Source organism: Cervus canadensis, chromosome 24, assembly GCF_019320065.1.
Source record: "Cervus canadensis isolate Bull #8, Minnesota chromosome 24, ASM1932006v1, whole genome shotgun sequence".
In the NCBI taxonomy this organism is placed as follows: Eukaryota; Metazoa; Chordata; class Mammalia; order Artiodactyla; family Cervidae; genus Cervus; species Cervus canadensis.
In genome coordinates this window covers 12079450-12151538 of record NC_057409.1, presented here as the reverse complement: position 1 = coordinate 12151538, position 72089 = coordinate 12079450, and positions in this window count along the sequence as shown.

The following is a 72089-nucleotide window of genomic DNA, read 5'->3' as shown; positions in this document are numbered from 1 at the left end:
GCGGGGACAATAATGCGTTTCACCACAATTTTGTACCTTTGAGCTATTATGTGGTTTACATGAAGTAATACACAGCAAGCACTCAGCACAGGGCCGGTCACGTAAGCAGCTGCCACTGGCTGGGAGTTCATCTTATTTCTACAGTCAAAGTCTAATTTTTATTGAGGGGATTCTGGTCAGATGAGACCTTGGGCTTTGTACTTTCTGGCACTCAGAATCTTTGGAAATTACCCACCTTCCCCTTCAGATGTTCTGGTTTTCCTTGTGGCTCAGACGGTAAAGAATCTGCCTGCAATGCAGGAGACCTGGCTTCGATCCCTAGGTTGGGACGATCCCCTGGAAGAGGGAATGGCTACCCACTCCAGTATTCTTGCCTGGAGAATCCCATGGACAGAGGGGCCTGGCCGGCTACAGTCCTATCTCAGGTCGGACATGACTGAGTAATTAACACTTTCACTTTTCAGATGTTCTAAATAAGGGGACTGTCTCTCCTTCCCCTCACTCCCCACCCCATGGCCTCTAAAAGCGGCCTCTGCTGACTCAGATCCCCACCTGGCCCCCTTTCCTAATGGACTGTGGTGCTGAGCTGGTATTTCTGATTTCCTGGATCCCTGAGCATGTGAGAATGCCTTCTGTCCAAACCAACCTAGGGAGGGCGGCGGGGGGTGGGTGGGTGGTGATATGGGGGCCTTCCCCGTCTACCACTTGGAGCTGATTTGCTCTCTGATGAGTCTCCTTTAGTCATCTTCTCTGGACTAAATGAAATTGAATTTCAACCACTTGGAAGAAATAAAATATCAAGTGTAAATTGTCCCCCAGGGCTCCCAGCCGAACAGCGAGTTTCCACATTTCTTGGTCTGAGTCAAAAGCCTTCCCTTTAGCAATCGGGCACTTCTCACTTGTTAATAGATTTAATTTCCACAGACTCTAGGTGTTTTCTTGGAATTGATCTCTCCATGAAGAACATGCTTTGGAGACAAGAAATAACCGTTAAGAGAGCCTATAAATGAATTATACTTGTCGACGGAAATAAAAATGCACCACGTGAGAGCTGAGAGTTTCAGTTTTATTTGGGGGCTTACTGAAGACTAGAGGCCAGGACACATGCTCTGAGAGGTCTGAGGAGCTGCTTAGAAGGGTGGTGGGGAGGTCAGTATATATGTGGTTTTGGAGAAGGGGTGCATGCACTTATGCACCCATCTCGGGAGAAGGTTGCTGCTGGTCACAAGACACACATATCTCAGCTAGAGATTTTAGTGCTTTTCTAAGGGTGGGACGATGCAAGAAATTGGGCTGTCTCTGGCTGGGGCTGGTTGTCAATCAAGGGAGGCTGGGGTTTAAAGCTCAACATTCAGAAAACTAAGATCATGGCATCTGGTCCCATCACTTCATGGCAAATAGATGGGGAAACAGTGGCTGAGTTTATTTTTGGGGGCTCCAAAATCACAGCCATAAAATTAAAAGACACTTACTCCTTGGAAGGAAAGTTATGACCAACCTAGATAGCATATTCAAAAGCAGAGACATTACTTGGCCAACAAAGTCCATCTAGTCAAGGCTATGCTTTTTACAGTAGTCATGTATGGATGTGAGAGTTGGGCTATAAAGAAAGCTGAGGGCTGAAGAATTGATGCTTTTGAACTGTGGAGTTGGAGAAGACTCTTGAGAGTCCCTTGGCCTGCAAGGAGATCCATCCAGTCCATCCTAAAGGAGGTCAGTCCTGAATGTTCATTGGAAGGACTGATGTTGAAGCTGAAAGTCCAGTACTTTGACCACCTGATGCGAAGAACTGACTCATTTGAAAAGACCCTGATGCTGGGAAAGATTGAGGGCGGGAGGAGAAGGGGATGACAGAGGATGAGATGGTTGAATGGCATCACCGACTCGATGGACATGAGTTTGAGTAAGCTCCGGGAGTTGGTGATGGACAGGGAGGCCTGGCGTGCTGTGGTCCATGGGGTCCAAAGAGTCAGACACGACTGAGCGACTGAGCTGAACTGAACTGGGCTTTGGAGAGCACTGTCCTGCTACCACCAGGCTGCAGGAACTGCATGGTTGCCCCACCTGTGCCTGGCCGCCCAAGGGGAGAGAGCTCATCTGGGGCATCTGTGCTGTGGGTCACTGGCCTCCTGCCCTCTGTTCAGCATGGGCTTAGGCTCCAGACAGCTGTCACATTGATGGAGTCCAGCATTATGTATTCCTTGATGGAGGCAGCGGTGCTGGGAGGCTTGGCCTGGCTGTTCCTGCTCTCCTGGGCATCCTGGGGGAGCTGAGGGCTTTGAAGCAGCAGAAGAGATCTGCCGATGAGATGGACGAGCGCAGCCAGCATCCCAGGGCCAGGTGGCTGAGCCACGGCACACAGCACACAGGCGCGTCCCAGGCCCAGGTCGGCTGCAATCTCGGAGGCTGTCAGGGGGTTAAAGGGACAGGCGTGCTCAGATATGGGGGCCTGGGGTTTGGGAAACACAGAGTTGCTCTCACAGTCTGCAGGGGCTTCCCAGATCTAGGAGAGTGGGCCACACCCAGCGGGGTCCAGGCTCTGTCACCAAAGCTTCAGCCTCTGCAGCTCCCAAGACCTGGGTGTGAATCCCAGCTCTTCCAGTGCCCACGTGTAGGATCCTGGAGAAGGATCTCTTGACCTCCCCTAGCCCTGGCTTCCTCATCCGCACAGTGGATTCTGGGCGCCTTCCATTCCAAGTTCATTTTCTTTGAGTGGGGACAGATGGTGAGCCACAGGCTCATCCCCCTTCCCCTTCTGAGGGAGCTGGCAGGTGGGAACCCTCACCTCTGACTCCCCAGGGGCCATGGAGGACCACTGGCCCTGGACTGGGAGTCAGGAGACCTTGGTTTGGCCACCGCATTTGGCCGCAGAATCTCAGGCCAATGTGCCCCTTCCCCTGCTGGCCCAAGGGCTCTTTGAGAGGAAAGGGCTGGGGGAGGAGGAGAGAATTAGAGCATCTTGGGGGAGGGAGAGACTTGGAAGTGGCCTAGGATCCCCTGATCTCACAGGAGAGGAAACACAAAGGTTCTCCCCATCCTCCGATTGTCCCCAGTCCCGGGGTGACCAAGGTGCTGAGTCCTGCTTCATTCTCACTGGGCCTTCAGATCCTTCACTCCTCCCTGTAACCCCCCTAGGCTCAGCCCTTTGCCTGTGGAGGCATCCGGTGATGAGGGAGGAGGAACTTCTCAAGCTCCAGAAAAGTGAGGAAAAAGGGCGGGTCCCCCAGGGACGTGCCCCATGTCCAGGTGCACATGAACTAGTTCCCTTTGAGGTTTGCCAAGCCCCTTGCTTCTTCCCCTGGCTCTCACCAGCCTCTGCCCCAGTTAGGCAACTTTCCCCAGTGACTTCAGGCCCTCCTCGAGTTGCTGGAATCAGACTGGCCATGAGGACACGGAAGGGGTTTCCAGGCTGTTCTGGTTGAACCCCACATCTCCGCTCCTGGGGCTCAGAGACTGATGGGCCCTGTCACACTGCTCAGCCAGCCCTGTTTGCCACCTCACCCCCATGAGGGAGGCCCGGGAGCGGGACTGCTGGTGGACGGCTTCACAGAAACATTCGGTCCTCCTGCCACTTGTGTTGGAGGAGGAAATGGCAACCCACTCCATTGTTCTTGCCTGGAGAATCCCAGGGACAGAGGAGCCTGGTGGGCTGCTGTCTATGGGACCGCACAGAGTTGGACACGACTGAAGCGACTTAGCAGCAGCAGCAGCAGCCACTTGTGAAGGGCCGGGGATGCAGCCGCAGGTCTGCATCCTTGCTGAGCTTACAAGTATTTGAACTCTTGTCTCTCTCTCTCTCTTTTTTTTTCCCTTAGGGGAAAACTGAGTTCTGAAGAAGGTAAGTAGCATTCCCACTTTATAGGTGAGGAGAGTGGATTCAGAGAGCTCAGGTGACTGAATTTAAGTCTTACATGTGGATGAAAAGCATCGTGGTACCTCCCGATCCAGTGCATCTCTGTAGGGGACTGCCTGAGCCCCAGTGCCCCTGGGGACCCGGATGCACAGAGTCAGGAGCGGCTCAGCCCTGGCAGAGGTTAGCGGTGTATAAATACAGGGGCCCCTTTTGCATTTGAGGGAGGCAGGATGCCTTCAGTTATCAGAAGTTCTTTTAGGTTTGTCTCCTGGATTGAGTCTTCCTTGAAGGTAATAATTAAAGTGGGCACATTAAGGAAGTGACAGCCCAGGACTCAGGGGAGGAGGAGAAAGGAGGATGTGGTACAGACCTAGAAAGAGGGGTCTGGGTACCAGGACATGAGATACTCAGATGGAGGCTTCTCTGTGAGCCCAAGACTCCCCCGCAGCCCCAGGGTGGAGGGGGGTCTCAGTCTGTGCTTTCCTCTGAGGACGATTGTGGGGAGGGTGGTGAGGGGGAGGAGAGGGAACCCTTGCGGAGGAGTCAGGCATGCAGGAATCCCCCAATTTCCTGCTGTGTGACTTCAGGCCAGCTGCCTGCCCTCTCTGGGCATCAGCTTCCTCATCTGTAGATGGAGGACAGTGATTTGACCAGCGCCTCCCTCACAAGGTGATGGAGGGGGTGAGCCCCAAAAGCTGCACAAATGGACTCCCAGGATCAGAGGGGCAGTGAGAATGGGGGCCAGGGACCAGAGTAGAGCTGGTCACAGGTCTTGGTTCACATCCAGAAAGTTCTTTCGTGTAGGCCCAACAGCCTTGCCACTGAGCTCTTTGTCCAAGGCTTTTAGACTCCATAAACCATTTTTCATAACACACCAACTCGTAATTACTACAAAGCCTCCAGAGGAATCAGACATACTTTAGACATAATGAACTAATTACTGTTGGGTAAATCAGTCACGATCAGGGAGCAGGGCTGGATTTCACACAGGGCCTCTGTCTGCTGCTGGGCACCAGCCTGGGAATCATCTCTGACACTGACTCGGTGGGAGCTCCAGGCTTATTCCAGGTAAACAATGGCCAGGATTTAGGAAGGGGACTGCAGTGCAGGTTATACCCGGAGGTTACTGAAAACCACATCACTGAAGACAAGGGCAGGGGAAGGGTGGGATGTATGTGGGTCCCCTTCAAGGCTCCTTAGTGACAGGTGGGTGACCTTGGGGCTGAGACTTAAGCTCTCAGATCCCGAGTTTCCCTACCCAAAAGGTGCAGCTATTGAACCCTCCTTCACAGGGAGGATGTGAGGATCATAGGAAGCTCCCAGCATGGTGTCTGACACACAGTAGGAGCTCAGAGAAATAAGTGACTATTGACTTGAGATGATGCCCAGACAACTTGTTGAGCTGGGATAGGGAGCCCTAGCTTCCAGCCCCTCGTGTGTCTCATGACTGATCTGAGGATGCTCTGGGTACCACTCAGCAGTAGGAGTGTGGGTCAACATTGGGATGGATCATGTATAAAACAGTGAGGATCTGGACCATGTGTTTCCCCACCAAGGTAGACAGGAAGGTGACAGGTGATGGGAGACAAAACCTGACATTCTGGTGACAAGTGAGAGATGGCTGGCTGGGCCAGGCCAAGTGTCCAGCAGCGGGTGGTACGCAGACAGGAGCAGCTCCATTCACCAAGGGGGCCTGCTCTCTGCTTCAGAATGAGGCTCCAGGCTGTGGGAATCTAGGTTGCTGCTGGTGCCTTTGCACCCCTGTCCCAGACTTGCTGCATCTTCTACATCAAGAACCCTCAGTGAGGGCTTCCTCTTGGCCAGCACACAGGGCGGGCTGGGGCCCAGGAGCATTGATGCCCAGGACCAGCCCTCAGCCAGAGAAGGCTGGGGCTGGAGGTAAGCCCTCCCACTTCCTGGCCCCTCCCCACAGGTGGGACAGCCCCTAGGCTGTTCTACTTCACCTCCCAGATTGCTCCGCCCCCTGGACTGAGACCCTGCCATTAGCAGGAGTCACCTGCTCAATATGCACTTCTTATTGGCTTCCTTCCCTTCCCTGTCTCACTTTCCCAGTCCTCCTGTTGCTTACCTGGACCACCTCAGCACTCAACCATTCACCCTCAAATCCTTGTCACGGGGACTACTTCTGGGGAAGCTGAGACAAGGAGTGAGAGGGGAGGAGTGGGTGTTCCAGGAGCAAGGCTGTGTCCCAAGTCGTGGGGACCTCGGTACCAGGCAAAGATCCAAGGTGGGAACTGGTGATGATGGAGATAAACGTGCGAACAGTGGAATGTGTTACAGGTGCCCCCTCCATCAGGCACTGCTCACACAAATATTTATGGAACATGGCAGATCTCATTTCATCCTCCCTATAATCAATTGACTTTAGAGCCACTGTTATCCTAAGTGTAGAATCCTATAGCTTTAGAACTGGAAGTCCCTTCACAATTCCCTGGCCTAGTGCCCAGATCTTGGTTTCTAATATGATTCTAAAATGAAAGGAACCACAGATCCTTAGAGGAATGGCTGATTTAGCGACCGAGGAAGGAAATATACAAATATCTACAACTATGTAAGAAAGTTAGGAAGTGCTCAAAAGCAGAATCACTGATAAGTGGTCCACAGAATTTCCCAGAATGCCCCAGCAACTCTGCTCCCATCTCATTGGCTGGAGCTGTGTCACATGACCACCTGCAGAAGGGGAGAAATGCTATTGTTAAGTAGGGGAAATTGTCCCAGACAAAATAGAGGCTGTGTTAGGAAAGAAGAGGAAGGTAACTACCAGTAGGCAGTCTGCAGTCTCTTGCCCAACATTTACAATCTCATTTATGTTTGCTGCCTCCCTGGATCATGTTTGTTGTGATCAGACAATGAGAGGTTGACCACCTGCCCAGGACCTCACAGGAGTGGTTTGAAGAACCAGGCTAGAGCGGGGCTCCCTGCCCTGGACACCCAACAGCTCCTCAGACCTGTGTTGTCTGCTCTCTCCTCTCACTGTTCCAATTCTCTGCTTCTCCAGCTCCCTAGACCAGCTGGAGTTGTCACATTCCCACAGCCTGGAGAGGAGGGGTCAGCGATTTATCTCATATGGTTCTGGCAACACTTTAAAGTTGAGCCCCACTTTAAAACAAACATGCTATTGACTTGTCACATTCCTACACCACTGGAATACTCTCGGCAGTAGTCTTTGTGGAGGACACTTTAGCAGCTTTATCACAATTCAAGATGCACTTAGCTTTGGTCTAATAATTTTACTTCTGGAAGTTTGTGATTCTGAAACACTCAAGGATATGTATTTATGCAAGAAGGTTATCTACAGTATTATTTCCAGTAGCAAATAAAACATTGAAGACAACATAAATGTCCATCAACAGGAGACTGGCTAAATAAATAATGATGTCTCTATGCTACTGAATACTAAACAGTCATTAAAAAGATTGAGTTTGGTCTCTATGTACTAACATAGGAGAATCTCTACAACATAGTTTTGAATAAAGAAAAATATGAGCAGCATGATGCAAAAATATTCTATCCATCTTAGTTTGGCACAGATAAATATATGGAAGGATATGTACCTTTGTTGGAAAGCCCTTGGGAAAATTCATCATGGGTCTGAGATACACATGTCCCTTTGCAAAGTCATTTGTACATTAGAGCTCATGTTTTCTTGTCTGCTCAAGAACATTCTCCCAGCAACTCTCTTTTTCCTTCTGCATTATCAAAGTTCTCCTCTCCACTGGATCACTCCCATACTGTGTAAACATGCCAGTATTTATTTCTACAGCCACAAAGAATAAAACATACAGTAAAATTAAAAAGAAAAACCACCTCTCCTGCTACAAACACATTTCTTTGCTTTATCTTTACAGTCAAACTCATTGAAAGCATTATCTATACTCATATCCCTTATTTCTCTCTTCCAGTTTTCTCTTCACACACTCATATCAGGATTTCACTCCCACCCACTCCTCTGTCCAAAGTGCTCTTGTGAAAGTGACCAATGACCTCTATGCTGTCACATCCAATGATCAGTTTTCATTTGTCATCTTACTCAGTCCATCACTCTGAGAGAGTCAATTCCTCAGTCAGTTCAGCCGCTCAGCTGTGCCCGACTCTTTGCGACCCCATGAATCGCAGCACGCCAGGCCTCCCTGTCCCTCACAGACTCCCGGAGTTTACTCAAACTCATGTCCATCGAGTCGGTGATGCCATCCAGCCATCTCATCCTCTGTCTTCCCCTTCTCCTCCTGCCCACAATCCCTCCCAGCATCAGGGTCTTTTCCAATGAGTCAACTCTTCACATGAGGTGGCCAAAGTACTGGAGTTTCAGCTTCAGCATCAGTCCTTCCAGTGAACACCCAGGACTGATCTCCTTTAGGATGGACTGGTTGGATCTCCTTTCAGTCCAAGGGACTCTCAAGAGTCTTCTCCAATACCACATTTCAAAAGCATCAATTTTTCGGCACTCAGCTTTCTTCACAGTCCAACTCTCACATCCATACATGACCACTGGAAAAACTATAGCCTTGACCAGATGGACCTTGGTTGGCAAAGTAACGTCTCTGTCTTTAGTCAGTTCCTAGGCAGGTTGATAAGAAGTCTGGAGTCCTGGAGGAGGAGGAGGAGGAGGAGGAGGAGGAGAAAAAAGGAGTCTGGGGCTCTAGAAGCAGAGATAGGGGGTCTAGAATTCTCAAGGAGGAGGAAAGGACAAACATCTATTTTTTTCTCTACATTCCTTAGTCTTAGTCACATAAAAGGTTTCTTTCTTTAAACCAGGAACTGACATTACACAACAAACAACTCAGTTTAAACTTCCTACTAAGGAGATTATATAACAACAATGTATGCTGCTTGAGGACAGTTTCTCCTTCCTAAAAACCTTTGGGCTAATCCTGTTATATTAAGATGTAAATTATGGGAGTGGGTCTAGTAAGATCTTTAGAAACTTGAGACATTCTTTCGATTTATTGTGATAACTAATTAAAAAAGTGTATAACTCCCTTGCTAAACACTAGCAAGGGGGGCATTCTCCATCCTCATTCTGATGTCTATGTCAGAAGCTTTCTTTGTCCCTTTTCTTACTTTAATAAAACTCTGCTACACAAAAGCTCTTGAGTGGTCAAGACTGGTCCCTGGTACCAAAGCTAAATCTTCTTCTTCGGAGATCACGAATCCGACATTGTTCACTGTCTTCCTCCTCCTTGAAACCTTCTCTCCCCTCGCTCTCACCCTCTCCTGGTTACCTCCCTGGCTGCCCTTCTCCATCTCCTTTGCTGGTTTCTTCTTGGCTCTTGACCTGTAAACTTGTGCTGTCTCTGGGCTTCATCCTTATCCTCTCTGACACTCTTTAGGACCTCACCAGACTCATATGCACTACAAGCTTCTCATATGCTAATGGATCCCAAATTTACATCTTAGCCTAGATAGACCCTTTCCTGCGCACCAGGCTTATACATCCAACTGCCTACTCAACACCTCCACTTGGGAGTCCAACAGATATCCAGTGTCCTTCCCATATCCCAGCTGAAGTATTGTTCTCCACTTGCCTTACTTCTCAATGTGCTGCTCTCATTATCTCCCTCATCTTAGTTAAAGCAGCTCCATCCTCCCAGTTGCTCAGACCATAAACCTGGAGTCAAGCTTGACTTCTCACATCCCATGCCATATCCATCAGCAAACCTGCTTGCTCCTTTTCCAAACATTTGCAGAACTTGACCACGTCTCATCTCTGCAGCTACTTTCTTGGTCCCCCATCCCAGTCACATCATCTCTGTCTTGAATTATTGCAATCGCTTCCTAACTGCTCTCCCTGCTTCCTTTTTCTTCTAAGAGTCAGCTCTTTATAAAAGACCTTGTGTGATCCTAGTTAACTTGCCATATAATGCCCATCATCTACTCAAAACATTTCAGTGACCCCATCTCACTCAGGGAAGAAGCCAGGGTCCTTGCGATGGCTCATCCAGCCCTACATGGACTGAGCCCCCACCCCACCCACCTCGCTAACCTTATTCTTACCTACTGTCTCCCTGCTCCTTATTCACGCAGATGCAATTAGATTGTGGGTAGAGCTGGAGTGGTAACATCTGGAGACTAGCCAGGCATCTTTTTTCTTCCTCTCTTGTCTCAAAACTTCTCCTTGTGGTCTCTGTGGGTGAATGGATTTGAATTTCTTCATGATAAAGGCTTCAAGGCAGTCAGAGTATTTACATGGCAGCTTAAGGCTCTAGCATGAGTGTTCCTAATAACCAAGCGGAAGCTTTATTATCTTCTATGTCTTTGTCTGGAAGTCACATCGGGCCGCTTTTGTGTTCTATTGATTGACCAGACACTAAGCTTATTCCATCCAAGTTTGAGATGAAGTGGCATAGACCTTATTCTTCTGTTGGAGGAGTATTAAAGAATTTGCAGACAGGTTTTGAAACTTGACACAGATAACGTATAGTGTTCTTAAAGAAAGTTTTGCAAGATTCTGAGTGGCCTTCTGGTAGAAAGAGTACATGTCAGCATAGAGAGACGAGGACATGAAACGATCACAAATGCCTATCTAAAATTCACTCTGTTTAAAGATTATGTCAAGACTTTTAATTCTGGTCAAGTTGGAATAGCCTCATTTCACCCAGGTCCTCCCTCTGACAACCCAAATCTCTGGACATAACACAGCAGAAAGTCAAAGGAACACTCTAGAAGGTGTAAAGATGAAGGCAAGCTTAGGACCTCAGGAATCTAGGAATAACATGATAGTGAGTTATTTGAGTTCTCTTATTGTGTTGCATACACTCTAGCCAGAGTTATATAGAGGTCTCCACTGGAACAACCAAAAGGCACAGACAAAAAATGAATTACAAGAAAATCTTATTTTTCCCTAGTCAGATAACAGGGATAAGGGTTGTCTAGCATGCAAGAAAGTTTTTGGGTCATACCACCTGACCTAGCCAAACATCAGTGGGAAAACCACCCACATTCTTATGATATTAACAGGGCAAACATGGAGATGATCTTCCATTTTCCTCACACAACTGAAAAGAAGGCGGCAGTGCTCTGATTCCCCCTCTGGTGGTGTCTGCGGGGTCCAGTGGTGAGCAGAACTTTCACTCTGTCCAGCATTAACATTACTGAATGAAGTAATGTGAAGCAGGGTTAGACAGCGCTCCACTCACCAGCCACCTCTCTCTGCCTCAGCAAGGAGCATTGAAGAGTTGAACCCATATTGGGCATCAACAAGGTTAAATGAAGGAGTGTGAGGCAGGGTTAGTCAGTTCCCTGGACACCCCTAACCATCCTGGTTTTCATGGGGCTCAGTGCAGTGCTTCTGATCTCAACTGGCAGAATGAGGTAATGGTGCTGTGAGGCAGGGCTATTTGCCACTCCACTCTCCTTGCCCTGTGTCCATGAGGACAGTGGTGAATTCCAGCTTTTTACATGTCGAATTGAAAATTGAAATTCTCTACAAGTTTTTGTTACTGTTTTGCTTTGTCTTGATTGATCTAGATTTCCTGGGATTTTATATGTAGACCAACGTGTCATTCACAAGTAGAGTCGGTCTTATTCCTTCCTTACCTATTTGTATGCCTTTCTTTATTTTTTCTTGCCTTATTGCACTGGCTAGAACTTTCAATACTATATTGAATAAGCTGAGAATACATATCCTTGCCTGTTTCCAGTCTTAAGGTGAAAGTAGTCATTCACCATCAGATACAATGTTAGCTACAGGGCTTGTCATTTTTGTTGTATTTGGTGGATGCTTTTATTACATTAAAGAAATTTCCCCATATTCCTTGTGTGCTGAGTGTTTCCAACATAAATATGCATTCAAATTTTTCAAATCTTTACTCCATCAATTAATACAATCACATAGTTTTTCTTTAGCTTGATGATACGGTGGATTACATTTTTGAATATTGAACTAGACTTTCACACTTAGGATGTATCTTACATGGTCAAAGTTTATAATTGTTTTCATAAATTACTTTATTCAATGCTGACATTTTGTTGAGAGGTTTTGTATCTAAGCTCCTGAATGAAATTGGTCTATAATTTTCATTTTTTGTACTGTTTTTATGTGGTTTTGGTATCAGGGTAACACTGGCCTCATAAAATGAATAAGGAAGTGCCCTATCCTATTATATTTTCTCAAAATATTTGTGCAAAATTGGTGTTAATTCTTTTAATATTTGATAGAATTCTAAGTGAAACTATCTACTCCTGGGGATTATGCCCTGGGGGAGCTTTTAAATTATGAATTCAATTTCTTTAATTGCTATAAGACTATTCAGATTGTCTATTTCATCTTGATTGAGTTTTGATGGTTTGTGTGTTTCACAAAATTGGTTAATTTCTTCTAATTGCAAATTTATGTGCAATAAGTTGTTCACATTATTAACTTACTATGATATTAGTGGCAGTCAGATACATAATAACATCCTCCATTTCATTCCTGAGGTTGATTATTTGTATCCTCTTTCTGCTTATGTTTGTCAGTCTTTCTAGATGTCTATCAATTTGGTTAATTTTTTTTCAAGGTACCAGCTTCTTATTTCATTGGCTTCCTGTGTTCTCACCCAATTTTAAAATTAATTGATGCCTATTATCTACAAGAAATTCATTTTAAATATAAAGAAACAGATCAAAGGATGAAGAAGGATATACTTTGCTGGCATGAATCAAAAGAAAGCAGGGGTAGCTGTATTAATTTCAGGTAGACCAGACTTCAGTTCAAGGAGAGGTATCAAGGATAAAGGGAGACATTGCATAATAGAAAGGGTCCAGTTCTCCAAGAATACATAATAGTCTTTAATGGATATGCACTTACAACAGAGGACCAAATTATGTGAAGCAAAAAATGATAGAACTGCAAGAAGTAGATGAATCCACTGTTATAGTTGGAAAGTTCACCACTCCCTATCAAAATGGACATGTGCAACAGGCATAAAATCAGTAAGAACATAATTTAATTCACCATCAATGAGCTGGATATAGTGCATATATATAGACTACTTCATCCAGCAATGCAGAACACACATTTTTCTCAAACTCACATGGAACCAAAATAGACAATATTATGGGCCATAAAACATACCTTAATGAATTTAAAAGAAGAGAAACCATAAATGTCTGCTCTCAGACCAGAGTAGAATTAGATTAGAAACCAATAGCAGAAAGGTATCTGGAAAAATCTCAAAATACTTGAAGATTAAGGAAATCACTTCTAAGTAACACACGAGTCAAAGAAGAAAACTCCAGGCATTAACAGTATTTTGAACTAAACAAAAATGAAAATAGAGCTTATCAAAATTTGTTGGCTACAGTGAAAGTACTGCTTAGAGAGAAATTTATAGCAATTAATGCACATATTAGAAAGGAAGACAGATCTAAACTAAATCATTGAAGTCTCCACCTTAGGAAACTAGAAAAAGAAGAGGGAATTTAACTCAAAGGAGACAGAAAAAAGAAATAAATTAGAACAGAAATCAATGAAATTAAAAATACAAATCAATAGAGACATCAATAAAACCAAAAGATGGTTCTTTGAAAAGATCACTAACTTTAATAAGTCTCTAGCCAGGCTAACAAAGAAAAAAAGAAAAGAAAGTGAACACAAATTATTCAAATTATTGATGCTGGAAATGAAAGAGGGGTCATAATTACAGATCCCATGGAAATTTAAAAAGATAATAAAGAAACACTAAGAAAAACTCAATGCTCACCAATTTGATAACCTAGAAGAAGTGGACCAGTTCCTTGAAACACACGATCTGACAAGACTCACGCAAGAAGAAACAGATGATCTGAATAGGACTATATCTATTAAATCAATAATTAATAAAAGAAAGCACCAGGCCCAGATGGCTTCACTTGTGAAGCATAACAAACATTTAAGGAAGAAATTATACCAATTCTTTGCAATCTCATTCAAAAAATAGAAGCAAGTGGAACACTTACAAATTCATTCTATGAGGCCAGCAACACCCTGATACCCACAGTAGACAAAGTCATTATAAGAAAACAACAGACCGATATCTCTCATGAGCACAGATGCAAAAATCCTCCACCAAATATAAGGAAATAGAATCCAACAATATATTAAAAGAATTATACATCACAACCAAGTGGGATTTATTTCACCACTCAAAAATCAACTAATGTATTCCATTACATCAACAGACTAAAGAAGAAAAATCACAAGATCATATCAGTAGAAGTAGAGACAGCATTTGATAAAACATGACTCCTATTCATGATTTAAAAAAAAAAAGCTCTCAGTTAATTAAGCCAATTAAAAATGGGTAAAAGACACTGAGGGACTGAATATACAAATGAACTATGAGCTGGCCATAGAGAAAAACAGAACTTTGAGCCGCAGCTGGCAGCAAAACTGCCCAGGAATCCAATCTCTTACCCAGAATAAACAGTCCAGGATGCCAGCCTGCTATCAGCCAGACTTGCAGGAAGCCGGATTGCTATTTCTAGTGATGTTCCAGGAGGTTCAACAATAGCTTCTGTAATATGTGACCCCAAAGGGCCAGGACTTTATTAGTAACTGACAGCTTCCTCAATTTTTGTTTCTGCTTCCAACTTAGGACCAATCAGAGAAAAACAAAGATGCCCCCTACTTAATCACATAGATGCCCTGCTTCAAGTCAGCCTGCCTACAGCTTCTCTAGGCCCACAGACTCCAACAGGTATCTGAAGCCTTCCCTTTTTTCCAGTATAAAGCTCCCCTACTCCTCTGCCTGCCTTTGAGTCTCTGCCAAAATGCAAGTGATGATGGCCTGACTCTTTTGCTATGATGAGCTCAGAATAAATAACCTTTGCTTTTATCATGTGGTTGATCTTTGTTTATTTCCATAATGTGAAGAGACATTTCACTGAAGAGGACATGCAGATGGAAAATAAACACATGAAAAGATGTTCTATATTGTCAGCCATTAGGGAAACGTGAATTAAAACCACAATGAACTATCACTACAAGCCTAACAGAATGGCTAAAATGAAAGTTAGTCATAACAGCAAATGCTTGTGAGGATGTAGAGAAACTGATTACCTCATAAATTGATGATGGAAATGTAAAGTGATACAGCCTCTCTGGAAAAGAATATGACTGTTTCTACAAAAAGTAAATGGGTCAATATAGAACCTTGATTTATGGGTGTTTCTGTTAATTACAACTTATTTAATATACGTTGTTGATTCATTAACATTGATTTCACAGCCAGCAGCACCATAACCCCTGTCTCAGTGAAACTCATCTAACATGCATATTTTCGCCCTAAGGCACATCACAGCCCTCTTAAACTTCAGCACTGGGCTTGGAGGCCATTTTAAATAGCAAAGTTACTGACAAAAAGCACAAAAATGCAAAAAAAAAAAAAAAAAAGGCACTAAATAGGGAAAAAGATACTGGTTTACAGAATGTGAGCCAAAATAAGATGACAGAGCATCCCCTTGTTTAACTTAGCTGGCATTGGGCGACTCCAATTTTTCCCTGCTTTGTGTGTGTCCATGAATGACAGCAAAAGTACCTTAAGTATTGATTCCGGATCACGAAAAAGTTTAGCAAGCACGTAAAATTTCAAATATGGAATCCATGAATAATGATTGACTTATTATTCAATCATTATATGTACATAGTGAGAGGTGTGTGTATACAGTGTGTGTTTGTATATATGTATATTGTGAGAGGGGTGTGTGTGTGTGTGTGTGTGTGTGTTGGGGGGATACAGTTTCCTGAGTCAGGACTATTTACAGTTGAAAGAAATTCCGCACTTTACCCAAGGATTTGTCAAAGGCCTGCTTGAAAGCTCTGTGTCCTCCAGGAGCCAAGGAAAGGATTTTGACTTACAGTTTCCTTCCATGCTCTGAGGCACCTTTTGAAAGCTTATTCACTTCCTGTTTCAAGTCCTGTCCAATTGAGCCAGAGATTTTCTAAGTTTGCACTAAGTGCTGGCCTTGGGCTTGGCCCTGAGGGGGACACACCTGAGTGAGAGAAGGTCTGTGTTCCGAGGGAAATTGGCACCATCCAAGCTCCCACAGAAGAGGCTTTGAAAGAAGAACTTCTCAGAAGCTGAGTCCGGGGGCACTTTGCAAGATCCCGCTCCCTGTTCCCAAATCCGCCCGGAACATGATGGCAGAGGCCTGATGGGTCTCAAAGATTCACGGGGTGTCCAGTGGGGTTCGAGTAGTTGGAGGGGGAGCTGGAGGGAGAAGCGGAAGGAACAGCTTGCCTCTTTCACCATAAGTTGCATATTACAAAAAAGGCACATGTTATGAACAAACCTTTTAGTTTATACTTTAACAATATCATCTCTGAAACCGTGATAAATAAGTATTTCCAGAAGCTTATGAAAACAAGCCCTAGTTAAACCAAGGGAAGTCTGACCAGGAGTTACCCACACCCTTTCAGAGCCTTGGTTCCCCATTGACCACTCGTGGACCCTGTAGTTCACCCCACTTTCCGGATCAGCCCCTATTTTGGAACCTAACTAGTTGTCTTAAGTGGGCAGGAAGAGGAGTGTGTTCCTGGTGATGGGAACAGCATGTGCAAAGGCCCTGAGGTGGGAGGGAGCACAGGCAATTTGAGGTTTTCCAAGAAGGCCTGTGTGACTGGGGTGGGAAGATGTGGAGGCAGGGATGGTGAGGCAGTTGAGGCTGGAGAGAGGAGGGGCCTTGTGGGGTTGGAGTTGCCTCTCATCCTCCAAGTCATGGGCTATCATTTAAGATGCTCTGTGTGAGCTGGGGGAGCCAAGAGCTGGGGGAGGTACAGAACTTTCCCATCGGCTCTTGTCTTCTCATTCAGCCATCTGCATGAAGCACACCCATATGGTGATGTTTTGTTCCAACTTTCTGAAGTCTGGAGCCAACACAGAGGCCTGTCGACTTACTTTTTTCAGTGTTTTCTTCCTGGAAACTTCTTTGTTCTGAGATAGTACAGAACCATCAGAGGATCAGTATGAGGACCAGAAAGACCCCGAGGCAGGCACATCTTACCCTGGGGACCTGTCCCTCTTCTCCATGTCATTCTCCCTTCTCTGCTAGCAGAGGGTGTGGAGGGCAGGCCTGGACTCAGACCAGCAGGGGCATGGACTAGGGTGGGGATGGACTAGGAGGAGAAACTCAGGGTAGGCCCAAGGCCCAGACACCAGCCCATGGCAGCTCAGTAGTTAGTTAGGAGGCTCCAGGGAGGTGAGATTCAGCAGGGATGTGAGTGTGCCGATGAAGAATCTGCTTTTCACAAGGAGCTTCGTGGGACCCAGCAGTACCCCAACGTGAGGCTGGAGCTCAGTGGTGGAACCATGAGCAGGACCCTGGGAGCCCCAGCAGGGAGGGATGAGCACAGAAGAGGACAGAGGCTGAGGCCCAGGTTGGCGCTGGCCGGCAGGAGAGGGTGTGGTTCAACTGACGTCAGCCACCCCCATGCATCAAACGCTCACCAGGCTCCGGGGACTGGGCCTGCACTGAATCCTGGTCACCAACAATAGTGCACAACTACTGAGTGATTTCTGCATACCTGGCATGGTACTGGGCACTCACCCATTTTATCCCATTTAACCTCATGAAGTGGTAACTATCATTATATTTATTTAGCAGAGAAGGTAATGAGACTCAGAGAGGTGAAGTGTGACTTGCCCGAGTCACACAGCACGTAGCAGTGAGAGCTGGGATTTGAACGCCGGTATGTTTGGCTCCACAGTTCAAAGTCTGAACTGCTATCCTGTGCCTCCTTGGTGATGGGGAGTAAGAGTGGCCCCAAGAGGCAGAAAGGGAGAGGGACAGGGTGGAGGCTGGGTTGTGTGCATCTTCCTAGAGCAGACATCTGGGCACCTTCTGAGCAGCTGTCTCCTTGTCCTGCAGCCAGGCCAGCACGGCCATCCAGGGGGTCATGTTACAGTCACCACGGCAGCCACGCTGCAATAGCGAGGCCACATCGGCCATGGATAATCGAAGGCTCAGTGTGAATGCACCAGTGACTGGCTCAGGTCACAGATGGTCTCCTTACCTTGAGGACGCATCTCTCCCTGCTCTATCCACACCCCATCATCTGCCCCCAGCTCCCTCCCTGAGTGCACTTCTTGTCTTGTCTCTCGCTGACCCTCTCTGGCCCTGCTAGCCTTGGCTAGTCCATGAGCGCATCTTGCTTTACGAGCACCCAAACCCCCAAGAGTGTACTCACCCCTCCGCTTAGCACCCCCCTCCCCCCACCCAGACCCTCTGCCTGGCTTGGCCCCAGCAGCCTGCCACTTCCTCAGACAGCCTCCCCGCCACCCGTCCTGAATGAGGTCCCTGACCCCCACTGATCACTGTATCATTAATTATTTTACATAGTTCATCAAACCCCATAGTCATATTTTAATTAGAAGCTCTTTAACATCTGTGAGTCATGACGCAGCTGGACTGTTGGTTACCTGAGGAGAGGGCTGGGGCTATGCTCTTCTTTGCTGGAGCCCGTGTTTAGCATAGAGCTTGGAGTGTAGTAGTTATTCAATGAACAGTTGCTGAATGAATAAATGGGTCACTCAGTTCAGTTCAGTTCAGTTCAGTCACTCAGTCGTGTCTGACTCTTTGCAACCACATGGACTGCAACATGCCAGGCCTCCCTGTCTATCACCAACTCCGGGAGTTTACCCAAACTCAAGTCCATTGAGTCAGTGATGCCATGCAACCATCTCATCCTCTGTCATCCCCTTCTCCTCCCACCTTCAATCTTTCCCAGCATCAGGGTCTTTTCGAATGAGTCAGCTCTTCTCATGAGGTGGCCAAAGTATTAGAGCTTCAGTTTCAACATCTGTCCTTCCAATGAATATTCAGGGCTTATTTCCTTTAGGATGGACTGGTTGGATCTCCTTGCAGTCCAAAGGACTCTCAAGAGTCTTCTCCAACACCACAGTTCAAAAGCATCAATTCTTCGGTGCTCAGCTTTCCTTATAGTCCAACTCTCACACCCATACATGACTACTGGAAAAACCATAGCCTTGACTAGACGGGCCTTTGTTGGCACAGTAATGTCTCTGCTTTTTAATATGCTGTCTAGGTTGGTCATAACTTTCCTTCCAAGGTCGTTATCCCCATTTTAACACAGAAACTTGGGTGCAGAGAGGTTATGCCAGAGATTGGAACTGACCTTGGGTCTGTCTGACTCCCTAACCAGTGCTCATGACTTTGAGCTGTATTCAGCCCATCGCTCCACATGTTTCAGGTAGAAATGACAAATTTGAAAAAGAAAGAAAAGACACAAATGTATGAATGTCAGTGATATGCTAAGCACTGTGGTAGATTGTGGAAATAAATTTAAAAAAGGATAAGACACAGTGCTTTCCTTTGGGGAATGAATCAGAGATGTGTATCTGGGTTACGGGAACCCTGAGGAGGGCAGGCTCGCCTTACCTGGTGGTTGGTAGGAGAAGGGGGTCAGGGGTTTGTAAGGGCATGGCCTTGGAAGATCAGTAGGATTTCCCGTACGGAGCAGGGAACTGGGCTCCTGGCAGAGGGAAGAGCAAGCACGCTATTTAAGCCCACATTGTAATTCACACATGGAAAGAAGTTCCATAGACAATACTGATGGGATAACAGGGAGAAAGGACGCCAGGCACCAGCCTCTCCACCCTCAGCTCACACCCCATTCTCCAGCCGTTCCAGACCATGTCCTCTTCCTTGAACAGGTCAAAAGCTTCCAAGTCTCTGAGCCTCTGCAGGTGCTGTTCCCCCTGCCTGGCATGCCCTTCCACCATGTCCACCTGATAAACTCCCCCTCCTCCTTCAGCGTCGCCTGTTTTGTGATGCCTTCCCGACCTCCCCAGGCAGATTCACACAAGCCCTGCCTGGAGCTCCCCAGTTCCCACATGTCCCTTCAGCCAGCACCACCCGCTGCACCAGACTCACCTGTTCCTGGGTGCTCCTCACTCACCAGGCTTGGTACTGTTGGGTGCCTGAATGAATGAATGAGTGGGCAGGTGAGTGAGTGAGTGAAGACATCAGGCCATGGAGAGGTGGAGGGACCTCTGCAGTTATCCCTGTCCTCCTGAAGGGTTTACATCAAAGGTCAAAAACGCTGCTGTGACTCATAGACAGGGACTTTGAGGACTGGAAATGTCATGTAAAGGTCTGCAGTCTGTCTCCTGCATCTAGATAAAAAGGCAGTGTTATTCTGATCCTTTACAAAATAGCTTTATTGAGGTGTAAGTTAGTTACATACCATAAAATTCACTTTTCTGATGGATATACATCAGTGGGCTTTAGTATATTCATAGAGCTGTACAACCACCATTACTATTTAATTTTAGAATATTTCCATTACCTCTAAAGAAACTGTGTACCCCTTAGCAGTCACTCCCCATACCCTGCCTCATCCCCTGAAACCATTGATTTCCTTTATGTATTTCTGGACTTCCCTATTCTACACGTTTTATGTAAGTGGAACTGTCTTAGCTCAGGCTGATATAACAAATACCATAGTTCAAGTATTGGCTTGAGCAATAAAAATAATTTCTCATAGTCCTAGAGGCTGGGAAGTCCATGATCAGAGTGCTAATATGGTTATGTCCTGGTTTTCCAGACAGTCAACTTCTTGCTTTGTTTTCACACAGCAGAGAGGAAAGAAAAATCATTTCCCTCATGTTTCTTCTTATAAGGGCACTAATCTCATTCATGAGGGCTCCACCTTCATGACCTAACTACCACCCAGAGTCTTCACCTCCAAATACAATCATATTAGGGATTAAGCTTAAACATGTGAATTTGAGGGGGGAAACATTCAGTCTCTAGGAAGAACCATACAATATGCGGACTTTTGTGACTGACATTTTACATAATTTTCAATGTTAATTTATATTGTAGCATGTGTGGGTACTTTATTTCTTTTTACTGTAGAATACTATTCCATTGTTCACACACATGGTATTTTGTTTATCCACTCATCGGTTGATGGATACTTAGGTTGTTTCCAGACTTTTGCTATTTTAAATAATGCTTCTGTGAACACTTGTGTGCATATTTTTATGTGGACATATGTTTCCATTTCTCTTGGGCATACCCTGAGGAGTAGAATTGCTGGGTCATATGTTACTCTGTGTTTAACTCTTCAAGGAACTGTCAAACTATGTTTCAAAACAACTGCAGCCTTTTACATTCCCACTAGCAATGTGTGAAGATTCCAGTTTATCTACATCCTTGCCAACACTCATTATTATTCATCTTTTTTATTGTATTCATCCTATTGGCTGTGAAGAGATATGACATTGTAGCTTTTATTTTCATTTCTTAAATGATTGATGATGCTGAGCATATTATTAGCAATTTATAGATCTTTGGAGAAATGTCTATTCAGTCCTCTGCCTTAAAAAAAATCAGCTTGTTTGTCTTTTTACTGTTGAGTCATAAGTGTTACTTGTATATTCTGAAGCCAGTTTCTTATCGGGTATATGACGTGCAGATATTTTCTCCCATTGTGTAGGTTGTCTTCCTACTTTCTAGGTGGTGCCCTTTGAAACACAAAATTTTAAAATTTTGATCAAGTCAACTTATTTATTTTTTTCTAATTTGTGCTTTTGGTGCCATAATTAAGAACTAATTTACTAACCCAGGGTCACAGAGATTTACCTCTATGTTTTCTTCTCACAGTTTTACAATTCTGACTCTTACATTTGGTCTAAGGTCCATTTTGAGATAAATTTTGTGAAGTGATTCATTTGATGCATGATGAAGTGATGTCCAACTTCATATATGTGTTTATCCAGTTGTATTGGTATCATTTGTTGAAATGATTATTCTTTCTCCATTGAATTCTCTTGGCATCCTTCACCCTTGTTGAAACCAATTGACCACACACACCTTACTCTGTTTGTAGATATTTTATTGTATTAGGTGTTGCTATAAATGGAGTTGTTTACTTAATTTTATTTTCAACTGTTTACTTAATTTTATTGTTCATTGCTAGTGCATAGAAATATTGGGTTGACCAAAAAGTTTGTTTGGGTTTTTGTTTAGTTACTTGTGGAAAACCTAGAATGAATTTTTTGCCAGCCAAATATAATTGATTTTTGTTTATTTAATTCATATTCTGCAATCTTGCTGAATTCATCTGTGAGTTTTAATAGTCTCTTCAGGGACTTCTTTAGGATCTTCTGTGTTCAAGATCATACTATCTGTGAAAGGAAAAAAAAATTTCTTTTCAACATAGATGTCTTTTTTTTTTTTTTCTTGCTTAGCTGCCCTGGCTAAAACCCCCAGGACAATGTTAAATAGAAGTGGTCAGTGTGGACGTCCTCGTCTTATTCTTGACATTAAGGAAAGAAGCATTCAATGTTTATCATTAATTAGGATGTTAGTAGGTATTCCCATTGTTGTTCCCTTTATTAGGCTTAGGAAGCTTCCTCCATTCTAATTTTGGAGATGGATTCACCAAGGACAGAGAGGCTGACGCACTTGCATGAAGGTGGTGATTTCGTCGCTGAGTTGTGTCTGACTCTTGAGACCCCATGGACTGTAGCTTGCCAGGCTCCTCAGTCATGGGATTCTCCAGGCAAGAATACTGGAGTGGGTTGCCATTTCATTTAGGAAGTAGTCTGACATTCTAATTTTAGAGATGAATTCACCAAGGCCAGAGAGGTTGATACACTTGCTGATACTCATGACAAAAACCTGGATTTCCAGTGGTCACAGCTATCATCCTCCATATAACCTGGAGGAGTCTGGCAGCTGCAGGCATTACTCACCCAGCAGGTGCCTGAACCTATGCTGCGGGCATTGAACCATCTCCTTTAACCCTCACTGCAACCCAATGAAGTGCCTAATTTTCATATTTCTTAATTTTATTTACTTATAGTTCCATTGCATTTGATTTTCTCATCATAAAGGGAAACATATGCTTGTTCTAAAGAATTCAAGTACTAGAAAAATGCAAATGCCAGAAAGTGACAGTTCCATCATCCTACTCCACTTATTCCCACTTCACAGATGAGGCAACTAAGGTTTACAGTGTTTTCTAGATGGCCAAGCCTTCGTCTCAGTAGACACACAGCTAGGTTCTCTGCTCACCTGATGTGATACCAGTAACTTAGTGAGTTGCAAAGGCCCTGGGGAGGTCTCAAGCAAGTGGAAACAACTGGCTCACTTGAATGGACTGTTTTTCTGCTGGGTAAGTGCCAGCAAATCAATATTCAATTGTGCCACCTAGTACGGTAGCCCACTCCCGACTAAGGGATGACAGAGAAAAACACTCCTGATGAAATCTAAATAAGGGTGTCCTGAGAAACCTGGAAAGAGACATGTGCAGACGCTCTCAAGGGGTCCGTTAATCTGAGGCTGATGAATTACCTGGGAAGGTGCCACTGGCATCCATTCTCAGAACAGAAGCTGCGTAATTACTTCTCTCGTGATGGTTATCTGGAAGAAGCCAGTCCATTTTTCTCCTTTATTACCACTGAATTTTAGGAAAGTGCTGAATCTCTCACTCCTACCTCCCCCCACCCTTTTCTAAATGTTGGATTTATTTGATGACTTTACTAAGTCTGGGGTCAGAGTATGCCTTGAAGTAAGGAAAATTTGGCCCCTGAGCCCATTTGCAAGAAGGATTCCTTCTTTCCCTTTCTCTTTCTTTCTCACCCCCTCCCCCGTCCTCTTCATCCCTTCCTTCCTTCCATTCACAAGTTTATACTGAGTGCCTCTTAGAAATTGAGCTCTGGGCAAGTCCCTGGGGAAGACCAGGGATTCTATGCTCACGGGTCAGTGAGGAAGACCACGCTGAAGAAGCAATAGTGGCAAAATGTAAGAGTGTCATGAGAAGAACTGTCTGGGGAGCTCTGAGATTATATGACAGGGGATTAGATTAGATCATGGAAGGTCTCTCAAAGGAGGCGATGTCTTGGTTGAGATCTGAAAAATGAGTCATAATTAACCAGGCTAAGAGGTCCTGTGTGTATGTGCTAAGTTGCTTCAGTAGAGTCCGACTCTGCAACACTATGGTCTGTAGCCTGCCAGGCTCCTCTGTCCATGGGATTCTCCAGACAAGAATACTGGAGTGGGTAGCCACGCTCTTCTCCAGGGGATCTTCCTGACCGGGACTGAACCCCTATCTCCTGCATTAGCAGGCAGGTTCTTTACCACTAATGTCACTTGGTCCTGGTGGATGCAATTTGATCACAAGCCAATAGTATGATGCACCCCCAACAAGCTCTCAACAGACAGAAATAATAAAGGTCTGATGGCCTTCCCTCATAGCTCAGTTGGTAATCATCTGCCTGCAATGCAGGAGACCTGGGTTTGATTCCTGGGTTGGGAAGATCCCCTGGAGAAGGAAATGGCAACCCACTCCAGTATTCTTGCCTGGAGAATCCCATGGACAGAGGAGCCTGACAGGCTACAGTGTATGGGACACGACTTAGCGGCTAAACCACCACCACCTTGAATGTGGGAGATGAGAACCTGTCTGTATTTTCTGGGCTGCTCAGAGGTTCTCTGAAATGTGGAGTTCATGTGAGAGATGCTAGTATTAACCTCCTCATTTTACAAAACAAGAGATCTGAGACTTTGAGAGGTGAAGTAACTGGCAGAGGGTCACTCAGCCAGTGAGTGGCAGAGCTGGTACCGCCAAAACCTGCCTCTGGGAGGTAGGCTCAGGGCTACCAAGGATGATGCCCTGTGGGCAGAGCTGCCTCAGAGGAAAGAGTTTCCCATAAAGGGAAGAGCCAAGCAGAGAGCAGGCCATGTGCTGGCAGGAATTGTGTGGGTATCTCAAGATCTTTGGTGGAGTCTGGGGAGGGGCTGGACAACCTCTGATGTTCTTTCCAAGCCTGGGGTTCTGGAATTCTGTGCTCAGAGAAAGGGGAAGTAGGCCAGTGGCTGGAAAAGCCTTCCTACCACAACTGACTTTATCTTCCTCTTCACAGTCTTTGACATTTTCTGCTGCAGTCCAGGGTGCCAATAGGAATGAGCCATGAAATGATTTCCTAAGCAAACATTTCTGAGCCCTTAGGCTTTCAGGGCCCTAAATGCTGGACTTAGGCATTGATCTCCTCCAGACTGATTGCAAAAAATGGCCCCAGCTTTTCCCTCTTCCTTGTGTCTGTATTCTTTACAGCTCCTGCCATCAAGAGATAGGAGCCTGTTCTTTACAGGGTGTCAAGAGTGGGATACAGACCTTACCAGAGAGGGAAGACATGCATGGAAGGCAGCCATCTCTTCCTGTTTGTTGGAAAAGAGCAAGGCCTGGCTCCAGGGAGGACACCTCCACCCAGAATGGCCAGGGGCCAGCTGGCCTCTGAGCCCAGAGGAGGTAGGTTTTGTCCCTGACACCTATCAGAAACCAAAGGATCCCAAACCTCATCTACACCCTCCCTTATTCCTCTTTGGAGGAAGGACACAGGTCAGCTGGGCCTCTAGGGCTGGGTTGCTGGACTTCAGCTGCTCTGAACCCATGGGTGTGAGCCCCCCTGGGATGCCCTCCTCACATCTGGGCTGAGACCCAGAGGCCAATGCTGAGCAGAGTGTGCAGGGCCAGACCCTGGCTGTCTCCTCCTGCCAGAAGTGAGGGGAACAGACGAGAAAATGATGGAAACCCGGAGGCGTGTTCAGAGCTGGGTTGTCAGTCATCCACAAACCTGACGCGTGTTCCACCAGCGCAGGTCAAGTGGCCGAGGGAATTTAAGTGAGCACCTCATTTGATCTGCCTTCTCTTTCTCCACAACTTGACAGGTCAGGCCCACCCTGGCCTCTGCTGGGTACTGTCCCTATGCCCCAGACCTGGCCCACACTACCTCTGAGTGGGTTTCTAAAGCACAATTTTGACCGCATCGCTCCCTGCTGTATTCCACAGTTCCTCATTTCCTGCCAGAGGAAGCAGCTTAGCTTCCCAAGCCAGGTCACCAGGATTAGACCTGTAACAGCCACGCAGGATGGTGTGGCAAGGCAGTGATTAAGACCTAAACTCTGGAGTCGAGATCCAAATGAGGTGTCTGCCACCTACCACCAGCTGTGTGACCCTGGGCATGCTACTTAACCTCTCTGAGCCTTAGTTTCCTCATCTATAACCTGGACATCATATCCACACAGAGTGTTATTAAGAAGATAAATGAGATAGCTCTTGTAGATGGCTTACAACAGTGTCAGATGCATGACAGCTCTCCGTCTGTGCTGACTCTTGTGAATTTTTTTTTTCTTTTGGTCTGGTCAGCATTTTTCCTTTGAGATCAGGCCCTCTTCTCACTCTTGATCACAAAGGTGACCCTTGGGCTGACCACTCAGACAAGATAATACATTTCCTTCTAAGTTCAGCCAGCAGGAGCTGAATGTTCTGTCACTTGTAACCATACAGGCCAGGTCTGCCTCTGCAACTCTCCTTGTACCCCCAACTCCTGGACCTGAATCTCCAACCCTAGCCTCATCAATTGGCCCCTAATACATGCCCAGCACATTCCTGTCTCTGTGCTTTTATTCTTGTTGTTTCCACCCTCTGCCTGGGTGCTATATCCCCTATAGACTCTTGGTTCACCCAAATGTTTCCCATGCTTCAGTGTACCAGCACCCCTGGGCCTTGCAGGCAGAGCACAGAGGACAGAAATGGACTCTGGGGCCAGAGACGTTTGGTTTCATCACCACCCCACTCCTCACTTGCTGTGTGACCTTAGACTTGTTATTTAACTCCTCTAAGCTTTGGTTCATTTGTCTTGCATATGCAAAGGGTAACCCCAATCCCACAGGCTTCTTAAATGGATTGAATGTGATAGTTCATGAAAAGGACTTGGTGCACGTGGGTGCCTGATAATTGCTGGTTGACACGATGGGTGCTGAGCTGACATAAGCCAGTTCTACCCTGGCACTTCACCTCCAGAAGGGCAGGCATGATCCCTGGGAAATCTCAGCCAACAGACTCGCTTTGAGAAGGAGAAATAGAAAATATTCTAATTCCAAAGAGTAAATGTCAGAGGCTTGTGAAGGATTCTGTTTCTGAAAATAAACCCCTGGCCCAGAAGGGAAGGAGGGGAGAAGGGAGGGAGAGGAGGGGAAGGAGGTGGAGGACCAGGGTGAGAGGCAGAGATGAGATACCCAGCCTGGGAGAGGCAGAGTGTGAGATGGGGGTGTGACTGTGACCCAAGGTGCCTCCTCAAGACCCTGGGGAGGGAGTTCAGGCAATCTGAAACCTCTGGGCATTCTGGAGGTACTGGGGGGCAGAGGACCTGATCCCGGTCAGGGGACTGTAGTGTCACTGGGACCAATGCAGGGATGACCAGTCATCTTCGTCAAATCTCTCATCAAACCTTGATGCCATGAACCCAGCAAAGCTGAGGATGCCATCTGGGGTGGGAGTGGGTAGGTGGTCAGAAACCCTGAAAAATCATAGGTTTCCAATCAGAGCCCTCCTTGTGGTTCTGTCCCAGCCCCTGGGCCCATGGGTGGCAGGTCTGTGAAGTTCCTTCTTGGCTTCTGCTCCCATCTTGAGTCTTCCTTGCTCTGAGTTCATTCATCCTAAGTCACTAGGCTAGCTGCAGACTTAATCTGGATTTCTGCTCAGATGTGACCTTATGGGGGGGCCTTTCCTGACTCCCACATCTAGCATAGCAGCCCAGGACCCTCTTTTCCTTGACAGAGCTCATATCTGTTTATTGGCACATAGTAACTTCCACGAACACTCCAGAATGTCCACACCCTGGCAGGCACCAGGGTGAGGGGAGCACCCGGCCTGGAAGCAGGAGACAGACTTGGGAAGATTTAGTTTCCACATAGTGCACATGAAGGGCAGTGCTGACCATACCGTGCCCTATCTGAAGCCCCCCCCCGCCCTTGGCTCCGGATCACTCCCGGAATAAACGCAGCCAGCCTGAGCTGTGGTCACAAACCCTGTCCCTCCCCAGCCCTCAAGCTTCCCCGAGCACTCTGGGCTCCAGCCCCTGGATGTGTTCTTGCTCTCTTCCTTGCCCTGTTTCTGCTTCCCCAGGACTTTGCCCGTGCTCCCTCTCTTCCCCCAGTGCTCCCGTCACCTAGCTGCTGCCTGCTTATCCTTCTCCCCATCACCTCATCCTCAGGGATGCACTCTGTGGCTTCTCCTCTGGCTCAGCTCCCAGCTGTGGAAGAGGGGTCTCACGGCTCCACGGAGCTTCCTTAGCTTTCCGGGCCACAGCCACAATTGCACGTATGTTAGGGCAGCTCTGCAGGACTCCCTCAGCCAATTGTAAGCAAAGCTGAGTCTTTCCTTCCTGCCCTGTGCTGTCTCCATCACGGCTCCTGACTCAATACATACAGGTGGAGTGAGTGAATGAATGAAAGGATATGGGCAGGTCAGGGGGGATGACTACATGCCCGACAGAGGATGAGGACAGGGACAGGTTGTTTCTCTGTGCCTTCAGCCCAGCCAGGCCCACCCAACACCTTCATTCAGGAAAACGCGCCATGAGTTGACCAACACCACCACCTGCCAACTGAGAGGGGGTTTGTCCTGACACGATCACCTCTTCTTAGAAGCCTTCCCTGAGCACCTGAATCTCCATGGAGCTCACTCCTTCCTTTCTGCACTGTGTCTGCACCTTCCACAGGCTTCCCTTCTTTCTCACTTCATGTAAGTATCAAAATATCATTTATATGAGAGCCCCTCCCCACTACCAGACACTTCCTCAGGGCAGGGGGCATGTCTGATTCATTTCTGCATCTGTAGCCCTAGTTAACATTCACAATGGTTTGTCCCTCACTTTGTTTTTAAGTGGAACCAACTGGACAATTCCCTGTGAGTCAGCCTCTGCCCTTGTCTGGCTTCAGTTTCTCCTTCTGTGAGATGGGGTGGTAACACTCCCACCTCTCTGGGGCTGTGAGGATGCAGTGAGGAGATGTGGGTGAGGTGCCCACGCAGCCTCTGTGCCCAAGAGGGGCTACTGCCCTGATAGGTGGGGAGGCCAGGGTGTTCACTCACCTGCCTCCACCCCAGGACATTTGCTGCCATTTCCTGGGATGCTGCTGATCACTAAGCTCTTCAGTGGCATTTTACCATTTTGTCCTCACAACTTGCAGCAGGGCTGAGATAAAGATTTGAAATGTAAACCCTCAGTTACCCAGCTGGTTAAAAGCACCGCAGAGGCCCTGCTGCTCCTAAAGCAAAGACCCATCTTTGAGCTTGGCTTTAGGACCAGTTCCTGTCCAGTTCCTGTCCAGCCCCCTCCAGCCCCACCCACACAAACCTGGATGTGGAAACTGAGGCTCAGAGAGATAATGAGACTCCCCAAGGCCACCCCACCTGGAGACAGCAGAGCCAGATTCAAATGTAGGCCTCTTGGGATCAGTCCCTGGGCTCCAATGGCCCTACCGACCTCCCAGAAACCCTGCCTCCAGGAAGTTTGTCCCCCCTGCTCCCCGAGCCTTTTCACAACCGGTAAAGATGCTTCCTCCTGGAGTCTGCATTTCACAGTCACGCACTTCCTGTCCCAGGGTGCTCAGTGACTCAAACTCCACCTGCCTCCTGCCCTGGACCCTCCTCACCCTCAGACTCACACTGATTTCCTTCCCCCAACTTCCCACATCTGTCCACGTAGACCGGAGCCCACAGGAGGAGTTGGAGGCTCTGATCTGTGTGGGCCGTGTTTGCCGAGGAGCCTTTGAAGAGAATGAGTGACTCATAATCACAAGGTTTGGGTCCAGCCTGAGGCCCATGAGGATGCTCCCTGGGCACCTCATTAAAGAGCTAAAGTGGCTGGTTTCGGGGCGTCCGAGGACAGCGCAGCTAGTCTGTCTGCTCTGGTCTAAGCAAGGAGAAGCATCTAGATACAGGCACACAGGTGGGGCTGAGCATCAGCATCTGAGCACAGTCTCACTGGCATCACCTGTAGAGAGTCACCAGTCGTGGCCTGGGTTGGTCACAGGGGCTGCGGGCACATGGGGGGTCCCTGGTTTCCCTGGTTCCCCCTTCAGCCCATCATGTAGCAACATCTCTGGGTGCTGCCAGGATCCTGCATTTGACAAGTATTGTTGAACCAGGACTCTGGACCGCAGCCCTCTTCTTGTCTCCTTTATTCAGCTACTCAGGCTGTTAGGCCATGAACTGGGAGGGAACAGGAATAGAAATAGGGTGTCTACTCTCAGAGGCTCATAGTCTGATGGGGGAGGCAGGTGCTAAAGAGGACAAGCACAGAGCAGATTGGTTCAGGTCACGATGGGGGTGAAAGCAGGTCTGTATTTTAGAGACGCTGAAGCCAGGTCAGAGGCATGTGTGCTTGAGCTGTGGCCCTGCCACTGACTGACTATGGGACTCTGGGCCTGTTACTTACCTCCCTGAATCTAGGTTTAGTCGTCTCTACAATGGGATCATGTTGGGATTTTGGGAGGACTGAATTAAGTGCTTGGCACAGTGCCTGACACCCAGTAGGTGCTTATTAGACAGTAGCTCTTATTTATGCATCCAGCGAGCAGGTGTTAGTTGAGCACCTGCTATGTGCCTGGTCCTGGCCTGAGAATTCACTGGTGAAGAAAAGCCAGATGCAGTCCCTATTCCCAGGGATCTTAGGGTCTTAATCACAGCTGAATTCAAATCATACACAGATCAGCATTGAAGGGGAGAGTGAAGTCCTAGGGGGCCTGTAAAGAGGGTCCTTCCCAGGAGATGGAGAGGTGAGCATAGATGCTGAGTCTTTAGGGGTAAATGACAGAGCTGGATGTCAAGTTGGGTGCTGGAGGAAAAGCAGGTGTCCAAGATAGGCTCCTGGCTCGGTAACTGGATGGATGGATGAAGGTGCCACTCATGGAGAGTGAGGACTGGGGAGGAGCCAGGTTTCTGGGGCAGGGAGTTCATGAGCTTGGACTTGGACATGCTGAGTTGTGATGACACTGATGCTCCTTACATGATGCAGAGTTGGGGGCCTTGGGGGTCTTGTTCTGCCAACCCTGGGCTGGGAAGTCCTGAGGGATCCAGAGGAGAAAGACCAGTCCTGCTCTCAAGGAGCTCACACTGGGGGTCCATAGACCTTCATGGGTGGAGGTCTTTTTGGGCACAGAAATTGATGGGGGTGCAGGAAGGAGGTCGGGGTTGACTCTGCAGGGGTCACCTATGGGCTGAGTCCAAGAGAATGTGTAGATTCACTGACAGACACAGGTAGGGCCAGGAGGTGGCCTGCAGGGGTCCAGGGGTCCATGGAGGGAGTGCCATGAGGTCAAGGAATTGGGAGCCCTTAAGATGCTCAGCCTTGGCAGCACAGGAAGCCAGGAGTGGGCAGGATTCAGAGTAGGAGGGGCCTGGAATGCTGGGCACAGTTTTCATTTGAACATGTGGACCACAGGATCTCAGCGTCTTTTCTTGTTTCAACAGGGCCGTGCATTTGGGGAAGGTACTGGGTGCAGATGAAACAGGGAGAGGGGCTCTGGCAGCGAAGACATCATTTTGGAGGCCTCTGCAAGGGTTCAGGTGCAGATGAGAGCAAGGTGGCTACAGTAGGATGGCAGGAAGTGGGTGGGAACCAGTGGCCTCAAGGGAGCAGAGAGGACTTGGGGCCCATGAAGGGCATGGCGCTGATTACAGTCAGAGGGCTCAGGAGCTGCAGAAAATCTGGCAATGCTGGCTGAGTGCTCAGAGAACCACCAGCAGGGATGACAGGCAGGTCCCTGAAGGGCCACTCTGCAGGGGATGTGTCACATGATGTAAGGAGCATCTCGCCCACCTGGGGACCATGGATGATGGTGGTGGGGAGGTGACTGGAAGTGATAGGAACGAACATGCAGTGTTTACGACAGGCCAGGATTTGTCCTCAGGGCTTTACATGGACATGTGTGATAATCATCACAACAGTTCTGTGAGCTGCGTGCTGTTATCACCCCATTTTACAGATGAGACACAGACAGACTCGGTAACTGGCCCAAGGCTACACAGCTAGTTAGTGGCAAAGCAGGAACTTGAACCCAGACTCTAATTAATTCCTGAGTCTGTGCTCTTAACCACCATTCTTTGTGGGCTGGAGAAGGTAACCATGCTGGGCTGCTACCTGGAAGCAGCTATCATGACACAGGATAAGACCGCCAGCAAATCAGGTAGTGGGCAATCACTTCCAGCTGTAGGGATCAGAGAAGGCTTCCAGGAGGAGGCAGCATTTTACCTTGGTGCTAAGGAGCAGGGAGCATTTGAACAGAAGAGTGGTAATATATCAGTCAGGGTGGTTATTACAAGCAACAGAATGAGTGGCTGATGATTTAAGCTGAAAAGGAATTTATTACATAGATGGGGGTGACTTGCAGAATCACTGAGAAAGTTGGAAAGTCAGGCTTAGGGGTTGTGACCCTAGGAGCAATGCCCCAAATCATCCACTGGCGATAGCATTTCAGCCTCCTCCAGGGAGCCCAGGACCCACTGCTTGCCCCACCCTCACCACCCCTACCTTCAGGCTATGGCTGGATCACTGCTGTCTTGTTTCCAATGAATGAGAGGGGGCATATGCCAACCTCTGTCCCCACTGTCACCAGAACAGACAGAGCAAGGAGAACCACTTCCTATTGGGCTTTTTGCCCAAAGTGTAGCCTGTGAGGTGGGGGGATCTGATTGGAGGAGCCTCATCACATGACCTGAGCTAAGCTGCAAAGGAGGTTGGGGAAAAAAACATGTCTGGCATTTTTGGCTTTATGTCCCATGATGGGGAATTCTCCAATCATAGGAAAGAATTTCACCAATAACGGAAAAAGCACTCCAGACAGGGCAATGGCCATAATTGCGTGTGACAAGGTTGATGAGTGGGAAGGTAAGGAGGGAGGAATGATAGAGGACATTTGGAGAACTGTCTGTTGGAGTGGAAAGAGGAGACTATGAGTTTCTGTCCACACATGCCTCTCAGCTCCTACCCACCAAGTCCACTGAAACCTGGAGGAGGTTGGGACAAGGCAGTGTGTACGTATGTGTGTGTCTGTCTGTGTGTTGGTGGATGCAGCGTGTATACTTAAGAATGACTGATATTGCTTGCCCTGTGCTGTTTCCTCCGTCAATTCTGATGTCCAAGGATGAGTGATAGATGCTGAGATTCTGTCCATCATGTTGCAGGCTAATCATTCCTCCTTGCTTTGACCTTGGTCAAGCCACTTAACCTCTCAATTTCCTCCTCAGTTAACAGAAAGGCTGGCTTTATGCTCCCTTTCACTCTAGGGTTCTCTGGATTCTTAAAAATAAGAAAAAATCAAAATGATATTGATTACTATGTGCCAGGTCTCCCATAAGCACTTAGAAGCTTTATGTTTGTTTTACATATATATATATGTATATGTATATACATACACACACACACACACATAAAACAGAAATAATCTTACTCCTGTTATTGCTCCCAGATGAGAAAACTGAGGTTCCCAGAGGTGAAATAACATGCCCAAGGTCACACAGCTCATTAATTGCAAAGCAGGCTCTCCCTGCTCTGTAGGACCACCCACTCCCACCCTGTACTTGAGCAAATTTTGAGCTCGCCTTCAAATACTAACTCCATTTCCCCAGAGAGGGAACCACTTTATTACAAAAGAAGAACCACTTCATTACAAAAGGCCCATCTTCAAAAAGACAAAACAAGGAGACCAATTAAAGTCACTTGGATTCAGCATCACTTTGGAAATCGATGCACTATGATTGTGAATCCAGCTTCTGTCTGCAGCTGCCTAATTTTAGCAGGATCTTTGCAGGCTGCTCACCAGGCTCCTCCACCCCCGTGGACTGGCAGAGCAATTCCCAGAGCACCATTGATTTTTTTGACTAAAGTGTCCTAATGAAATACAAATCTGCGGTTACCCAGGGAGCCTTCTGTCATGGCAGCACGAAGAAACACTGCCAGGATAACGATAACCATAATTTCATTGTAGAGCCCCTCTCTAACACGGGGGCCCCCACCCTTTTCCCTGCATTGATCCTGGCCTCACAGCTCAGGCCCAGAAAACTGAAGCCTTTTCCTGTCTCTACTTTGTCACAGAGCAATGAGGGGAAGAGCCATTCATAGCATGTGAAAAATATTTCCAGTTAGGTGCAAGCTCCCTGTGATGAGGACTCTTGGCCTTTATTTATTTGCGGGAGGGGGAGTTCGTGGAGGGGTGATTCAGTGCTCCTGTCCCAGGGTGCTCAGCCCAGCGCCAGTGCAAGTGGCTGAGGAGGCGACAGGGGAGAATCAGGGGTCCCAGAGAATGCCAGCACTGTCCTTGGATAGCAACAGCCTCTGTGCTTCAACCCAGCGGGCTGAAAGAACAAAGTGTGTGGTCACAGCCTCTCCCCCAGCAAGGGGGCTTTTCAGGAAACCAGGGGGCGGGGAAGTACCCAGTACCCCTCCGGCTAACTGGACATCATCTCTGAGTGGGGAAGCCCCTGAGGGTCCAGCCCCTCATTCTGACCCCCAAAGGGGAAAGGTGACTTGTTCTAAGGTCACACAGCAAATTGATGACAGAAAGTGGACCCCGATGTCCCTCACTAGATAATCAGCTTGGTGACACCAGTGTCCAGCAAGGATTAGTGAATAAAGTGTGCTCAGCCACTCAGCCGTGTCTAACTCTTTGCAACCCCAAGGACCATGGCCCACCAGGCTCCTCTGTCCATGGGATTTTTCAGCCAAGAATACTGGAATGTGTTGCCATCTCCTCCTCCAGGGGATCTTCCTGACCCTGGGACCAAACCTGCATCTCCTGTGTCTCCTGCACTGCAGGTGGATTTTTTACTATTGAGCCACCTTGGTGATAAACGTGATGTAAACATACACATTGATGTAATGTGTCCACTATGAGCTCTGTAACCACATGGCCTGGGTTTAGCTAAAATGGCAGCGCCACTGCCTACTGCGTGACCCTGGGCGAGTAACTGGACCTCTCTGAGGTTCAATTTCCTCAGCTGTGAGATGGAGCGATGTGTACCCACCTCCTAGGGAAGCTGGTAGGATCTACTGAGAAAAGAAGCAAGTCCAACGTTTAGCACAGTACTGGAAACACAGAAACCAACTAAACTAAGAGTTTTAAACACTAGAGCAATTTTTCACCATTAACCTATTTGCTTTATTCTATGATGCCATCTATCATAACACTATCGATTTAATAATAGCGTTTGAAGGGGAGAGAAAACAAGAGGAAAGATGAAATTAAACGTCTGGATCAATGGAAAGAAGCATCTTGTTCTGGACAGTTTAAAATAGATGCCCCAGAACTGAAGACATGCAAAATGAATATCAAAAGGCAATTTCTAGATTTCAGATTCCTGGAAATGCTCCCAGGAACTGCGGAAGGATGGGGGAGGAAGCACAGCGTGCTGTCTGGATGAACAGACCGGAGCTCTACTCCGCCTGCCAACTGGCGAGAGACCTCGGCAAGTCCCTCTCTGGCCTCGGGTTCTTGCCTGGACAACAATCAGGTGGCGTTAGATGGTCTCCCCAGGTCTACCTCTAGGTCTGGTGGCAGAGGAGGGATTCCTCTGCCTGCCTCCGCTGCAAAGGTGAAGGCTCATGGGGGTGGGGCTTCTTGCCACATGTGGGGAAGAGGCCACTGCAGCCCGGCCTCTCCAGGGGACCTGCACCTTCCCTCAGGACCCTGAGCAAAGAGCTTTGAAGCAGAGACTCCATCCTGCTGAGATGAGGGGAGAGGCAGGCTCCATGTTCCCAGCCCTCGACACTGCCTGGGTGCTGGAGGACTCTATCCCCCACAGTGCAAGCCTTCCAGGCCGCACCCACCTCCCCTGCCATCCTAGACTTGCTCACAGGGTTTCTGGGAGGCAGATCCTGCCAACTGAGTCCCTCCACCCCAAGAACTCAGAGGGCTGCCTTTGACGGGATGGGAATGGAAAAGGGAGGTGAGATGATTAACTTCAATCCAGTCAGTTTACTCCCATTTGCTCCAAGTTACCTTTAAAGAGGATAAAATTACACTCTAATCCCTTTTATCTCCATGCAGTGCTTCTAAAAACAGAGCACCTTGACATTTTAGGAGGAAAGAAATCTGGAAAAGATGAGCTATGCAATATCCAGTATAAACTGAGGATGGAGAAACTTCAGTGAACTCAGAGTTAAACCTCTTTCATGCTTGAAAAATAAAACCATAACAGAGTTGTCCAAGAGGAAAGTCCAGCCTTGAGGTAGAAAGAAGACTGGTAGGGAAGCAGCTTGGGGTAGGGGGTCCTGCTGGAGTGGGGGTCTGAGACATGTAGCAGAGGGCAGGTTTGTGGGGCTGATGCAAGAACTCTGGGGTCTCGGATCCCCAGGAATTTGCACTGTTAATACAACATATTAAAAAGCATAGACATCACTCTTGTCGACAAAGGTCTGTATAGTCAAAGCTGTGTTTTTTCCAGCTGTCATGTGTGGATGTAAGAGTTGGACCATAAAGAAGGCTGAGTTCTGAGGAATTGATGCTTTCGAACTGTGGTGTTGGAGAAGACCCTTGAGAGTCCAAGAACAGCAAGGAGATCAAGTCACTCAGTCCTAAAGGAAATCAGCCCTGAATATTCCTTGGAAGGACTGATGCTAAAGTTGAAACTCTAATACTTTGGCTACTTGATGCGTAGAACTGACTCATTGGAAGAGACCGTGATGCTGGGAAAGATTGAAGGCAGGAGAAGGGGACGACAGAGGATGAGATGGTTGGATGGCATCACTGACTCAATGGACATGAGTTTGACCAAACTCAGGGAGATAGCGAAGGACAGGGAAACCTGGCGTGCTGCAGTACATGGGGTCACAAAGGGTCTGACATGAATTAGCAACTGAGCAATCCCTCCTAACTAACTTTTTAACTTCCTAACTCTTTGCAAACTGGGTCTAGGGCCACCTTGCTGTTGAAACTCTCCATCACAAGACCTCATCAACAAGTGCTTTCCTGGGCCCTCAGCTCCTGACCTCACCCTACTCCCAGCCTCTTCCTGGTTGCCCATGACCCTGTGTTCCCCATCCCCCTCCTCCCTTCCCCTTGCTTTTGTCCTATTTCTGCTCCTTCACATGCCATTCACTGCTTCTTCTCTGAAGATGCTCCCAAGCTGTGTTCCATGGTCCCTTCTCCCTGACCTGCTAACATATCTGGAGTCAGGGACTGTGGCAAGGAGACTTAGGTCAGGAGTATGGGCAGTGAGCCCACTAAGGAAGCCAGGCCATGATAATGGCAGTAGATGGTGCTCGCTCTCTCTTTTGTTGGCCTTTTTGAAATACAGAGCCTTAGGGATCTTAGGCAAGCTCCGAGGGACCCAGTGCTGGACTCAAAGAACTATTATGTGTTACAGTTCCATATCCACTCACAGTTCTAATGCGATCATTTCTGTGCAGTATATTCTTTGCTTGTGGCAATAATAGATGGTCTGAGCAGGGTAGCCAAACCCCTCAGGCCACCTTAAAGCAGAGGCAGGCAGCCTGCCTCTCTCCTCTGCTCAGCCAGGGTGGTCTTCAAATGCTCTTTCTTCAGTAGACCCGCGCCCCCTTTTCCTCTGGCACATGTCCCCTCTCACGGCTGGCCTCTCCCACTGTCCTGTGCTCCTGAATTCTTAGCTCGTCCTGGACCCCCAGCTGTGGTTTGATGGATGCTCCACTATGTATCTTGCAAAGGGTCTTTGCCTTTGTGGATTGTGAGCTTGCTTGATGAGTGTGCTTGCTGTTCTCCCAAGCCCCTCCTGCCTGGGTATGGAAACCATCCCTAGACAAAGTCACCGCACACCTGTGCTCTTCCCATGGGTAGCGGTCATGTCTTCCTCCCCAGGAAGACCAGAGCCCTCGTAATAAACCCTGACAAGGATTTATAGTTGCTGGTGCTTTCCTTACAGACATTATGGAAGGCTTCCAGCTGACACAAGACCAGAGGCAGCCCATTCAAGGAGGAGGATGAATTGGGAAGCAGACACACCTGGTTTCAGAGCCCAGTTTTACCAATTGCAGGTTATGTGACCTTTAGCAAGTCACTCCCCACCCTCTGATCCCAGGTTTCTCCATAGCAGTCACCTGACAAGGTGACTTCATGGCCAAGCTCAGGGCCTGACACATGCCATACACCATGATCCAACCTGGGCCCCAGTAGTACCCAGAGCAAACCTCTTTTCTAGAATTTCTCCCATTATATTAAAAAAAATATTTTAATAGTTTTATTTATTTATTCATTTATTTATGGCTCTGCTGGGTCTTCACTGCTGTGCAGGCCTCTCTCCAGTTGCATCTAGCGAGGGTTACTCTTTGCTATGGTGTGTGGGTTTCTTATTGTGGTGGCCTCCTTATTGTGGTGGCCTCTCCCACTGCTAGGCACAGGCTCTGGGGCATGCAGGCTTCAGTAGCTGTGGCTCTCAGGCTCTAGAGCATAGGCTTAATAGTTGTGGTGCACGAGCTTAGTTACTCTGTGGCACGTAAAGCCTTCCCAGACCGGGGATGGGTCCTGTGTCTCCTGCATTAGCAGGTAGATTCTTTACCACTGAGCCACCAGGGAAGCCCTCCCATTGTTTTTCAATCACTTGTTATTTGCCTATAGTCCTCAGAGGCTGGAGGACTCTTTGAGGGCAGGAATCAGGTCTGATGGATACTCCCAGCACCCCACGGCACGTGCCTGTACACACAGATTTAGTGGATGCGGTGGGGGGGTCTCTGAATGCTGCTTTGCCCCAGTTGTTGTGTTCTCATTCCCATCAGGACTGTGTAGTATCCAACTTCTCCTTCTGTCCTCCATGTCTATATTCAGCTCAGTTCAGTTCAATCACTCAGTCATGTCTGACTCTTTGTGACCCCATGGACCACAGCATGCCGGTCCTCCTTGTCTGTCACCAACTCCCGGAGTTTACCCAAACTCATGTCCATTGAGTCGGTGATGCCATCCAACCATCTCATCCTCTGTCGTCCCCTTCTCCTCCCACCTTCAATTTTTCCCAGCATCAGGGTCTTTTCCAATGAGTCAGCTCTTCGCATCAGGTGACCAAAATATTGGAGTTCCAGCTTCAGCATCGGTCCTTCCAATGAACACTCAGGACTGATCTCCTTTAGGATGGACTGGTTGGATCTCCTTGCAGTCCAAGGAACTCTCAAGAGTCTTCTCCAACATCACAGTTCAAAAGCATCAGTTCTTCAGCACTCAGCTTTCTTTATAGGCCAACTCCCACATCCATATATGACTGCTGGAAAAGCCATACATAGCCTTGACTAGATGGACCTTTGTTGGCAAGTAATGTCTCTGCTTTTTAATATGCATGGCTACATACTGTCTCTATATTCATTTTTTCCTTTAGGGTCAATGATGTGTTTTATTAAACATCTAAGATTGATATGTTTCATATATGACTTTAAAGCTTCAATTAACCATTCAATGAAAAACTTGTGTGTACATAGAATAAACATAGTATACAGTATAAATGACTTATAGTATTCATATGGACTTCCCAGGTGGTATAGTGGTAAAGAATCTGCCTGTCAAGGCAGGAGATACAAGACAGGTGAGTTCGATCCTTGGGTCTGATAGATACCCTGCAGAAGGAAATGGCTACCCACTCCAGTATTCTTGCTTGGAAAATCCCATGGACAGAAGAGCCTGGCAGGCTACAGTCCATGGGGTTGCAGAGTCAGACACGACTGAGCACATAATCAGCAAGATAGTATATATATATATATATATATATATATATATATATATGATATATATATATATATATCATAGTATAGGTAGTAATATAGTATATATAGAGTACATGTGAATATGTGTGATACACACACCTTTTCTTGTGTAATACTGTGAATTCCATGAGCTTCTCTGGTGGATCAGATGGTGAAGAATCCATCTGCATTTCAGGAGACCCAGGTTCAATCCCGGGGTGGGGAAGATTCCCTGGAGAAGGAAATGGCAGTCTACTCTAGTATTCTTGCCTGAAGAATTCCATGGACAGAGGAACCTGGTGGGCAACAGTCCATGGGGTTGCAAAGAGTCAGACATGACTGGGCATCTAACACACACAGGAATTCCATGGAGAGAGGAACCTGGTGGGCTACAGTTCATGGATTCACAGAGTCGAACACAGCTGAGTGACTAATGCTTGGGCTTTCACCTTCATGAACCATGATAGTGTAATGTCTTTTGATCTTGCAGCCTTTCCGATTGCATTTTATGGCAGCAAACAGCTTGAGTAGATACCCTAGTCAATTCGTATGGCCAATTGGAAACGATGAGAATGACTTTATAGCCTGTATTTTCCTGAAATCTTTAAGACCTAAGGATTACTTTTATCCTAATGAAACTCCAAGGATTGTCTAAAGAAAATAATATTGTCCGTGAACTATCTCAAACATCTGCCTGAGAGCCCCTGCGCTGTAACTCAGTAGCTTCAGGCCTCCTGGGATGAGGCAGTGGTGTGAGGGGTTTCTTCTCTGTGTCCCTGGAAACTGCTTTCCTCACAAGGTGATGTCCTCACTGCAGGCTGAGCAGGACTCTGTGATGGTCTTAATCGTCCTGTTACCTGCTGACCACAGCTTCACAGGATGCTCTTACAAAGAGATCAATAAAAAAAATCGTTCATTCCTTTTGAAACGTCCTCAAATAACCCCATTCTTTTAGCAGCCAAACCAAGGCATCGAAATTCCAGAACAACAGAAAAAGGCTGTGAAGGGCTTGTGCTTCCTGGCTGCTGAGACAGTTTAAAAGACAGTTTAACTTACCCTGTGACCTGTAAACCCTCCACCCAGGGCCTTTGTAGAGACGCAATACTCCAGCCAGTGGGCAAGGGACTAAGTAGAAAGTGTCTGGAAGTGGACAGGCTAATGAGGTTGAGGTCAGAGTCCCAAGCATGGTCCACAGGCCACTGCAACCTGTCTTGACCAGCTGTGCAGACACGCTGGAAGTCACATCAGGCCCAGACACCACACGGCGGGGTGAGAAATGCCTGTGATCACTTCTCCAGCTTTGTTCTTTTCCATCTTGATTTGAATAATTTCCTGAAATTGATTTTCTGCCTTCCTCCTGGAATCTCCATTCATGCTTACTCATTTTTATTGATTTTCATGGCATTCATCTCTGGAACATTTTCATTCATTTCTTTATTTTCTCTCTTAAGATACACCAACTCACATTCAGCTCTCTTTATAATTCTCATCAACAGCTTTTCTTTGAGCCCTGGGCTTTTTGAGGTTCTTGTTTTGTGATTGGTCATCCTGTTAGGTTACCTGAATTTTCCTCTGGATCTAGGGCAATTCTTTTTATGAAGTAAATTCTTCATCTGCCTTTTCTTTATATTCCTTTATTCTCATTTCTTTTTCTTTTATGAGGAGCTGCTTCTGTGTGGTTATTGTTACCCATCTTGCTGGTTATTAACTGCTTCTGAATAGAGCTGGTCAATCGTACTGGGGGCAGAATGATCCTTAGGTTCAGTTTGGGTTTGTTATCTCAAACATCCTCACCCCGAATGGGTTATTTCCTTTGTCAAAGGCAGGGGGTCAGTTTTCAGGGGTCAGGAATTTAGCATGGCTCCTGGAAAACCAGTCAGTCATAAGCTTTCTGTGTGCTGTGACCTGAGACTACCTTGCTCTCTTCATCTTGGCTGTATCCAGGAGACCAGGGAGGACCCTGGCGATGGCTTGTTGGCCTGAGTTCCCCTTGGCCCATCAGCCCATCACCCCTGCCATGATGAATCTGGGCACTGGTGAGACTGTCTACACCTTCACCCCAACTCACCTGATCTAAAGGTCACTGCCCTACCTTTCAAGGAAGACACATACATGCAGAATTTAGCCATCACATCTCTTTGAACAATAATTTCATCCTTCAAGTTCTTGGAAGCCATCCCTGACTCCTGTTTTCTCTCATATTCCACCATGAATCCATTAACATATCTTGTCGGCTCCCTTTCAACACGTGTCCAGAATTCTTTCCCTTCTTATCTTTAGACCGCCTTGGTCCATGCCACCACCATCTTGTGCCTAGATAAGTTTCAGAGCCTTCAAACTGGCCTCCATCCTTCCTGCATTGCCCCCTCACTCGACGCAGTGGGCAGGGTAGTCCTTCTAACTGTGACATCTTATGTCATCCTCTGCACCAAAGCCCTGTGACCTCACATCATTCCTCTGCTTCATGGTCCTGTGAGGGCCCCCACCTCTCTCAGACCCACAATGCCCCATCCACTCTGACCACCAGTGCATCTCTGCCCTCCTCTTCTGCTCCCGCAACCCGTGGCTCCCGATCCACTCCATTCATGTGGCCTCCTTACTCTTCCCTGATGCTCCAGGAGCAGCCCTGCCATGGCCTCAGCACTAGCTATCCCCTCTGCCCAGGAGGCATGGCCCCATCTGCATGGCTAACTTCCTTACCTTTAAAAATCTTTCCTTAATACACCATCTTAATACACCCTTGGCTGCCTTATTTCACACTTCATTTGCCCTCACCCTGTGTATTCTCAACCCTTTGACTTGGCTTTCCTTTTTGTTCCCCCCTGGTGCCTACATGCAGTTTCTTTCTTTATTCTGTTGGTTGGCTATCTGTCCCTCTCTCTTAGAACATAAACTCCATAAAGATGGGAAAATGTTTTGCCTACTGCAGGACCGGTAAGGTCTAGAACCAGGCCCAGTGCTCAGTAGGTCCTCAGAAAATATTTGTGGGATAAATGAGGGAATAAATGAATGCACGAATCCAGGTTCTGATCAAGGTCGGAGCGCATCCCCAGCGTCTGCTGTCCTGGCTAGTTCACAGTATTTCAGACTCTCTGCAGAGTGAAGATGTTGGTGCTGTAGCCTTTCCCTGCCTAATGGAAGAGGGGGACCATCTTCTGCACTTTTCTCACCCTTTATTGTTTTGCAGTGAGTTCCCACCCTCCATCATTAACCACACTGAAGCTCACTGTCCTGATAGCTCTGAAAAATTGCCCCCAGCCCAGAGCCCCTGTTGTCACAGGGCCTGGGCCTGCTAGTGAGGACCCTGAAACTGAGCAGTGGTCCCACGTGCTCCTGACTGAGGGCCCCAGGGAGGCAGGACAGCACAGTAAAGCTGACAGAGGCCCCAGTCAGTAGATGCCTCCTCTGACTTTAGTCCCACCTCTGAGATGTCAGCACATCCACTGGTCACCTTTGCCAACTTCTGGTTCCTCCTGAAAATGATGGGACCAATCAGCTGAAGATATGAAACTCACTCAGTAGTGTCCAGCTCTTTGTGACCCCATGGACCATAGCCTGTCAGGCTCCTCTGTCCAAGGAATTCTCCAGGCAAGAATACTGGATTGGGTAGCTGTTCCCTCCTCCAAGAGATCTTCACGACAATGCAGGGGAATTCTTTACCATCTGAGTCACCGGGGAAGCCCAATCAGTTGAATGAACCTGACTTATTCATTGGTACAGCAGGGGGTGGAATCAGTCTGCCACCAACAGACCCATTTCCAGGAGAGTTAGGTGTCCAGCTGCCAGTCTGTGGCTAGTGATGGGCTCCCATAGAAAAGGGAAGATGGGGAGGGGACAGGCAAGGTCCTGGAGCCCAAAATACAAGGAAGAAAGACAAGCAATCGGTCTAGTGTGTGGCAGACACTTTGATATACTTAGATTATCCCCGAGGCCTCTTCCCTAGGTCAGGACATACCAGGCATTCCTGGAATCTATTTGGTCTATCTGCATGGCCATCAACCTGGTCCATGCATCACCGTCTCTCTCTTGGACAAGCCAGCTGTGGTCCAGCTGCCTCCTCTGTTCCCTGGAGCCCATTTGCTGTTCAGCATCTGGATGATTAGACCCTTCTCTTCCCTCCCCTGCTCAACCCCATCCAGCCAGAGGTAGGTTTACCTGTGGATTTAGCTTCACAGTCTTCTATAATCTGGGCTCCATCCTAGGTCCTGGGGTGGGGGCAGTAGTGAGGTTAAGGAACATCCTAATTTGAGGGTTAACTGGGGTTCGTGGCTGCTCAAGAAGTTTTAAAAGGCCCTGAAATCTCACAGCTTCTGTGTGAAGTAACTTGATAGAGGTTTCCCCAAGTTTGACAACAATCCTAAAAATTTACAGGATGACTCATCCATAATGAATTGTGATGATGAAAATAAAGCATTCAGAAGTCATCAATAATAATAATAATAATAACCATCTCCATCAAACTCTGCTAGAGGAAAGGCTAAATTATCTTTCTATCTGCCCTCCAGAAAATATCATAAATGATCACTGTGAAAAATGTACTCTGAGGAGATGAAGGCCAAAAATGTAAGGGGAAGGAAGTACTTTGGGGGGTGTGACAAGATGCTAATTCAAAATATCCTGTTATTTTTCTTGATTCTGTCATTTTGGGGGCAATTTTCAGTTTTTACAAAAAATCTGTGATTTATTATAATCTCTTTTTACCTTCAAAATAAATGTTAAATTATGTAGCTAAGTCTGATTCCTAATTCTGGGCTCCCTTAACAAGAAAGCCCCAAATTGTATGCTTCAGGTGCCACAAACTGTGGATCGGCTGCCCTCCAGGCCTTCCAATTGCACTTGGAAGAAAACTGAGTCTCCTCTGCCAGGTCTGCAATGCATCCTGATCAGGCCCACACTGTCCCCCTCACAGCTCCTCCCCTGCACTCACCAGACTGCAGACTCCCCTGCTTTCTTCCTGTTCCTCTCACTGCCTAGCTTGGGTTTCACCAGTCGTGACTTTTGCATTTGCTGGATCTCCTGCCTGGAACCTCATCTCCCAATTTTCCCCCTTCTGGTTATTCAGGGATCAGCTTGAGGCCACCTCCTCTGAGAAGCCCTTGGGGATAATCCTTCTTTAAGTGGAGACCCCGGCCTGTCTGTTCTGGCCTCAGTCACTGCTCTATCCTCCTTTGTTTTCCTCACAATGCACATTGATACCATCTCAAAGATAATGTCCCTTTTCAGTACCTAACCCCTTCCTCCACCCTAGGAGCAGGGCCATGTGACCCCCAGGAGGGTGAGGACAAGTCTGTCCTGGCAGTTGTGGCCTCAGGCACACAAAGCAGTGTCCAGCTCACAGTAAACATTCCATGGCTATTTGCAGAATTCACAAACTGCCGTTGGAAGTTTGAATTGACAACTTCACTCAGGAAGGTACTATGCCTCAGGGGTCTTAATGTGTAAGTCTGTGATTCACATTCCTAGAAATTAATCTCAAGGCAATTATCAGGTAGACACACAAAGACAGAAGTGGAGTACTGGTGGAAAAAAAAAACAACCATGAAAATCAATTAAACCTCGGTTTTTGTCCTTGTTACACCAATTAATTAGCTTCTGTATTGGGCTTCCCTAGTGGCTCAGATGGTAAAGAATCTGCCCGTCATGTGGGAGACCCATGTTCGATCCCTGGGTTGGGAAGATTCCCTGGAGAAGGGAATGGCACCCAACTAAACTCCAGCATTCTTGCCTGGAGAATTCCGTGGGCAGAGGAGCCTGGTGGCTACAGTCCATGAGATCACAAAGAGTCAGACACAACTGATCAATTAATACTTACTTACTTAGACTTCTATGACTTTGGGCAAATTCTTATCTTCTCTGAACCTTGGTTTCCCCATCTGTGGATGGGGACCATCATAGTACCTCCTGGAGAGGGAGCAGGAGGTTCATATGTCGCTGTGTGTGGAAGATGCTTAGTGCAGAACCAGGCATGCAGAGAAACACTCCACACATGTTGGCTCTGACTGTTGGCCATGATACTCATTACACTGCTGTTTGGAATGTTATAAAATCTGAAAGTGATCAGCTATCTTAACTGTGGGGGACTGCCCAGATCAGTACCATCCAACCGAAGTGTGATGCAATGCAAACCACACATGTAGGCACACATTTAGTTTTAAATTTTCTAGTAGGCATGCTAAAAAAAGGTAAGAAGAAACTGGTGAAATTCATTTCAATAATATATTTTGTTTGACCCAATCTATCCAATGTATTATTTCAATATGGAACCAGTATAAAAATGATTAGTGAACTGTTTTACATTCTTTATTTGGTACCAACTATTCATAATCTGGTGTTTTCCATTTACACCTATTTTAGCTTAGACCAGCCATGTTTCAAATATTCAGTAGCCACCTGTGGCTGGGGCTGCCACATTGGAGAATGTGTGTCTGGATAATTTGCCATCCAAATTTAAAGTATGGTATAGCCGTGGAAAGACTGGTTTTAAAAATAATATTTAATCATGCAGGAAAAAGCTCATAAAATGAGATTAAGTGAAAAAGATAGTGTAAACCAAATAAAGTATGCTCCTACTTTTGTTATACATAAAAATATGCTTGCTTTTATTTGAGTATGTATTTTGATGGGTATAGTATAAGGGAAGGCAGCAAAATCCTACCTTGGGAACATTCGAGGAAATGGAGTTATAGTGATCTTAATTTTCCCTTGCTTGTTTTTCACTATAAGTACACGTTACCTTTAGAGTCAGTGGAATAATACTGTTATTTTTAAAGTTCAGCAAAGCATGCCATGACCTGACCTCAGGAAACATTTGTGGGCACGCAGTGCTGGATGAAAGATCTGGCCGCCAAAATCTTCCCCTTTCCTGTCCCTGTGCACTTGCCCCAAGACTCTGGCTCCTTCCACTGAAGGCAGAATGACCCTTGACCTCAGTCTGTGCTTGGGCTCAGTCTGTGCTTTTTTGGGTCAGTGGAGTGTGGAGGGAATTGTCAGTTCTGAGTCTAAGCCTTAAGGGGCATCGCGTGTTTTGTGTGCCCTCTTGCGCCTCTGCATTTCCATGGAAAGAAGATGTCCTGTGTATCCGTAACTCATTTGGTAAAGGATCTGCCTGCAAAGCAGGAGGCCTGTGTTCGATTCCTGGGTTGGGAAGATGCCCTGGAGAAGGAAACAGCAACCTACTCCAGTATTCTTGCCTGGAGAATCCCATGGACAGAGGAGCCTGGCAGGCTACAGTTCATGGGGTCTGAAGAGTTGGACATGACTTAGCAACTAAACCACCACTACCATCTCACTGATTTCCAACAGGGTGAGAAACACATAAAGCAGACCTGCATCCAACCTTCAGGTTAGGACTGTCAGCCTGCAGACTTGTTAGGAAGACATATTTGTTGTAGGATGTCACACAGATTGTGTGATTGTTTGTTACAAGGCTCTAGCTGACTAATACAGTGCTACTGAACTGTTTTACATGTACTCAAAAGTAATCAGGAAGGCAAAGCTTGACCAGAATTTCAAGTTAGAAAGCTAAAATCAAGAACACTTAAAAAAATTCAAATACAGTTTCCAGTTTTCTTCAAGGCAAAAGATTCCTGACCATATCCTCAGTGACCCTGGTTCCTTTTCAGACACTCTTTGTTATTAAGACTTCGGTCACAGAAGGACAGAGTATCCCTATTCTTTTGCTGTTGTTCAATTCCCATGAGCTCCTCCTTCTTTCTGCCAGCCTGGCATGGGTGAGCAGGAAGATCACCCTCAGCGGCCAGATGTGGGAGATACAGAGCCACAGGATGGAGGGGACCTGGGCCCAGGATTGTCCCCTGAGGGGGTCCTCCACCTGTTAGTGAGATCTATTCTCAACTTTCAGTTCAGTTCAGTTCAGTAGCTCAGTCATGTCTGACTCCATGAATCGCAGCACGCCAGGCCTCCCTGTCCATCACAAACTCCCGGAGTTTGCTCAAACCCATGTCCATCGAGTCGGTGATGTCATCCAGCCATCTCATCCTCTGTCGTCCCCTTCTCCTCCTGCCCCCAATCCCTCCCAGCATCAGGGTCTATTCCAATGAGTCAACTCTTCACATCAGGTGGTCAAAGTATTGGAGTTTCAGCTTCAGCATCAGTCCTTCCAGTAAACACCCAGGACTTATCTCCTTCAGGATGGACTGGTTGGATCTCCTTGCAGTCCAAGGGACTCTCAAGAGTCTTCTCCAACACCATAGTTCAAAAGCATCAATTTTTCGGCACTCAGCTTTCTTCACAGTCCAACTCTCACATCCATACATGACCACTGGAAAAACTATAGCCTTGACCAGACGGACCTTTATTGGCAAAGTAATGTCTCTGCTTTTAATATGCTATCTAGGTTGGTCATAAATTTCCTTCCAAGGAGTAAGCGTCTTTTAATTTCATGGCTGCAGTCACCATCTGCAGTGATTTTGGAACCCCCAAAAATGGGGGAAATAGCCTTCTATCATGTTGGACCATTTTACATTAGAGCTTGGTTTTTAGGGCTGCTGACACTGTCTTCAGTAATACTCAGGGCTCTCTTTCTTCATCTAAATGGGAGAAGGGAAGAAGGGAATTGACTTACTGGCACCTCAGTTTCCTTGACTGGCCAACGGGGCTGTATTGAGAGACTCTATCACAAGGGGTTGTTTGAAGATGCTTTTCTAATCATACTCAAGAAAAGCATTTTCTTCTTTATTTCTTCACTGGAGGCCTTCAGAGCTGTGCTTTGCTGGGGGAATCGGGGCACTGTCGCCATGGTTCGCTGTTACCTAGGAAGCCAAGATGCCTTCGCTGTTTCACTGGCCTGATATTTTTCTTCAAAGGGCCCCTAATAACTACCGTGTTGGTTTCTACCCATTTGATGAGATGAGCATCCGTTACCTTCCAAAGGGGAAAGTTGGCTTAAATCATCCTAAAGAGAGGGAAGAAGGTTTGATTTCATTTGGGACTAGTTTTGGGGAGCTGGTCTTGGGGGCTGCCCCTGGTGGTTCTATGTGGGAACTCCCAGAAAAAGCGGTGGGAGGTCTGGGCCCTGCTAGTGAGGAGAGCTGAGAGGGAAATGTCCGCAGGAGGATAAGCCCGTGTCTTCTGCATGGGGCCCCTCGTGAGTGAGGCTTGGTGATGAAGGCTTGGGTCTTCACCAGCTCTGTTCTCTGCGACCTGCCCCCTGGTCCCCACACCTTACCGCAGGACTTTGTGAACCTATTTGTGGAACTTCAATTCAAACAGTCTGTTAACTTTCCCCAGTTAAGTTCAATAGCCATTGCTGGCTTTGCTGGCTCAGAACATTTTAGAGCCAGGACGGATTTTTGACTTTACGAGGTCTAATCTTTCATAGGGGTTTCCCTGGTGGCTCAGTGGTAAAGAATCTGCCTGCAATGCAGGAGACCCGAGTTCGATCCCTGGATCAGGAAGATCTCCTGGAGAAGGGAATGGCAACCTATTCTAGTATTCTTGCCTGGAGAATTCCATGGACAGAGGGGCCTGGTGAGCTATAGTCCATGGGGTCGCAAGGAGTCGGACATGACTTAGTGACAGAACAACCACAGCAACAGCAGTTTCCAAAGACCACGAGTAGCCAATTGCTCAGACACTTCTGATGGGCGCCTCTTCTGTTTGGATAGGTCCTGATCCCCTTAGCACACATTCAAGGTAACATACTGGCCCCCTGACCCTCAGGGCACTTCCAGCCTTGCCTCTGGCTTCCGTCCTGCATGGACCCTCAGTGCTAAGCACCTATAAATTGTCCCAGTGCCTGAAGCACCTTTCCAGTGCCAGGCCTTTGCACCTATGTCTCCCATGTCTGCCATCCCCATCTTCCTTCCCACCTGGTGAAATTCTCAGCCTGTATCAAAGTCTAGGTGAAGTGTCACCTCCTCCTGGAAGCCTTTCCTGATCTCACCAGGAAGAGCTAACTGCCCTTTCATACTCCAAATACTTCTATCAGAAAATATGGAGGCTTAACGTCTGTCAATGGTTTGCCACTCCTCATAGAGGGGTCTCATAGACCTCTTTTAAGCTGAGGTCTCTCTGTTTTTGATTTTCGTGTGTCTGTTGGAGGACACGTATAGAAAGGCCTGGCACATAGAAGCTTTGAGTAAACCGATTCACTGGGCGACTGAGGTGAATAAGGAATGAGAGGAGGATGATGGAAAAGTAGAAACTTGTATCAGATGGGGCCCTTTCATTTTATAGTAATAGAAAACATAACACAGACTTCCTAAAACATAGTGCAGACTTCCTAAAATAGGGGGAATTTAACTGGCTCACAGAACTGAAAAGTACCAGATATGGGCTACAGGAAGGGTTTGATCATAGTGACAGTTTATTTATTTTTGCAGAGTTCTCTACGGTGACTGTCTTCATATGTTAACTTTGCCCTCAGGCTGGCTTCATTCATGGTGACAATGTGGCTACATCAGATTTCACTTTCATATCTTGAAACCAACCATTCAAAAAGACAGAGAATAACCGTATCCCTTAATTGTCAGCAAAATTTTTTAAATTTGTGCTGATTTAAATACAGTTGCGGTGGCAAGGTGAATGTGATTCTTGTGTGACTTAGACCAATCATGCCCCTCCACAGTTTCTCAGGAACATTAGCCCCATCCAGACCACAAGGCTGTACTTAATGGGATTTCTTAAAGCATAAATTTCAGTTTTCCTTCTATCCTACCTTCAACCCACAAAAAATATAATAGACAACTATTATAATACAGATTCTGTGCCATGTGTTGGAGAGACCTATACAACTAGGACAAGATTATGACCTCAAGCTGCTGACAATCCTCTGTAAAGAGATTTTGAAAACCATCTTAAAGGCAATGAGGGGCCAGAAGGGAATTTTAAGTGGGTAAATAACTATATTAACTAGCTATTGCTGTGTAGTTGCAACCATGAAATTAAAAGACACTTACTCCTTGGAAGGAAAGTTCTGACTAACCTAGACAGCATATTAAAAAGCAGAGATGTTACTTTGTCAACAAAGGTCCGTCTAGTCAAAGGTATGGTTTTTCCAGTAGTCATATATTGTGAGAGTTGGACTATAAAGAAACCTGAGTGCTGAAGAATTTATGCTTTTGAACTGTGGTGTTGGAGAAGACTCTTGAGAGTCCCTTGGACTGCAAGGAGATCCAACCAGTCCATCCTAAAGGAGGTCAGTCCTGGGTGTTCATTGGAAGGACTGATGCTGAAGCTGAAACCCCAATACTTTGGCCACCTGATGTGAAGAGCTGACTCATTTGAAAAGACCCTGATGCAGGGAAAGATTGGGGGCAGGAGGAGAAGGGAATTACAGAGGATGAGATGGCTGGATGGCATCACTGACTCAACAGAAATGGGTTTGGGTAGACTCCAGCAGTTGTGGATGGACAGGGAGGCCTGGCGTGCTGTGGTTCATGGGGTTGCAAAGAGTCGGACGCAACTGAGTGACTGAGCTGAACTGAACTGATTGCTGTGTAGTGAGGGACCTCAAAACTTAGTGGCTCTTTACTATCTTTTAGCTTTTTTGGGCAGGGGTCTGGGCCCAGCCAAGCTGGAGGCCTCTAGCTCAAGATCTCTCACATGGCTGCTATCAAGGCATCGGCCAGGGCTGCAGGCATCTCACAGCTGAGGCGAGCAGGATCTGCTTGCAGCTGCACCCTGTGGCTTTTGGCAGGCCTTGGTAGATTTGCATCAAGGCTCACGCACGTGCATCCCTCTGCTGAGCGGCCTTACAACATGGCAGCTGGCTACCCCTGGGTTTAGTAACCCAAGAGACAGTGAGAAAGAGCCCTCCAAATAGAAAATTAGAAACATCTTTTCTGGCATGTTCTATCTGCTTGTGAAGTAATGAGTCCAGTCCACATTCAAGGGAATGAATTATTCCAAAGTGTGACCATAAAGAGGAGGGGATCACCAGGACCCTCTAAATATCTGCCTATCACGAGGACTTCCCAACAGTACAACACCTCAGAGTGATGGCCTTACATCAGCCTGTGATCTCAAAAGGACAATAACTAATAAAAGAGGATTTAAGAGGGGTCAGGAGAAAATTGTTTTGGATTGTATGGATTCAAGTATTAATTCAACAAACTTTTACCAAGTGTTCATGAGGACCATGGTAACTCAGTCGGTAAAGAATCTGCCTGCAGTACAGGAGACCCAGCTTTGATCCCTGGGTCGGAAAGATCCCCTGGAGAAGGAGATGGCAACCACTCCAGTATTCTTGCCTGGAAAATCCTAAGAACAGAGGAGCCTGGTGGGCTGCAGTCCTTGGGGTCGCAAAAGTTGGACCCGACTTAGTGACTAAACCACCATCCGCCACCATGTGGACCAGGGCTGGGCGGCTGCGGAGACAGAGATAGACTCAGTCTCCACTCCTGACTATTAGTGTCCAGCAGGAAGCAAAGTTGAACTGGACATTGACCTTGAATGTCACATAAAAGGGTGAGTCAAGATGGTGAATGACATCCCCCACCACTCAGCTCAGCCAAACCAGTCAAGGAAGTCTTCCTGGGGGAGGGGACATTTCAGCTGAGCCTTGAGGAATGAGGAGGGGAGTCAGGGGAAGGGGAGGGCAGAAAAGCATTACAGAGAGGGCCTTGGGGTTGGGCCCCTCCCCACCCCTTCCTGCCCTTCTCCCCATATCTGTCTCAGCTCAAAGGTCCCCATCTCACAAAGGCCTTCCTTGTCCCTACAGCCCAAGGTTGTCACTCTCCATCCCCTGGCCCAGAGCCAGACTCTCAGACTCTCTAATGTCACCCTGTTCCCTTTCTCCCAGCACCTCTCCCACCCGGGATGCTCTTGTGGATGGTGGTTTTCCTGCTCCTTGCTGCCTCCCCGACTCCAGACATTGGCTCCTGGGGGCAGGGACCTCGCCTGTTTGCTGCTGCACCTCTGCCCCTGTGCGGGCAGGTGCACAGTAGGGCCTCAACAGGCTGATTGGCAGGAGTGGACCTGATGCTGGGCCTTTATCTGCATCCTAGGTTCTCTCCTGGAGGACTGACCGTGTCCTGAAGTGTCCCCAGCTCCTCCCCTCTGGTTCTCCTGGGCCGCACGAAGGGCTCAGGCCCCAGGGGCTGACTTCACCAGCCTCGCCCCATCATGTTTCATGGCTTCTCTCTGGGCTTCTAATTATGGCCACACTTTGAGGGTTTGGAGTTAAGGTCAGTCAAGTGAATAAGTCACATCTTTTCTAATGGGCCAAACGTGGGTTTACACAATAGCCTGTGGCAAACGCACATTCAGGGGATGATCTGGCAGGAAGCATCCCTTTTTCCAAAGAGCGCCTAGGCCCAGGGAGAAATAATGAGGCTTTTTAGGATTTTAATTATTCCCGGTGCTGACAGACTGCAGAACTGGAGCTGCTGTCTACCCAGCGCTCACCCGGGAATCTAGCATGTCTCTTCCTGGGTCTCCAGGTGAGCGCCCGGCTCCCAAGGGCATCTGGGTGTCCAGGGTTCATTCCTGTGGTCCCTGCTCCCTTCTGCGGACATGCACCTTCCCAAGGACCAAGGTCCCTGAGCCAGCTGCGGGTCTTCACCTTTCAGCCACCTCAGGTCGCCCAGCACAGGCCTGGTGCGGTTGGTAGGAGAGAGCAGGAGCTGAGAGAGACAGGCCCGGATGCCCTGTGCCTGCCGCCACACCAGTGGGGGCAATAACACCCTCGGAAGGGCGGAAAGGGTGACGATTATGGGTTCCTTTACTGCTGCAGGGGTCCTCATAGAGCTGCAGGCTGGGGGGAAACATAAGACTGCGACTTCCTGGTGTCCTCGCTACAGGCAACTGTGAGTGGTTCCTGTCTCCCACATGTGTCTCCACCCCTCTCCTTCCTTCCTGAACCTGGGGTGAGTGCCAGGTGCAGCCTCCCTCCACAGCTGGTCTCTTGTAATCCCGTCCTTGCCTCAGCCTCTACTTGCCCTTTTCTGGGGCTTGAGGACCTGGCACTGTTGTCTTGCCTGACTTGGGTCCTGTGTCCTCTACCTCCACCTTGGGCCAGACTCTCCTGGACCCTTTAGTCACCCCCAGAGAGTTCCCCATTCATTCCAGCCCCACTTTCCGTCCTGCCCCACTGCAGGTGGGGAGATTATAGCAAAATGCTGACTCAAAAGTTAAATCCTGCCCATGTTTAAAACTTGGTGGAGAGAACCAGTAAACACTGGCTTCTTATCATGAAGCTCGTCCTCTGATTTTCCATCCTAGAGCTCAAGCCACATCAGCCCACTCAGCCTCCTAGTCTTGACCTAGTCTTGACCCTGATATAAGCTTTTGTCTCTGCCTTTAGGATGGCCAGCCATCCCATGTGCCCAGATGGTTTTGATTTGAGCAGAGCCCCACATCCCAGGAAACCCTCCTAGTTTTGTTATTCAGTCACTAAGTTGTGTCTGACTATTTGAGACCCCATGAACCTACAGCACACCAGACTTCCCTGTTCTTTACTATCTCCCAGAGTTTGCTCAAACTCATGTCCACTGAGTTGATGATGCCATCCAATCATCTCATCCTCTGCTGCCCTCTTCTCCTATCGCCTTCAGTCTTTCCCAGGGTCTTTTCCAATAAGTCAGCTCTTTGCATCTGGTAGCCAAAGTATTGGAGCTTCAGCTTCAGCATCAGTTCATCCACTGAATATTCAGGACTGATTTCCTTTAGGATTGACTGGTTTGATCTCCTTGCTGTCCACGGGATTCTCAAGAGTCTTCTGCAGCACCACAATTTGAAAGCATCAATTCTTCGTCACTCAGCCTTCTTTATGGTCCAACTCTCATATCTATACATGACTACTGGAAAAACCATAGCTTTGACTATATAGTCAAAGTGATGTCGCTGCTTTTTAATATGCTGTCTAGGTTTGTCATAGTTTCTCTTTCAAGGAGCAAGTATCTTTTAATTCATGGCTGCAGTCACCATCTGCAGTGATTTTGGAGCCCAAGAAAATAAAATCTGTCATTATTTCCACTTTTTCCTCTTCTATTTGCCATGAAGTGATGAGATCAGATGCCATGATCTTAGTTTTTTGAGTGCTGAGTTTTAAGCCAGCTTTTTCACTCTCCTCTTTCATCCTCACCAAGAGGCTCTTCAGTTCCTCTTTGTTTTCTGCCATTAGAATGGTGTCATCTGCATATCTGAGGTTGTTGATATTTCTCCTGGCAATCTTGATTCCAGTCTGTGAGTCATCCAGCCCGGCATTTCGCATGATGTTCTCTGCATACACATTAAATAAGCAGGTGACAACATGCAGCCTTGACATTAGTCTTTTCCCAATTTGGAATCAGTCAGTTGTTCCATGTTCAGTTCTAACTATTGCTTCTTGAACTGCATATAGGTTTCTCTGGAGGCAGGTAAGGTGGTCTGTTATTCCCATCTCTTTAAGAATTTTCCACAGTTTGTTGTGATCCAAACAGTCAAAGACTTTAGAGCAGTCAGTGAAGCAGAAGTAGATTTTTTTGAAATTCCCTTGCTTTTTCTATGATCCAATGGATGTTGGCAATTTGATCTCTGGTTCCTTTGCCTTTTCTAAATCCAGCTTGTACATCTGGAAATCTGGAAGTTCTTAGTTCATATAGTGTTGAAGCTTATCTTGAAGGATTTTGAGCATTACTTTGCTAGCATGTGAAATGAGTGCAATTATACAGTAGTTTGAACATTCTTTGGCATTGCCATTTTGGGGGATTGGAATGAAAACTGACCATTTCCAGTCCTGTGGCCACTGCTGAGTTTTCCAAATTTGCTGGCATGTTGAGTGCAGCACTTTCACAGCATCATCGTTTAGGATTTGAAATAGCTCAACTGGAATTCCGTCAACTCCACTAGCTTTGTTCATAGTAATGCTTCCTAAGGCCCACTTGGCCTCACACTACAGGATGTTTAGCTCTAGGTGAGTGACCCCTCTATAGTACCAGGTAAACTGGGACGGTTGGTCATCTTACCTGCTAGGCAATCACATGGTCTAAAAACCTTTCTGGTCCTGACCCCTCAGCAGCCCAGGCCCATCCAGCTGTCCTCTGATGGCAGCCTCCTCCCTCTCATAACAGCTGAGACTCCTCTGGTTTGCAAATAAACATGGACAACACTCCCAGGGTACCAGGGGCAGCATGATTCCATGTGTGTACAAGGCAGAAGCCACACTGTTTCATCATTTCTCTGAACACTGGAGGCCTTTGGACAATGGCTGTATTTAAATCGAGTGTCAGAGAAATTTGAAACTAAGACACTGTTTCTATGACAGGCTGTTTAGGTTTACAGGAAGTTCCTAAAGCACAGAGTCCACTCCACTGCAGGGGTCTCCTGCTCTGCTCTGAGTCAGGGGCATGGAAACCCTTCCTCTTTGCCCCTTTCCGCTCCCAACTCAGAGCACAGGCTTTCAGGGATGTGGGCTTGAGGTTGGCCTCCCCTGGAGGATGTGGAGGGAGTCAGTGTTCCTAGGAGCCCAGGAGAGGGATGCAGGAATCAGGAGGTGTGATAACCTCTTTTTATCAAGTCTTGGTAACTGATACCCCATTCTCTTGTATATTTGTACCTAACAGGGTCATAGCTAGATCTGTTGTGACAATGAGAAGGATTTCAGCCCTTGAAGGTTCAGGGGAGCCTTGGGCAAAAAGTAGGCTGCAAGGCCTGCCTCTGGACTGGACTGAAAGGCTCAGACAGGGTCCAGGCCACTCCTCTAGACGAGAGGTCCAGCAGGGGCGTGTGACTGAGTCCTGAGTCCAGAAGACGAGTGTTTTCCTGGAATTGTGTTGATGTCTTAGAGGCTCACAGCCTATGGCAGTGATCACAACAGCAACTCCAGTCACACTAACAGCGATGACCAATGACTGCCTTCTTTAAATGCCAGAAAGGAGACGCAGCACAGAGCAGAGCCACACCCAACAGTCTTACAATCCACCCCCACGGCAGCCTGGATAATGGCAGCCTTGACCCGCCACCCTAGGGGAGGGGATGACACCCCCTGGTGCAGAATTGTGAGCTCAGATATCTGGCTGCCCCCAGCCCCAGGGCCAGAGGAGCGACATGTCTGCTGGCATGGGAACCATTTAGGGCAGCAGGGTTGGGAAGTTCTGGGTGGGGTGGGAGGTATGCAGGCTGAGGGGCAGCCTGGCTGGATGTGGGTCTTGGCCTGACCATTATTTGCCAAGTGTGTGACCTGGGGGAACACTCCATCTCTTGTCTTTCAGCTTCCTCATCTGTGAAATGGGACCAAAGATGATCCCCACTGTCAGCGGTGCCAGTGATAAAGAACCCACTTACCAATGCAAGAGACTTAAGAGATGCGGGTTCGATCCCTGGGTCTAGAAGATCCTCTGGAGGAGAGCATGGCAACCCACTCCAGTGTTCTTGCCTGGAGAATTCCATGGACAGAGGAGCTGGTGGGCTACAGTCCACAGGGTCACAAAGGGTCGGACATGACTGAAGCGATGGAGCATGCACACACTCACACCGTCATGGGATGCTATGAGGATAAAGTGAGTTGACACAGTCATACCTTCAGAGAAGAGGCTGGGAAGGAAAGTGATGTGACAAACTCATTCATGCTGGGAGAGGGTGTGTGAAGAGCCTCAGAGTACTGTGGCTTTTTTTTTTTTTTTTTGCTATTTGGCACCATCATCCCTCTGGCCATAATTAATTGCATAACTCCCACATGTGAAATATTCACCCCCCAGGCACCCCCAAAATCTCATCTAATTATAGCATAAGTCAGGATGCCCTGGATCTGGCATAATCAAATCAGGTCTGTATGTGGCTGAGGCTCTCGGAGGATGACTCTCTAGATCAAAAGACCCAGAAGCTAAAATGCCAGTTTATTTCACCTTCTCCCCTCACCATGCACTGATGAGATTAGTAGAACTGTGAGGCAGAGATGGGGTGAATGTAATGAACTCTTGCATCAAAAGAGGGGAAGAACAGAGTGGCAGGCACTGGTCCATGCCACCCTAACATCCTGGCGAGTAGATATTGTCCCACCAGGGAAATTCTTTTTCAGGAAATTTTCAGGAGAATTCTTAAAGAGATGAGAATACCAGATCACCTCACCAGTCTCCTGAGAAATCTGTATGCAGGTCAAGAAACCACAGTTAGAACTGGACATGGAACAACAGACTGGTTCCCAATCAGGAAAGGAGTACATCAAGGCTGTATATTGTCACTCTGCTTATTTAACTGATATGCAGAATACATCATACAAAATGCTGGGCTGGATGAAGCACAAGCTGGCATCAAGATTGCCAGGAGAAATATCAATAACTTCAGATATGCAGATGACACCACCCTTATGGCAGAAAGTGAAGAGGAACTAAAGAGCCTCTTGATGAAATTGAAAGAAGAGAGTGAAAAAGTTGGCTTAAAAACTCAACATTCAAAAAACTAAGGTCAAAACATCCAGACCCCTCACTTCATGGCAAATAGTTGGGGAAATAATGGAAACAGTGAGAGATTTTATTTTCTTGGGCACCAAAATCACTGCAGATGTTGACTGCAGCCATGAAATTAAAAGACACTTGCTTCTTCGAAGAAAAACTATGACAAACCTAGACAGGATAGTAAAAAAGCAGAGGCATTACTTTGCCGACAAAGGTCCGTCTAGTCAAGGCTATGGTTTTTCCAATAGTCATGTATGGATGTGAGAATTGGACTATAAAGAAGGCTGAGCACCGAAGAATTGATGCTTTTGAACTGTGGTGTTGGAGAAGCCTCTTGAGAGTCCCTTGGACTGCAAGGATATCCAACCATTCCATCCTAAAGGAAATCAGTCCTGAATATTCATTGGAAGGACTGATGCTGAACCTGAAACTCCAATACTTTGGCCACCTGATGAGAAGAGCTGATTAATTTGAAAAGACCCTGATGCTGGGAAAGGTTGAAAGCAGGAGGAGAATGGGATGACAGAGGATGAGATGGTTGGATGGCATCACCGACTTGATGGACATGAGTTTGAGTAAACTCCGGTAGTTGGTGATGAACAGGGAAGACTGGTGTTGCTGCAGTCCATGGAGTCGCAAAGAGTCAGACATGACTGAGCGACTGAACTGAACTGAACTGAAATACTGTCCAGTTCTACAGAATCAAGGATGGTCCTTGACTGGTCCCTGTCTGCCCTGGGGAGTGGTTCCCTAGGATGTTGTTATCCAGGGTCTTGACTTGCCATCATGTTCCTGCCTCCAGCCTCTGGATCCTCCTTTTCAGTAAGAAGCAAACTGTTTGCAACCAAGTGTATTTCTCAGCTCACTTCCCACCTGGAGTATCAGAGGCCCAGCCCCTTTGGTCAAAATTGAAATCTCTTTTGCAGGTACAACATGTTCTGTAACTTTTGAGGTTTTCCAGGCATTTGAGTGCCCTCGCAATTGAACATTGTGACATCCAACAAGAGGCCCATGCAAGAACTGTTCTCAGGACATGCCTTTCTGTACAAAGGCTGCTCCTGCTTTGAGATTGTATCCTTGAGCTTAGAAAATCTCTTCTCTAGCTGAGAGTGTGTCTGAGTTGTTGCCTACAATCTTTGATCTTAAAAGACCTTACATCCTCAGCCTAGATTCAGTCTTTGGCAACAAGACTTGTTTCACTGGAAATCATTTACAGGTTGGGGAGACTGGAGATAAGAAACTGTATTATTTTCCAATCCAGTGAGGCCTGGCAGCTCTGTATTTTCTCAAACTTTAGCCTGAAAATGAACAGTCTCACTTCAGCCCATCTCTGCCTCCTTGAGTTTGTCACAGATGAGACACCAATGGATGCTTTCACCCTTCAACCTGGAAATCATTTTGCTGAGGTCTGAGGGTTCGTTAGGAACACCTGCCATCTCCTAAGTGACTGATCATTGTTCCGTGACTACAGAACAAGGGTGGTCGTGGTTCAAACCTGCTGCAGCCGTTTCCTCTCTGTCTTTTCCACCTCCCCTAAGAACTTGCTGCATTCTGTGCGTCAAAGCAAACACCTGGGCCAGGTTCTGGGGTATAGACTCCACTTGCTGATGGAAGGAGTTGCTAACTATTGTGGCCAGCTTTACCCTTTTTACATCCAAGGAGTCCTTAAGCAACAATGTTTAGTGTACTTTTTAAAAATTTACTTTTTTTTTTTCCTTGCCACACCATGCTGCTTGAGGGATCTCAGTTCTTTGAACCAGGCAGTGAAGGCCTGGAATCCTTATCACTGGGCCACCAGGGAACTCCTTAGGGTATTTTTTTAAAAAGCATCAAATGTCAATTCTCATCAGTGTCACTTGCAACTCCTGAAGCCACAGGGTTCTTTGATGGTGGAGTCACCTCTGGCTGGAGGGCACTGACCTGGCAGAGTCCTGTTCACCAGATCCCAGACCCCAACCTCCCATTGTGTGGTGTGTCCCCTGGTGGAGTGTCCCCTAAAGGAATCACTGGTTCTCAATAAGTCACCACTGAGCAAACACTCATTGAGTTCTTACTCAGAGCCAGGCAGCTGGTTTGTCACAGACAGAAAGAGAAACAAAATCATGTTCCCTACCAGCTGAAGGCTGACACACAAGTTGGTGGTTTCAATGCATTTGTAGTCTTTGGGGCACAAAGCTATTTTGCCATCCTAGCACTTATTCGATTCCTGGATTGGGAAGATCTGCTGGAGAAGGGATAGGCTACCCACTCCAGCATTCCTGGGCTTCCCTTGAGGCTCAGTTGGTAAAGAATCCACCTGCAGTGCAGGAGGCCTGGGTTCGACCCCTGGGTTGGGAAGATGCCCTAGGGAAGGGAAAAGCTACCCACTCCAGTATTCTGGCTTAGAGAATTCCATGGACTGTATAGTCCATGGGGTTGCAAAGAGTTGGACATGACTGAGCAACTTTCACTTCACTTTCGCTTTCAGTGCTTATTTTAATTTTTTAACATAACCAATATGCTGCTATTATATGCATCCAAATGATCTATAAATCCTTAATTCTGTCAAGTGTCCAGACAATATTCAATTTTTCCAAATGTTTCACTCTTTTCCTTTTTGTCTTTGTTTCACAGTTTGTTTGTTTGTTGACTCTGGATTCAAATCAAGTTAACCCAGCATGATTGGTTGATAAGCCCTTTATGAGTCTTTTAATCAATAGTTTCTTCTTCATGTGCTCTTCATTTTTTTCTCCCAATTCATTTGTTGCAGAAACTGCATCATTTATCTTGTAAGCCTCAGAGCAACCTCTGAGGCAGCAACTGTGGGGCTTGTGATCTTTACCTGACCCAGGGTAGACCACAGTGATCAAACCTGCAGATTTGTCCTCAGTGTCTGGTGGCTTAAAGTGAATGCAAAAGTTGCTACGTCGAGTCCGACTCTTTGCGACCCCATGGACTGCACAGTCCATGGAATTCTCCAGGCCAGAATACTGGAGTGGGTAGCCTTTCCCTTCTCCAGTGGATCTCCCCAGCCCAGGGATTGAACCCAAGTCTCCCGCATTGCAGGCAGATTCTGTACCAGCTGAGCCCCAAGGGAAGCCCAGTGGCTTAAATGTAGATTGTAAATAACCTCATGATAGTTTCAGTCAAGTTTTGCCATCAGATTAGTTTTGACACCTAGTCTGACGCTCCACACAATGGGAGACTGAGGTCTGGGATCTAGTGACGAGGACTCTGCCAGCTCAATGCCCTCTGGCCAGAGGGGGCTTAATCATCAAAAAACCTAGCAGCTTTAGGAGTTATGAGAGACCCACTGATGACAATCAACGTTTGAAGCTTTAAAAAAATAATTACCCTAGGGAGTTCCCTGGTGGCCTAGTTAAGGGAAAAACCCTCTTTTGGGAACATTGGGGATTTGGGAATTTGGGGTAAGGGATTATGTTATGACCTGAATGTTTGTGTCACCCCCAGATTCATATGTTGAGGACCTAACCCCAGATGGTATGGTATTAGGAGGTGGGGACCTTTGGGAGGGAATTACATTCAGGTGAGGTCATGAGGATGGAGCCCCCAGAATGGGATCACTAACCTTATAAGAAAAGGAAGAGTGACCAGAGCTCTCTTACCTTATTCACACAAAGAAGAGATCATGTGCAGACAGAGCCAGACGGTGGCCGTCTGCAAGCCACCAAGAACTGAGCCTGCTGGTACCTTGACCTTGGACTTCCCAACATCCAGAACTGCGAGAAATAAATGTCTGGGATCTAAGCCACGCAGCCTATGGCATTTTGTTATAACTGCTGAGTTGACTGAGGCGGACTGTGAATGTGAACCTGAATCATTGCGCAAGGTGCAGGGGAGGAGACCGAGGCACCAAGAGGATGAGTAATGGTGTGAGGTCACCCTCAACCAGGGGACGAGACAGGATGCACTCAAGCAGTCCTGTTCCAAACCCTTGTGTTGAACTGCCCCCTGCCGCCCACTAGGTCCAGGTGTAGACAGAGGTGTTGCTGATCCTGACTCTGCCCTGTCGCCAGCTGAGTGTGAGTTCAATCTGATACTTTGCCTATTGATCCCCATGTTCTCAATCTACAACGCAGGCATCATGCTGCCCACCCAGAGTGCAGAAGGATGCTGTCAGGGAGGGAGGGTGGGAAAGGACTCCACCCTCTCACGGTGAGAGTAGGTACGGAGACGGCATCCCTGCCCCCCTGCTCTGCCCTCAGGGGGGCCTGACTTGCGTGGGATGCCATGGCCTGCAAGTCCAAGAATCATCCATCCCTCCTACCCTCTCCCAACAGCTGCCCCTTGGCCCCTCATGGACCAGGGGTGCTCACAGAGGCATCGTGGGCTGGGGAGGGGTCCGGGGAGAGGCCTGCACAGGATGAAAGGTGGCCTGGGGCATGTGGGATGCAAACTCCGGGAGTGTGGGCAGACAGTGGGCATAGGAGGGGAGGTGTAGGCTCTGTGTGGGCACCTCTCTGAGCCCTGCAGAATCCCTGTGTGGTTGTGGACCTGGGGGGTGGTCCTCAGCCAGGGCATGGCTGGAGCAGGCCTCTCCAGTATAGGACTCGGGGCAGGGGCCCCTTGCACCAGGGCCAAGGGTGGGGGGCCTTAAATGTTGGTCCTTTCCCCTCCCCCATCTTCCGCACCCCCAGGGCTTTGCAAGCCACCATCCCCACCTACCTCAGCCTCTCTCAGCTCACCCTGGCCCGTCTCAGCCCCGTCAGTCTGCTCAGCTCAGCATGAAGCACGGCTGATGTCACTTTATCAAAACATCTAAATATGAGTTTTCCCTGCCAGTCGACCCTTCATCTTCTCACTGCACCACTCCCGGAACATTTTGTAGTCAGAGAACAGGGCGAGAAAAAGAGCCACCCTGGCGTTTATTGAGATAAATCGTGAGAGTCTGCAAGCCTGAATTGTTAAAAATGCATCTTCGCCTGCTGCCAACATTACAAATACGACTGATAAGTCAGGTTTCCTTTATCTTCTCCAAGTGTCTCTGCACAGAGAAGGGGCTTCAGCCCCACCTCCTCTGACTCCCTGGTACTTGGAGTACAGGGCACTCTCCCACCCCTCATCCATCCTGAGATGACAGCAATTCCACCCAGATCAAGCGCACAACTCCATTCCCATTCTGTTACAAGGCAAGGCACTGGAACATTTGTGACTGATTTTTTTTTGTTTTTTTCTTGTTGCCTCTTGTAGGGGAAAGTGAAGGGAATGACACTCACTGAAAGGCAACCACGTTGAGGCATTGTGCCCGTTCAATCACTGAGCTGTTATGAGAAACACCTCTCCAATGTGTTGAGGCTTCAAACAAGGAGCACTGGTTTTGCCCATGAGTTTGGGGATCAGCTGAGCCTGGCTGGTCCAGGACCACCTAGCTTGCTCATGTGTGCTCCATCAGGGGGTGATCAGTATGGGAATGGGTTGCTACTTTTGTTGGGGGGCTGTCTCCTGAAGCTGGAGCCCATCAGCTGTTGCTCATGGACTGATGTGGCTCTATTCTACGTGGCCAGGCCTGGCCTTCCTCTCGTGAAGGTCACGGGGTCCAGATACACTGTATCTTGAAGTCTATGTGATGAAGTGGCACAAAGCTGTTTTTGTACATTCTCTTGGCCAGAATGAGTCATCAGATCATACTGGATTTTAGGGATTGGGAAAAAAGAACTCAACATCTCAGTGGGAGGAGATGTCAACTCACATGGAATGTCACATTGCAGGGGACCAGGATACAGAGGCAGCATGGGGAATGATACAGGCGTCTTTGCAAACAACCTATCATGTTCCCTGAGAGCATCAGAACCTTGATGAGATCTGATCACCCTGTGAGGGTGATGAGATCTCCCCCACCCTGTGAGGGAGGAGTTATTAAACCCATTTTTCAAATGAGGACACGAGACTGGGGGAATTTCCTTGCTTCATTCTTCTGTTCCTTCTCTCTTGATGGGGCATCTGAGTGGCACTGGGGATGTGGTTGGGACTCAGATAGAGTCAGCCCTAAGGAAGCCAAGAGCAGGGGGCAGACATGGCCATGAATGAGAACAATATGGGACAATTCCTGTTAGTGGGGCTCAGGGACCAGGGGAAACTAACATCAGCTGGGGTTGGGGGAGAGTCTGAGAAGTTTTCCCAGAAGAAGTTCTATGCTGAGAAGGAAGGAGGGGGATTGAGGCTGGACAAAGAGAGAAAAGAGTGCTCCAGACAGAGGGAACAACAAGAGGAATCATGCTGGTTCAGTGGACAGAAGCCAGATTACATGGACTTTCTAAGGCCACAGAAGGGCAAAGCCAAGGTCCTAACACAGGTAGAGATGCTTTAAGTGTAGAACCCTCAGCAGAGCCAGCTGTGGACAGGTCATCCTTTGTGGCAAAGTGAGGAGACGGGAACACAAGCCCAGAGAGACAGTGGGTGGTCAGGTGGCAGCCTCCAGGATGGGAGGAGCCTGAATCCCTCACCTTTGCTGGGAGATGCGTCTACCCAGAGAGTTCCCCAACTTGGACTTTGGACTTTGTACAGAAGAGAAACCTTCCTTGGACTTTGTACAGAAGAAAAACCAACTCTTATTGAGCGAAAGCACCACCTGATGTGAAGAACCAACTCATTGGAAAAGGCCCTGACACTAGGAAAGATTGAAGGCCAAAGGAGAAGAGGGAGGCAGAGGAAGAGATGGTTAGATAGCATCACCGACCCAATGGACATGAATCTGAGCAAACTCCAGGAGACAGTGGAAGACAGGGGAGCCTGCCATGCTTCAGTCCAAAGGGTCACAAAGAGCCTGACAAGACTTGGCAAATAAACAGCAACATCCAGGAGCTGCGGTTATGTGTTACTTCATCTGTTCTGAATATCTGTTCTGATGCAATCAGTCCCACTCCTCACCCAGCCCTCCATCCAGCTGGACTTCGCAGGCTCCTCTGGGTACCAGGGTCTGTGCTGAGCACTGGGACATTGCTGTGAATGAGATTGGCAGGAGGTGCCAGAAGCAGTCAGGAAAGCAGCCAAAATAAAAAAGATTAAATAAACAAAATGGTCACCTTGCCTGAAAATTGTTGTGAAGGAAATCAATAAGGTGATAAGACATCAAAAGCCAGATTTGCAGGATAAAAAGTTGCAGGATATAAAATTAACACACAGAAATCCCTTGCATTCCTATATACTAACAATGAAAAAACAGAAAGAGAAATTAAAGAAACAATACCATTCACCATTGCAACAAAAAGAATAAAATACTTAAGAGTGTATCTACCTAAAGAAACAAAAGACCTATACATAGAAAACTATAAAACACTGATGAAAGAAATCAAAGAGGACACAAACAGATGGAGAAACATACCGTGTTCATGGATTGGAAGAATCAATATTGTCAAAATGGCTATTCTACCTAAAGCAATCTATAGATTCAATGCAATCCCTATCAAGTTACCAACGGTATTTTTCACAGAACTAGACCAAAGAATTTCACAATTTGTATGGAAATACAAAAAACCTCGAATAGCCAAAGTAATCTTGAGAAAGAAGAATGGAACTGGAGGAATCAACCTGCCTGACTTCAGGCTCTACTACAAAGCCACAGTCATCAAGACAGTATGGTACTGGCATAAAGACAGAATTATAGATCAATGGAACAGAATAGAAAGCCCAGAGATAAATCCACGAACCTATGGACACCTTATCTTTGACAAAGGAGGCAAGGATATACAATGGAAAAAAGACAACCTCTTTAACAAGTGGTGCTGGGAAAACTGGTCAACCACTTGTAAAAGAATGAAACTAGAACACTTTCTAACACCATACACAAAAATAAACTCAAAATGGATTAAAGATCTAAATGTAAGACCAGAAACTATAAAACTCCTAGAGGAGAACATAGGCAAAACACTCTCCGACATAAATCACAGCAAGATCCTCTATGACCCACCTCCCAGAATATTGGAAATAAAAGCAAAACTAAACAAATGGGACCTAATGAAACTTAAAAGCTTTTGCACTACAAAGGAAACTATAAGTAAGGTGAAAAGACAGCCCTCAGATTGGGAGAAAATAATAGCAAATGAAGAAACAGACAAAGGATTAATCTCAAAAATATACAAGCAACTCCTGAAGCTCAATTCCAGAAAAATAAATGACCCAATCAAAAAATGGGCCAAAGAACTAAACAGACATTTCTCCAAAGAAGACATACAGATGGCTAACAAACACATGAAAAGATGCTCAACATCACTCATTATCAGAGAAATGCAAATCAAAACCACAATGAGGTACCATTACACGCCAGTCAGGATGGCTGCTATCCAAAAGTCTACAAGCAATAAATGCTGGAGAGGGTGTGGAGAAAAGGGAACCCCTCTTAACACTGTTGGTGGGAATGCAAACTAGTACAGCCGCTATGGAAAACAGTGTGGAGATTTCTTAAAAAACTGGAAATAGAACTGCCATATGACCCAGCAATCCCACTTCTGGGCATACAACTGAGGAAACCAGATCGGAAAGAGACACGTGCACCCCAATGTTTCATCGCAGCAGTTCATCTGAGACTGTTTATAAAGCCAGGACATGGAAGCAACCTAGATGCCATCAGCAGATGAATGGATAAGGAAGCTGTGGTACATATACACCATGGAATATTACTCAGCCGTTAAAAAGAATTCATTTGAATCAGTCCTAATGAGATGGATGAAACTGGAGCCCATTATACAGAGTGAAGTAAGCCAGAAAGATAAAGAACATTACAGCATACTAACACATATATATGGAATTTAGAAAGATGGTAACGATAACCCTATATGCAAAACAGAAAAAGAGACACAGAAATACAGAACAGACTTTTGACCTCTGTGGGAGAATGTGAGGGTGGGATATTTCAAAAGAACAGCATGTATACTATTTATGGTGAAACAGATCACCAGCCCAGGTGGGATGCATGAGACAGGTGCTCGGGCCTGGTGCACTGGGAAGACCCAGAGGAATCGGGTGGAGGGGGAGGTGGGAGGGGGGATCGGGATGGGGAATACGTGTAAATCTATGGCTGATTCATATCAATGTATGACACACACAAAAAAATAAATTAAAAAAAAAAAGCCAGATTTGGGGAGGCCATGGGGGGAGGAGTCTGGAAAGTGCCTGAGTGGGAGGAGTTTCCTGGGAGAGAACAGCTTGCTGGCAATTGTCCCCAGCTTTATGCCAATTACTTCCCTCTATCCTCATAACAACCTCAGGGGCTGGGGACTTTCATTGCCCATTTTATAGGAAAGGAACTGTGGCCCTGGGGAGGTAGATGGAAACAGCCAAGTCACACAGCCAGGAGGATCCCATCCAGGATCAACCTGCCCTCATGGAGCAGGGAGGGGTCAGGACCAGGGAGGAGAAAGAGGTTGGATGAGTCCCAAGATCCTGTGGAATGAGGCTCGTCTGACCCCCAGGGATATGACCCCAAGGGCTGCAGACGGCTCACAAACATAACCCAGGGTCATGGAAAGAGCATGGGGTCAGGAGACCTGGATCCTCCCAAGTTAGCTGCGTGTCATTGGACAATGCACGTGACCTCTCTGAGCTTCTGTTTCATATGTCTATGGAGGAGCAACAGGGCTGGGGTGAGGAGTGAGGGAGAGGAGGTAAGTCAGAGCCCTGGCCTGTCTCTCTGCTGTTGATCTTCACCACACAGACAGTTCCGAGCTCTGGCAGTGCACAGACCCTGTGTTCTGGGCCACACAGCCCATCACCCTGATGCTCCCAAGTCCAGGACACAGAAGGATTGCCCACTAGATGAAGGCCACGGAAGCAGGGACCCTATCTTGTCCCCAGTACTCTGTCTCCAGGCCTAGGACACTGCCTGGCACACTCCAGATACCCAAACAATCTTTGGTGAATGAATGAAACATTCCTGCTTTATAGATGAGGAAGCCATCAGCTGGCAGTCAGGGCAGCCAAGAGTGATGCAAATGTGGAGGGCTCCAAGTCCCCCAAGAACCTCAGTAAAGGGACCCTCGGGTTGGCCTTGGATGTGACATGCTGGGGAGCCAGCCAGGAGGAGATCCTGGGACTTTCTGGCCAGCCCTCACCCTTGGATGGGAGGGAGGGGGGTCCCAGGGATCAGGGCGCTGGGCACCCAGCTGTGAGGAGGGCATGGCAGGGTCCTTCTGCTTCCCCAAGCCTTAGCCCAAACCCACCGTCTCGGAGGGGTGGGACCGGACACCCCAGCCCGGCCTCGTGTCAGGGCATCTGCTTTCTTCCAGGCCGAGGGCCTGGGATTTCTTCTGCCCCTGACAGCAGTTTATACCCAGCTTAGTGTGAAACGACCCTCGTAAAAAAATGTTTCACTGCAGAAAGCTCTTCTGAGACGCCAACTCGGACCGGTTCTCACATCCACCCGAGGCACAGAGCAATTTGTACTTGATTAAGCAAAATGTTACAGGTCACAGCGTGACCATTTTAAATATTTCATCTTTTCTGCTTTCCTCACTTCTCACAACCTATTAATTTCCAATTTTCTCCTCTGCCTCCTGTCCTCACTCTGTGCTTACGAAGTAAAACCCTTGGCGTTTTCCTCCCTCCCCTCCCCCTCTCCCCCTCTCCCCCATCCCTCCGCCTCCCCTCCCACTCCCTCCCCTTTCCCCCTCTCCCCCATCCCCCTCCCCCTCCCCCCCCCACCCCTCCCCTCCCCCACCCCTCCTCCACCCCTCTCCCTCCCCCCTCCCCTCCTCCACCCCTCTCCCTCCCCCCTCCTCCCTCCCTTCCCTGCTCCCCTCCTTGCAGTATTGCCATCCTGCTGTATGTCCTGCAGTGTCCAGTCTTCACAGCACGTTAGAAGGTGGACAAAATGATGCCCTGCCCTCCTCGAACTTCCAGTCGGAAAGGAGAAAGACTGCTGGGATGGAGATTAAGATTTGACATCCCTGCTGAGTCTCTCTTCCTCGGAGAGGGTGCTGAGCGCCTGGTTCATAAATCAGCAATGACAGACCAGGGATCCTCCCAGGTGCTGTGGAAGGGCAAAAGAGGGGTGACTCATTTGGGGGACCAGGAGGGGCCTTCCTGGAGGAAAACACACCTGATCTGAGTGTTTTTAAGGGTTGAACCAGATCAGTATAACCATGGGAAGAAAGTGGACAAATACCAAGGTAGAGTGTGTCCAGGGAATCAATTCAAGACTGTATTTGTTAAATGGATGAAACTCCCTTGGGTTTCTCAGGTGGTTCAGTGATAAAGAGTGGGTTCGATCCCTGAGTTAGGAAGATCCCCTGGAGAAGGAAAATGGCAACCCACTCCAGTAATTTTGCCTGGGAAACCCCGTGGACAGAGGAGCCTGGCAGGCTACAGTGCATGGGGTTTCAAAGAGTCAGACACGACTTAGCAACTAAACAACAAACTCTCCTTTATAGCACTACCACTTAAAGCACTGCAATATTCTCTACTGCTGTTAAGAGGAAGACTCAGATTCTTAATGTGGAATTTGATGTCTCACACAGTCTTGTCTGTGCCCCTCTGCAGGCTCCCCGCCTCCCCCACCAACCCCTGCCACACACATACACTCCCTGTCTTCAACCATGTAGGTCTTAGAAACTTTTTCTGGCCACCAGAGCCCTCTAGCCACAGTACCTTTGCAGGTGCCCTTCCTGTGACAGATAATTCCTGCTCATTGCTCAGACCCCAGCTCAAGCATCTCATCCTCAGGAAAGCCTTCTCCAGTCTCTCCCCTGACCCTCCAGCATAGCTGCGTGCTCTGAAAGTCCCCCAAGAGCCTCTTCTTTGCATCCCATATCCCTATACATTTAATTGTGTGATTCTAGATTAACATCTGTCTCCCCCTCTAGACAGTGAGTTCCAGGGGGCAGGGACCAGGCGGTTTTGCTTATTTGTCAGTTCTTCTAATACACTGGCTGTCACCAAGCGGGTGCTCAACGAATGTGCTGCATAAGTAAAAAACCATTGTCACTACCCAATCTTCTTCTGTTGGTGCTTGTACCAAGACAAGCCACCCACCAAGGGCTGGAATCTCTCACTCATCCCCAGAGCCTGGCGTCTACTTCAGAATCTGCACATTAATTGGTATCAGTAAACATCTGTCAGAGAAGGGAGGAAGGGCGGGCAGGAGGGAGGGGGACCTGCGATTTAAAAGAATTGCTGACTCAGCATCCGGGGGCTGGTCTGGAAAGCTGGCCCCTGCAGAGAACCGAAGCGCCTCCCCGCAGCACAGACAGCTTCTCCAGTCGCACATGCAGAATAGCCTGCAGGGCCGCTGAGCTAATGTGTGTTTTCATGCCCCATGTATGGTGTTTTGCTTCTGCAGCATTATTATGGGGAGCTGGGCTAACAGCACGGGCTCTGGAGGCAGCAACAGGGAGGGAAGTGATTGTGGACAAAACGGGGAGACTCTTACATTCACAAAGTCTGCAGGCAGTGAAGTTCTCAGGCTTACAGGACACTTTTGGGGAATTTGGGTCTGGTGGACCTGCTTGGCGGAGAAGGCAATGGCACCCCACTCCAGCACTCTTGCCTGGAAAATCCCATGGACAGAAGAGCCTGGTAGGCTGCAGTCCATGGGGTCGAGAAGAGTCAGACATGACTGAGCGACTTCACTTTCACTTTTATGTATTGGAGAAGGAAATGGCAACCCACTCCAGTGTTCTTGCCTGGAGAATCCCAGGGATGGGGTAGCACAGAGTCGGACGCGACTGCAGTGACTTAGCAGCAGCAGCGGGACCTGCTTGGCTGATGGAATGTGATCTAACGGCCTCATCAGACACTAGTGAGACCACTGTCCTCTCAGAGCAGATGGGCAAGGTCACGGCCATCCTCGCTACCATTCAGAATCACGTGGATAGTCTCAGGAGTTCCTGCTCCACCCTGCCCACCACTCCTTACCTGGGGGCGGCGTCCAACACAGCCCAGGAGGCAGCACCACCTGCTCTGGGAAGAGGTTCTGGGGAATCTGCTCGAGGAAGACCTCAAATTTTCTCAAGGAGAATCCCAAGCCCAGAGGCCTAGAGAGCTGGGAGCAGCAAATTACAGGCTGCTCCTCTCTCCCTGTGTGCTCTTCTCCAGTTTGTCCCTCAGGGCTCAGTTTGGGCTCCCCCTCCTCCAGAAAGCCCTCTGGGAGGTCTGCAGTCCACTCTGGCCTCATTTCCTAACTCCTCTCCCACGCTCTGAAGGGCAGAGTAGGGTGGAAGAAGGACCTTAGTGGCAGAAGTCTGGGGTTTGGACTTACTCTGTGATCTTGGGCAAATTACTTGACTTCTCTGGGACTCCATCTCCTCCATGAAGAACCGGAGCAGTAAGAACAGGGATGGTTGTGTGCTGTTCCTTATTTCTTGGGCAGCCTCCTTCAAGGGGTGATGAGGTTTTCAAGGATGGCAACTGCACTTCCTGAATCAAACTAACGCCTTCTAATTCCAGGGAGCTGTCCACTTTCTCTTCTTTTTTTTTTAAAAAACTTTTTTATTTTATAATGGAATATAGTTGATTAAAAAGGTTATACTAGTTTCAGGTGAACAACAAAATGATCCAGTCATACATATACATGTATCTATTCTTTTTCAAATTATTTCCCCATTTCAGTTCAGTTCAGTCGCTCAGTTGTGTCCGACTCTTTGGGACCCCATGGACTGCAGCACGCCAGGCTTCCCTGGCCATCACCAACTCCCGGAGCTTACTCAAACTCATGTCCATCGAGTCAGTGATGCCATCCAACCATCTCATCCTCTGTCGTCCTCCTCTCCTCCTGCCTTTAATCTTTCCCAGCCTCAGGGTCTTTTCAAATGAATCAGTTCTTTGCATCAGGTGGCTAAAGTATTAGAGTTTCAGCATCAGTCCTTCCAATGAATATCCCATTTAGGCTGTACATAAAATACTGAGCAGACTTCCTTGTGCTATATAGTAGGTCCCTGTGGGTTATTCATTTTCATTATAACAATGTGTACATGCTGATCCCAAACTCCCAAGCTATCCCTGATCCCCATTCTTCTGCCCTGGTAAACCACTTTCTCTTCCAATCTCACTCTTAGTAGTATCCCATTGATTGGTCTCAGATACCAGAAACATGACATATGGTTTCAAACAGACCAAAAATCGATCTCACTGGTGGCCACTGGATTAATCAGCCCAGCCGCATGGACACTCACTGTGTGCTGGGCTCTGGGCTTGTTTCTTACAGAGCTCTGAGAAGCGGGTGGGCACATAGCAGGCTCATAACAATTCTTAGCTATTATTCTGATGATGGTGGTGATGACATCGTGCTCATTCTCATGTCCTCTCTCTTGTCATCAGATGTCAGTCCTCTTCTGGCTGGCCCATCTCCCCCAGGTCTCTGTCTTCCAGGAGGGGCTTCTCTCCTTCTCGCTGGTTTAGTTAATCCTAAAACCCCCATCTCTGAGGAGGACTTCTGTGTTTGGCTTGGGGCTTCAGCCTGCTCCACTCACACTGGGA